The following is a 72,089-nucleotide window of genomic DNA, read 5'->3' as shown; positions in this document are numbered from 1 at the left end:
TTTGAGGTTTGCAGGGCATTCTGGGTAAGGAAACATTGGGGGATCCACGCAAGCCATACCTCCCTGGAATCCCCCGGGTGTCTAGTTTTCAGAAATGTGTGGGTTTGGTAGGTTCCCCTAGGTGGCCGCTGAGCACCGGGCCAAAAACCCAGGTGACCCCCCTTGCAAAACCAGGTCGTTTTGAGGTAGGCAATTTTCATGTCGCCTCAATACGTTTTGGGGCCTTGCCTGTCGTGGGTACTTGGGCCTCCCACATGAGTGAGGCACTGTTTTTATCGGGAGACCCGGGGGAACGCTGGGTGGTAGGAAATTTGTGTCAGCCCGGTGATGCCTCAACTTTCCCACACAAAAATGTGTGAAAAAGGTGATGTTTTCAGCTAAATTTGAGGTTTGCAGGGCATTCTGGGTAAGGAAACGTTGGGGGATCCACGCAAGCCATACCTCCCTGGAATCCCCCGGGTGTCTAGTTTTCAGAAATGTGTGGGTTTGGTAGGTTCCCCTAGGTGGCCGCTGAGCACTGGGCCAAAAACCCAGGTGACCTCCCTTGCAAAACCAGGTCGTTTTGAGGTAGACAATTTTCATGTCGCCTCAATACGTTTTGGGGCCTTGCCTGTCGCGGGTACTTGGGCCTCCCACACGAGTGAGGCACCGTTTTTATCGGGAGACCCGGGGGAACGCTGGGTGGTAGGAAATTTGTGTCAGCCCGGTGATGCCTCAACTTTCCCACACAAAAATGTGTGAAAAAGGTGATGTTTTCAGCTAAATTTGAGGTTTGCAGGGCATTCTGGGTAAGGAAACGTTGGGGGATCCACGCAAGCCATACCTCCCTGGAATCCCTCGGGTGTCTAGTTTTCAGAAATGTGTGGGTTTGGTAGGTTCCCCTAGGTGGCCGCTGAGCACCGGGCCAAAAACCCAGGTGACCCCCCTTGCTAAACCAGGTCGTTTTGAGGTAGGCAATTTTCATGTCGCCTCAATACGTTTTGGGGCCTTACCTGTCGCGGGTACTTGGGCCTCCCACACGAGTGAGGCACCGTTTTTATTGGGAGACCTGGGGGAAAGCTGGGTGGTAGGAAATTTGTGTCAGCCCGGTGATGCCACAACTTTCCCACAGAAAAATGTGTGAAAAAGGTGACGTTTTCAGCTAAATTTGAGGTTTGCAGGGCATTATGGGTAAGGAAACGTTGGGGGATCCATGCAAGCCATACCTCCCTGGAATCCCCCGGGTGTCTAGTTTTCAGAAATGTGTGGGTTTGGTAGGTTCCCCTAGGTGGCCGCTGAGCACCGGGCCAAAAACCCAGGTGACCCCCCTTGCAAAACCAGGTCGTTTTGAGGTAGGCAATTTTCATGTCGCCTCAATACGTTTTGGGGCCTTGCCTGTCGCGGGTACTTGGGCCTCCCACACGAGTGAGGCACTGTTTTTATCGGGAGACCCGGGGGAACGCTGGGTGGTAGGAAATTTGTGTCAGCCCGGTGATGCCTCAACTTTCCCACACAAAAATGTGTGAAAAAGTTGATGTTTTCAGCTAAATTTGAGGTTTGCAGGGCATGCTGGGTAAGGAAACGTTGGGGGATCCACGCAAGACATACCTCCCTGGAATCCCCCGGGTGTCTAGTTTTCAGAAATGTGTGGGTTTGGTAGGTTCCCCTAGGTGGCCGCTGAGCACCGGGCCAAAAACCCAGGTGACCCCCCATTGCAAAACCAGGTCGTTTTGAGGTAGGCAATTTTCATGTCGCCTCAATACGTTTTGGGCCCTTGCCTGTCGCGGGTACTTGGGCCTCCCACACGAGTGAAGCACCGTTTTTATCGGGAGACCCGGGGGAATGCTGGGTGGTAGGAAATTTGTGTCAGCCCGGTGATGCCTCAACTTTCCCACACAAAAATGTGTGGAAAAGGTGATTTTTTCAGCTAGATTTGAGGTTTGCAGGGCATTCTGGGTAAGGAAACGTTGGGGGATCCACGCAAGCCATACCTCCCTGGAATCCCCCGGGTGTCTAGTTTTCAGAAATGTGTGGGTTTGGTAGGTTCCCCTAGGTGGCCGCTGAGCACCGGGCCAAAAACCCAGATGACCCGCCTTGCAAAACCAGGTCGTTTTGAGGTAGGCAATTTTCATGTCGCCTCAATACGTTTTGGGGGCTTGCCTGTCGCGGGTACTTGGGCCTCCCACACGAGTGAGGCACCGTTTTTATCGGGAGACCCGGGGGAACACTGGATGGTAGGAAATTTGTGTCAGCCCGGTGATGCCTCAACTTTCCCACACAAAAATATGTGAAAAATGTGATTTTTTCAGCTAAAATTGAGGTTTGCAGGGGATTCTGGGTAAGGAAACGTTGGGGGATCCACGCTAGCCATGCCTCCCTGGAAGCACACGGGTGTATAGTTTTCAAAAATGTATAGGTTTGCTAGGTTTCCCAAGGTGCCCGCAGAGCTAGGGTTCAAAAACTACAGCTAGACATTTTGCCAAAACAGGGTCATTTTTCACTGCGAAATTGAGGTGTGACCACGTTGCGTTTTGCGCCGTTTCCTGTCGCGGGCACTAGGCCGACCCACACAAGTGAGGTACCATTTTTCTCATAAGACTTTGGGGAACGCGGGGTGGGTGGAAATTTGTGGATCCACGCAGATTCCGGAACTTTCCACCACAGAAATGTGGGGAAAATGTGTTTTTTTTGTCAATTTTTTAGGTTTGCAAGGGATTCTGGGTAACAGACCCTGGTGGGAGGCAGTCAAGTCACCCCATCCTGGATTCCCCTGGGTGTCTAGTTTTCAAAAATGTATAGGTTTGCTAGGTTTCCCAAGGTGCCCGCAGAGCTAGGGTTCAAAAACTACAGCTAGACATTTTGCCAAAAAAGGGTCATTTTTCACTGTGAAATTGAGGTGTGACCACGTTGCGTTTTGTGCCGTTTCCTGTCGCGGGCACTAGGCCGACCCACACAAGTGAGGTACCGTTTTTCTCGTAAGACTTTGGGGAATGCGGGGTGGGTGGAAATTTGTGGATCCACGCATATTCCGGAACTTTCCGCTACAGAAATGTGGGGAAAATTTGTTTTTTTGTCAATTTTTTAGGTTTGCAAGGGATTCTGGGTAACAGACCCTGGTGGGAGGCAGTCAAGTCACCCCATCCTGGATTCCCCTGGGTGTCTAGTTTTTAAAAATGTATAGGTTTGCTAGGTTTCCCAAGGTGCCCGTAGAGCTAGGGTTCAAAAACTAGAGCTAGGCACTTTGCCAAAAAAGGGTAAATTTTCATCGCGATATTAAGTTGTGACCGCGTTGCGTTTTGCGCCGTTTCCTGTCGCGGGCACTAGGCCGACCCACACAAGTGAGGTACCGTTTTTCTCGTAAGACTTTGGGGAACGCAAGGTGGGTGGAAATTTGTGGATCCACGCAGATTCCGGAACTTTCCACCACAGAAATGTGGGGAAAATGTGGTTTTTTTGACAATTGTTTAGGTTTGCAAGGGATTCTGGGTAACAGAACCTGGTGGGAGGCAGTCAAGTCACCCCATCCTGGATTCCCCGGGGTGTCTAGTTTTCAAAAATGTATAGGTTTGCTAGGTTTCCCAAGGTGCCCGCAGAGCTAGGGTTCAAAAACTAGAGCTAGGCACTTTGCCGAAAAAGGGTACATTTTCACTTCGATATTGAGTTGTGACCACGTTGCGTTTTGCGCCGTTTCCTGTCGTGGGCACTATGCCTACCCACACAAGTGAGGTACCATTTTTATCGGGAGACTTAGTGTAATTCAGTTTTGTAAAGGAACTGTTATTATCTATTGACTTTTGATGCATTTCTGCCTTCCAAATGAAAGATATTGTGTAAATAAGAAGTCATTCTAAAAAATGACTGATAATTCTCATGCTAGTATGAGTATTCTCAATTTCAGAAATGTGCAAATAACTACTGTTTCTAAACTCTATATTTTGTTCCCATTTCAGAAATACATAGGTGTCTTTCATACCGATTTTTCCATGTACACATTTTTACAGAATAATTACTATATACCCGGTACATAATAAAAAACCATTGCAAGTTGCTGCTCAGTTTTTGGCTCTGGGTTCGTCGGGTTCTTGGTGAACCTACAAGTCCTATATATCCCCACAACCAGTAATGTCCAGCGGATGTAATGGTATATTGCTTTTAAAGAGTTGTCATAATTAGAAGAAGTTACAGGTGAAAACATTGACACAAAAGGCTTTTTTTTCAACTAATTTTCAATTTGTCCTATATTTAACTGTTAGTTTCTATAAAAAAACCTTGATGGATCTACACAAATGACCCCTTGCTGAATTCAGAATTTTGTCTTCTTCTCGAAAATGTATAGCTTTCCAGGATCCATTATTGCTTTTGTACCCATTTCTGCCATTAACTGGAAGGAGGTCAAAAGCACATAAAATAGCAAAATTAGGCTATGTCCCAGAAAAATGCCAAAACTGTGTAAAAAATGTTGGGTTTCTGACAAACGTCTGGTATCCCGAAAAATCTGGGAAAATTGTGATTTCAACCCCACAAACCCTTTTTTGATAACATTTGCAGGGAAAAACCCAGATGCTTTCATTTGCAGCCCGTTTTTCCAATTTTTCCGAAAAAAACCAAAATTTTGCTGTATTTTGGCTCATTTCTGTGACCCCTCTAGGAGAATCCACAAACCCGGAGTACCTTTAGAATCCCCATGATGTTGGAAGAAAAGGACGCAAATTTGGCGTGGATACCTTATGTGGTCAAAAAGTTACAGGGGCCTCAGCGCGCACTACCCCAAATAGCCAAAAAAGGGCGTGGCACAGGAGGGGAAAAGGCCTGGCAGCGAAGGGGTTAAAAGTCTCACAATATTTCAGAAAGCACATCTGCATGTGTCTGTACCTTTTAAAGGTGGCATCATATATCAAAGAAACATACAAACAGATGGGTAGTGCATAGTGCCTGGGAAAATGGATGACTAGATGGGTAGCACCTGAGTAAATAGTTCAGTGCAACAGTACTGCCTGGGTGATTGCATGAGAACAGCAGTACTGAATGAGTGATTAGATCAGTGCAGAGGAAATACCTTACACAAACCCTGAGTCCAAGTCCCATGGATAGTTAAAGACAAGAGTGTATGAGTAGTGCTAGAAAGAATAATATGGGTACTGCCTGAGTGATTCTATGACTGCAGTAATATTATATGACTGCAGTAATATTAACTAGACTGTATAACTGTATGGAAAGGACCTGAGAGAAAATATGAATGTAAGGCTAATGCTTGGGACATTCTATCACTGCGTCAGTAGGACCAGAGTGGGTAGATAAGAGCATGGGTAGTGCCTGATTGAATTTTTAACTGGGATAGTAGTGCCTGGCTGATTCCACAAATCTATAGTTTATGTCTGAGAGATTACATGGCATGCATGTGTCTATGCCTTTTCCTAGTGGCATCATATATAAAAGAAACTTACAGATACATATATACTAAAGTTTTATACCTCCACTATCTATTTAGACATAACACTTGAAAGAACACATGTGCACAAGGACACATACCTTACTCATAAGATTAAAAAGTCTCTTAAACCTGACAGTCTACAGTTTCCATTTTAAAGAGGCACCTAAAATGATGCGGTGTACATGAAGTGTACATCTTCAAGGACCAATACAAGCTAACCTAATCACTAAACCCTCTCCCAACATGTCTTAAACCTCATTATTGAGCTGCACCTTCACTATTCAGCAACTACTAAGAGCATTGGGATTAATGAATAGTTCTGTGAAAGAGTACTGCCTGGGTGATTGCATGAGAGCAGCAGTACTGAATGGGTGATTAGATCAGTGCAGGGGAAACACCTTAGACATGGTTGAAGACAAGAGTGTATGAGTGGTGCTAGAAAGAATATTAAAAGTGCATAGGTACAGCCTGAATGATTCTATGACTGCAGTGGTAGTAACTGGATGGGTGTATGAGAAAATATGAATGTAAAAGTCATGCTTGGGACATTCTATCAGTGCATCAGTAGTACTTGAGTTAGTAGATGAGAGCATGGGTAGTGCCTGACTGAATCTTTCAATGGGATAGTAGTGCCTAGATCATTACATAAATCTATGGTTAATGTCTGAAGCATTACATAACATGCATGTATCTGTGCCTTTTCCTAGTGGCATTACATGTAAAAGAAACATACAAATACATGTGTGCCAGAGTTTTGTACCCCTATCATATATTTAGTCCTAACACGAGAGAGACTACATGTGCACACAAACCCATACCTCAGTTATAAGACTAAAAATGTCATTGAACTTAAAAGAGTGCACTTCCCATTTTAAAAAGACACCTAAAATTATGCAGCATATTTGAAGAATACATCTCCACAAACCAATACAAGCTAAGCTAGTCACTAATCCCTCTGCCAACATGTCCTAAACCTCAGTTTTGGACTGCTGCTTCACTATCCAGTTACTACTCAGAGTGCTGGACCTAAGCAAATACAAAGCAACAACCTTTTCAATCTTTCTGTTAAAAGTCTCACAATATTCCAGAAATCACCCATGCATGTGTCTGTACCTTTTAAAAGTTGCATCTTATATCAAAGAAACATACAAATAGATGTGTAGTGAGTAATGTCTGAGAGAATGAATGATTGGATGAGTAGCACCAGAGTGAATAGTTCAGTGCAACAGCACTGCCTGGGTGATTGAATTAGAGCATCAGTACTGAATGGGTGATTAAAACAGTGCAGGGGAAATACCTTAGACAAACCATGAGTGCAAGACTAACGCATAGTTGAAGATAAGAGTGTATGAGTAATGCTCGAAAGAATATAAATGTGCATAGGGTCTGCTTGAGATGTTCTATGACTGCAGTGGTAGTAATTGGATGATGGTATGAGTGTATGGGAAGTATCTGAGAGAAAATATGAGTGTAAGGGTAATGCTTGTGCCATTCCATGTGTGCATCAGTAGTACCTGAGTGGGTAGATAAGAGCATGGGTAGTCCCTGACTGAATGTTTGAGTGGGATAGTAGTGCCTGGGTGAATGCACAAATCTATGGTTAATGTCTGAGGGATTACATGGTATGCATGTGTCTGTGCCTTTTCCTAGTGGCATCATATGTAGAAGAAACATACACATGCATGTAGAGCAGAGTTTTATACCTCTATCATATATTTAGTCAAAACACGTAAAGGACTAAATGTGCAAGCAGACACATACTTCAGTCATAAGACTAAAAAGTTCATTAAACTTAAAAGAGTGCACTTCCCAGTTTAAAAGGATACCTAAAACTATGCAACATATTTGAAGTATACATCTCCACAGACCATTACAAGCTAAGCGAATCACTTACCCCTCTGCCAACATGTCTTAAACCTCAGTTTTGGACTGCAGCTTCACTATTCAGTAACTACTCAGAGTGTTGGACCTAAGCAAATACAAACCAGCAACCTTTTCAATCTATCTGTTAAAAGTCTCACAATATTCCAGAAAGCACACGTACCTTTTAAAAGTGGCATCTTATATCAAAGAAATATACAAATAGGTGGGTAGTGCCTGAGAGTATGCATGGCTAGATGAGTAGCACCTCACTGAAAAGTTCAGCACAAGAGTACTGCCTGGATAATTTCAGAAAGCCAACACTAATCCTTCAACCATGTAATAATAATAATACACATTTGTAAAGCGCAAACAATCACCCGTAAGGGTCTTTAGGCTCTGGGGGCCATCGGGAATATTAAGCAAGCTATTGCCCAGAGTCACATGGTGCTGGGCTAATCTGCCGCCGGCACCGGGGATCGAACTGTGATCCCCAGATTCTGGAGTCAGTCGCCCTGGCCGCGGCGCCACACCTCTTCCCCTCTTCCCCTCGGTGTTGCTCTCTACAAACAACACTTGGATTTATTTATTTTTTTAAAGTAAAAATATCACTAGAAACTATAAAACAGTGCTGAATAATTTATAATCGGCTGTTGTATTTGGCAAAAGAAAATAATAAACTGGAACGATCCACAGCTGCGTTTGCCGTTCAATGATGTTGAACCATCTATGTTTGTTGAAATGTGATTAACACATTAGAGGATGAAAGTGACGTATATCGTTTGTGCTCTGGTGTCATTGTTTTGATTGTAACCTATATCACTTTTTGTGTATTTAGGATTCGATGCTCTAGGTGGATGAGCATTAGACACCAATGTTGCACCTGACATTTTGCCCTGATGTTCTTTGAGTTAACACATGATTACAATAAGGAGACACTATTGATGTGCAGATTACTATAAGCATATTCACTATATCTCATTTAATCTGAGTAATATATAATACACCTTACAAATTGGTTACATTTTAGGTAGTATTACAGAATACCAAATATCAGAAACTCTTAACAGATTGTCTTTTCCACAAAAGAAATGTAATCCACCTCTCTCAGAAAGGTGAAACCAGAAATGGCAAGCTTTCCCTCACTTTTTGCACTCAAATAAATGTAAGTATCAAATCGCATTGCTTTCATCATTATTTCAAATTGTAATACACATTTCTATTGGTTAGACATATTAACCCTTTCTAACTGTCTTCAAATGGTGCCCAAACTGTTTCTGTAGTAACTATAGACATCTTTAACATGTATAAAATTCTTAGTTAAGATGCCCAAGGTTGAACTCATCAAAAGAGAAGAAAGTCTGGAAGCCCGATAACAGTCCACACGTGTCTTCCTGGATATTACCAGAGAGATTGCTAGAGGCGCTTCCTATAGGAATGCCAGTACTATGCTTGTCAGAGAAATACATCCCAGCAATTAGTAGCTTTCTAACAGAGTCAAATTTACGATTTATAATTGCTTCTCAGAGTAGAGTCAAAGCTGTAATGCTGAATAGTTCTCACTGTCTCAGATGAGCATTATTTAATAAGCTACATAGAAAGAAGAATTTTGTCCAACAGCTTACCTCTAAGAGCTATATCCATAAGAATGAATAGCCTTCGGACAATAGTTTTCCAGAATCAGAGCTGCATAGCTTTAAGGTTTAATAGTTCGCCTGTACATGAAATTCACATTCTCAAGGGGTAATGGCAGCATTGGACAACTCCGTTGCTCCCCCACCCTCTCTCTCTCTAGGGCAAGGATGGGGGTTAATTGGCGTTCCACAGAGAGGGGAAACTCAACCAATATTTACCAGCTCCTATACAAATATAAGTCACAATACTACAGTTTAAAAATGTTTGTCCTCCAAGGAATGTCGTTCCTATAATATTTAACTAATCCTCAACATAGGATAAAATTCATAATTAAAGAAAGCACTTGAATAATGTCCAGCTGTAAAATGTGCCACGACAAGTACCACTAAATAAATATACTTATAAAATAAATGTAACACATCTTGGTAAGATGAAGGTGACAAGGCATATAACATCATATATAAATTGCATCCTTGACAATGTTTTGATTTGCCTAGGTGTAAAGTCAAGTGATTTACATTTCCAATTCTTATAGTGAATGATGTGTCCGGTTATGGAGCAGATTCAGACACCAGTTTATAAAGAATTGTTGTGAAATGGTAGCACATCTCAAACATTAACAAATGATGCATCGTTTCTCAGAATGGAAAAAAAACCTGCAATTATTATTGGCTAACTGTAAAATGGCCTTTACGTGTCCAACACACAGACCCTCCATGTTAGGATTACGGTGTGGTAACTTTCAGAGGTGGGTGTAACTCGCATAATTCAGTGTAATTTAATCATGCAAAATTACCAATGAAGTTAGCAAGATTACGTATAACTATGCAAGAAAAGTAATTCTGCATTTAGTGCTCTTTCTTAGTGCAGAAATGCTCCCTCGCATCCAAAATGGGTGTGAGAATGCAATGTGTGCTAAAAAATAGATCTAAATGCAACAGAGCACAAATAGTGTACATGAGAAGCAAATCGCACTTGCTAAATTGGGGTAGATTTCCCCCCCAAATTACTCTCGGGATAAAGTGATACTTTCTTAGCACAAAATGTACGCAAGGATGTAGCCGGACACGAATAGCGAGCATGAGGAGCCACTCACGCTTGCTAAATGTGCTCTTGGAAAAGGATTCCCCCCAACTTACTTCCACATTTAGCACTATTTTCTTCGCTCAAAATGCACTCTTGTGTCTAAAATGGATGCAAGAATGCATGTTGCACTAAGAAATATCACTAAATGCAGCAGAACGCAAATAGCAAGCACTAGCGGCGGCTCCACTCTCAAATGTTCTCTCGCTGTAGGATTTTTATCCTCCAGATTACTCTAAATTAGAAGTGCAGTAGTAATCACATTGTTTTTCGTAATTCCACGCCAACGAGCAAAACGGAATTATTGAAATTACTCTGATTACTCCAGCATAATTGAATTTTCGCCTGGGGCTAGTAATTCTGCCCCGGAGGACATCTGTTGCAGCACCTTGCACTCTTTGTTGTGAGGAAATTACCCCACCCTTGTAAATTCTACTATGAATGAGGAATTACATGTAGATACGGTTTCAATGTATATTAAATACACATATATTTCTTAACAATATGCAAAATTCAGAATTGTGAGTAGATGCCACCTGGAATTCCTTCAGGTTAAGCATGGAGGAATTTTTGCAGGATAAATGTGTAGGATCGGTGCAATAAGATTACATGATTCAAAGTGTCAAATCGGTCCAAACACCGATTTTGATTAATTTAATAAAGTCTGAATGCGGCCCTTAGAAATACAAACCCTTAACATGAGGCGAAGACAGACCCGAGAGATGGAAGCCTTTTTTGAAAAAGTGTTTATAAATGATATTCCATAGCAAAATAGGGTCAAACTCTTTTCAAGTAAAGTAGAAAATACCTACAAAATATAAATTAAATCCTCATTTGAAAAACATTTCAAACAATTAATCAAAAACTCCTACCTCCAAAATATCCCAAGAATTCCTTACTGAGATTCCTCTAGCCTCTATTTCCAAGCTGAATACAGCACAATCTTTAAGTAACAGTTAACCATGTTCAACAAGCCTTCTCAGCTCTTTACTGGCTGCCATAAAAAACATGGTGCCCCCGGGCACAAACAATGAAAATGCGCCCTATTACCATGATCGCTCTGCCCCCATGGCAGTGCATTGTGTGAAAACAAGCATTGCTGCTTGCAGCGGCTCTGTGTTTTTCACAGTGCAGGCGGCAACCCGACTGCACTTTTGAAAGGGATCAGAGATTACCTTGCTGGCAGGTGCAGTCAGTGACCGCACCCACCTGCAAGGGGATGTCAGGGGGGTCCAAAGGACCCCTTTTCCTCTCTCCAGAAGGCTGCTCTTAGGGGGCACGCTCACAGAGCGCCATCTAGAAGGTGGCGCACTGTGAGTGGGCTCCCTGAGAGCTTCTTGCCTTTGCACCCGCTTCTGTAATATGGTGCAGGTGCAGAGGTAAAGGAATCCCCTCATTTGCATAGGGCACACCCCTATGCAAATGTGGGAATGCCCCCTGAAGATAGCGCTGGCGCTTTAAGTGTGCCACTGCTACTAGTATTACTGAAAGGGACGCACAAGCGTCTGTGCCCCCTTCTGTAATAACTAAAATCCCCCGCGGGCGCGCAGAGCGAGTGTAAACGCCTGTTGTGCCCCGGGGCATTTACTGTAATACGGCCCCTGGAATTCATTGACAGAATGTGACATGAGCTTGAATAATTATGAAAAAAATTGGTTGGTTGTTTCTGGCCTGTTTGAATAGGAAAAAGGAGAACAAATTAAGTGTGCTATAACAGAGATTTTACCGCACTTTGAAACTACATATAGCGGGCAGAACTGAACCATATCTGAAGCAGGTATCTTGCACAATATGTGGTAGCCTTCCAGAGTCTAAATCTTAAACTTTGCCGGTAGTAATGGTGATGAAAGACCCAGAATAAAACAAATCAGAGCAGCTACAATGGTAATGAATGTAATGTGCAGAAATACAAAGCAATAATTTCTCAAATGGATTCAAATACACAATATTAGCCAAGACAATTCAAAGTTAAAGCGCATTTCGTCCCACTGGCCTTCGTCGACATCGACAAAGGCCAGGGGGACGAAATGCGTTTGTCAGTTTGTTACACCTATGGTTGCATAACAAATAAATAATTAATTATTTTATGACGCCTGTATACATACACACATATACAGTATATATACACACATATACAGTTGCTGTATTGGTATATTTCACAAACATTAGAAAATTAAAATGCAGATTATAATTCATGTTTTTTAATAGTTTCATATTATATGTGTGTATATAAATATACACACATTCATATATGTGTGTGTGCTTGTTTAAATAGGTTTGTATTTACATATGTTTAAATGTTACTTAAACATATTTAATGTACATTATTCTAATGTAATATGTTAAAATATTTATTATTCACTGATTTAACTCTGCTAATGTAATATGTTAAAATATTTATTATTCACTGAATTAAATCTATGTATATCGATTACAACATTATATTATGTATATATTTTTTCGATATTAAGGTAAAACAATATTTTTTTTCAACATTTTTATGCTTATCAATATATGTATCGAAAAATGATATTTTTATGATCAATGTTTTTTACACAATATTTCTGTATCACAATATTTTTGGTTTTGATATTTTGTCAGTGATGTGTGGTACGATCCAGCAGTACCAACAATTCTAAAGTGAAGAAATAGGATAAATTCCATACTAGTTTATATTAGAAAGCAAAATGTAAAAAAGTCACCAAAGCTATTTGCAACTGGATAAGGTCACCTAGAGCTATGATGCTTTAAAGGAAAAGGTCCTAAAAAACGTAAAGCTTTAGTTTGCAGTTGAACATGGCCTAGGTACGACATTAGGCCAATCGCAATGAGCGGAGGTGGGATTCTCACGTGGTCAACGTTTTTACAACATTTCTAAAAACTAGACACCCGATGGGAGTCCAGGGAGATGGGGCTTGTGTGGATCTGCCAACATTTTCTTATCCAGAATTCCTTGCAAACCTCAAAATTAGCTACAATAATCAAAATTTCCTCAATTTCTGTGTGGGCAAGTTGTGAGATCACCATGCTGGCACAAATGTCCTACCACCCTGCATTCCACCAAGTCTCCCAATAAAAATGCTACCTCACGTGTGTCGTTGGGCTAAGTGCCCACAAGAGGAAGCAGCCCAAAATGTATTGTGGAGACATCCAAATTATCTGTCACAATACGACCTGATTTTGAAAGGGGGTCGCCTGCGTATGTAGTCCCGGGCTCGGCGGCCATCTATGAAAACCTACGAAACGGAGACATTTGTACAAATTAGACACCCAGGAGAGTCCAGGGAGGTGTGGCTTGCATGGATCACCCAACGTTTTCTTACCCAGAATCCCCTGCAAACCTAAAATTTTTAATACATTGTTGTTACTGGGCTCGGCTGCCATTTAAAGAAACCTACCAAACCCAGGCATTTCTGACATCTAAACACTCGGGGAAGTCTAAACGGGTGTGGCTTGTGTGAATGCCCCAACATTTTCCTACCAGGAATGCCCTGCAAACCTCAAATTAAGCTAAAAAAATTAAATTTTATTCATATTTCTGTGTGGAATCGCCTGTGGGGGCAAAAATTTCCTACCACTCAGCATTTCCCTAAATGATAACCTACCTGTTTTGGGTAACCTTTACGGTTAGAGCGGATAGTGCCAAAAGCAACATTGTCCACTTTGAGCAATTCTGTGAACAGTTGCACCGCAGTGTAGAAGTTATCTACTTATAAATGGTGACCTTGGTTAAAAATTTCTTCTACCTAGTCCCTACACAATTTTCTTGCTAACGTGTATTGGGAACCAGGGGGACCAATACTGAAATCCCTCCCGGTGTACACCCTGAAATTATAGTCATATCCAGTACTATTCTCAGACACCACATACATCTTAATTCCATGACATTCCCTCTTGCTAGGAATGCACTGCCTAAAAACCAAAAGGCCCTTGATCAGGACCAAAGAGCTATTTCTCTCCCTGGAACATAGATCTCTGAAAATGGATCTACAAAGTGATCAAGGACAGGCCGAATGTTAAAAACACGGTCACAATCAGGGTGATCTCGTGGCAACTTTGAAGCATTATCAACAAAATGCAGCATCTGAAGAAGAAGCAAATACCAATCACGACTCGTGGTAGCAGGAAAAATAGCCGTTGACTTCAAGGGACTAGTAGACCAATATGAATATAGCGACGACTTCCTTATCAAGCCCATCAAAAAAGGTAAACCCAAGAACTTGTTCAACTTATGAAGATTTCATGGAGGTCCACCAGGTGGCTCTGGAGTGGGGCTTATGTCTTGCACTGTTGTTTCTGAAATAGTGCTCAACTTACAAATTAGTCTGTTCAACAATCTCATTCAAAACTACATTGAAATTTATAGGCAAAAAGTTTTCAGTATTCACTCTACACTAGGCCTGGGCAAAAATTTCGTTCCGTTCGCGGAAATTGCGATATTTTGACATTTTTGCGTTCCGCGGAGAGCGCGAAAATGTCAAAAATTCCGGTTTCCGCAGCTTGGCGATAATTTGTTTCTTGCTCGCGCTGTAAAATGATACATTCTCGCGCGCGCGCGATCGCCTTACCTGAATCCCTGCGTTCGCCGACAAGTTTTCTTGATCCGGTCGCGTTCTCCAAGAGATGTTGTATTGTTTTTAGCCATTTGCGCTGTCTCGCGACAGTTCGCGCCCGCAGTGACGTCATGCGTCGCGCGATCACGTCTTTCTTCTCGCGATCATGCACCGCGAGAACAACTCAAAACAAGATGGCCGCGCCCGCAAGCAGCCACATGGGTAAGTTGGCGACCCGCAACCATGCAGAAAATCGCGCGAACATGCCGGAAAAAAACTTCCGCATCTTCGCGATATTTCTGCTTGTTTGCGATAATTTTAAACATTCTCGCGATAATTTGCGAAGGTTAATTCCGCAAATTCCGCCCACCCCTACACCCTGCAAGCAACACCGGCTGCACCATGTTTGGGGGAACCCAGAGTCCAGCACATCCAATGGGAAGCCTTTCAGCCCCAGGTTGTAATCCAGATGCCTCGTGCGGCACTATTGGCACATAAGTGTCTTCCGCTAAAATCGGAACTTTGTCTGCACGGAGAGTGGCCTTATCATCAGATGATTCATCTCACACAGAAAATTCACTGCCAGACTCCTGGACTTCTTTGTCTGCCTCAGATGCAATCCTGTGGTTAACCATAATACTTACTAAGAAAAGTAACTTGACAAATAAATCAACAATAACCAACACTATGTCAAATAAGTAATAAACAAAGTGTGACTTTATCAAATAGAAACTAAAACTACTGGTAGTCTAAAAGGAAAAGTCAATCAATACAAACCACAAAAAGACCTATATTTTGAAAAAAACAATACCACTCACTTGCCAGGGACAGCTAGAGTCACCAGCATCTACTCTGCATAGACACAGCAAGCACCAACAATATCCCACTAGTAAGGAAAAACTAAAGAAAATTACACAGAAGACAACACAATACACATTGTGCACAAATAAATCAACAATAACCAACACTATGTCAAATAAGTAATAAACAAAGTGTGACTTTATCAAATACAAACTAAAACTACTGGTAGTCTAAAAGGAAAAGTCAATACACATTGTGCACAAATACAAGGAGAATTTCACACACAAATAAACAGAAGCTAAATATGTTGCTATTATTACACCATTTACGAAAAACACATAAATGCAGGGCAATGATACTCATTTGGAGTAAACAGTAAAAAAAAATGTGTTCTTACCAAACAAATTAAATTAATCAAACTACAGATAACATCACATGTGTATTTGGAAAGCGCACATTCACTGGTGGGCCTTTTGGCACTGAATTACAAATGTTTATTGTTACCCAACTCAATGGTACTCATTTTATCTACCTCAGAATCAATGAGTGGACCTGTTGGGATTGGAACCTGTGACCATGAGGTCAAACACAGGCCCCTACAGTGGACCTATTGGTCCACTAAGCCAAAAGACCAATAAGGTACAAAACCACAAGCAGGCAGGAAGGAAAAGAAAAGCTTTGCATTAGAATAAAAAAGGAGAAATAAAAAATTGCAATCACAAATGCTAATGATGATAAGAAATAAAATAGTTAATATTATAACACACTATGAAGTCTGGCTATCACCATCCAAATGACAGCCACACACACTACAAGCCAAGCACCAGTCTACACACAGCCAGCCAAATGCCAGAACACACTGACCATCAGCCGAATTACAGTTCACACACAAATCATCCCTGTTATCTAGTAGATTCTACCTCCTAAAACTATATGGCCGATCTGCCCTCAAGGGGGGCAGAAACAGCCAAAACATTCACCCCCAAAAGGGGGGTAACTCTTGCCCAATGTGCTGCTCCCAAAAACATGATGCACCACATAAAATAAAATCCCTAGTCGTCTAGTGGCTTCTTCCCCCCCTTGGGGTCAGATGGGCCTAAAAATATATGGCTGATCTGTACCCAAGGGAGGCTAAGATGGCCAACATATTCACCCCCAAAAGGGCAGCAACCCAGGTGTCCGCTCCCCAAAACATTTTGCTCCATCTACAATAAAATCCCTTGTGGTCTAGTGTCTTTTGTCCCACTTCAGGGCAGATGGGCCTAAAAACATAAGGCCAATCTGCCCACAAGGGTTGCAGAAATGGCCAAAACATTCACCCCCAAAAGAGGAGCGACCTTGCCTGAGGCCCATTCTCCAAAACATTATGCACCATGTATATAAAATCCCCAGTGGTCTAGTGGCTTTCTTCCACCCATAGGGGCAGGTGGGCCTACAAATATAGCCAATCTGCCCCCGAGGGTGCTGAAAATTGTCAAAATATTGCCCCAAATAAAGGGGGGTGACCCCTACTCAAGGGGCAACTCCAAGACAAGTAAACTATAAAATGCCTGGTGTCTCGTGGGCTTTCGCCCACCTTAGATGGCAGATCGGCCTAAAAACGGTCAATCTGCCCTCTGGAGGGGGTGGAATACAAAAAAAAATACCCTCCAAGGGGTTGCTCCCCTAACAGCAAATAAATCCCGGTGGTTAAGTGGCCATCCACCCACCTCTAAAGGGCAGAGGGGCCTAAAAGTGGCAATCTTCTCTCGGGGGGAGTGGAATAAATAAATAATTTGTCCCCCATGGGTGCGACCCCTGCCTAAGGTGTTGCTCCTCGTAATTTTGCCTAAAAAGTACATCCCTGGTGTTCTAGTGGGTTTAGGCCCTCCCGGGGAGGCAGCTCAGCCAACAAACATAGCAATCGACACCCCCAGGGTTGCCAAAACAAGGGAAAAATAATTAGGCCCCTTGGGGAACGTCCCTTGTTCAAGAGGTCGCTTCCCCAGCACAAATAAATCCCTGGTGGTCCACGTGATTGGATTTGTGCTCCATGAACGCAGCTCTCACTGTGATCATGGAGTAGGACTTCACTTCAAACAGGCACAGGGGAAAGGGAAAACTCTTCCTCTACCCCTGTGTCTGTGTCCCACCCACCAACCCTCCTCCTGGAGAAGGACTCATCTCCAAAGGAGTCCACTCCTTAAACGCCCTGGAAGTAAATTGCGTCCAGCGCGTTCCCGGCATCATCTAATGATGCTGGCGTGCCATGCACGTGCTGACATCATTATGTTGCCAAGGGCAAGGTCAGTGTGGCAGAAGAAGCGCCTTCCACTGCTACCCCCAGCAAGGGCTTGTAAATAGACTGCCCACGGGGGGAGCACCAACATGGTTCTGTCCTCAGCGCAAGAGCACCATGGCTAAGGACGGATCCGTTTTGTCCATAGCACTCAACGGGTTGATAAGGTCTTCTCACAAATAGTCCAGTATTGTTGATAACCAAGGAAGGAACCCATCTTAGTAGGAGGGTCAGGATGTCGGTTTCTAATGCACACTCCTACATGTTCCACAGCATGTTTGTATATAGTTTTAGTGAAGATGCTGAAAAAGTTTGGAGCAGTCACTAATACAGAGTGTGTTTGATAAAAACATGTTGTGTCTTATAGGGTGCCATAAACCTCTATGTTAATCCTTAAGGTTTGCATTAAGAAGTTAACCTGTGTTCTTTTAGTGGTTGTTCCTTTACAGTTCAATTAAATAATTAACCTTAACCATTTTCCGAACACAATGATGTTGTGGTTAGGGATCAGCATTCACTGACCACTGAAGAAAAACTCTATCACTAAATGACCAGGATCTGAACTGGAGTGATTTGGCACCAACAACATTTGCACTGACTGAACCCTACCACTGTTTCCTCATCAACACTTGCAACTATTTTCTCAGAGCTTTAAGATATGAAAACCTATGGCCTGGTTTGTTCAAATCCTCAATAATTGATGACCAATGGTGAAGGGTGTGCTAATGTGCTGATTTCAGACCTCGCCAGGCATTTCAAATGCCTCATTAATTTAAAAGATAAAGGAAAATGTACTAGAACTCCAGTTCTGTAAACATTTATCTTATTCTGGTTTCTTTTACCTTATTATGTTAATTGGAAAACTCTGCTAATTAGGAGCAATAGTTCTGCAAGATGATTTGGTGGCTGAGCTCTAAAGCTCTTACTTTTATGAACATTTAGATCACCTATCCATGCAGTCTTTCGGTTGCTAAATACACCGATCCAGGTTATTTTTATGAATATAGCCAAAGGTTCACAACTACAATCCAGTGGTCTTGTATTTATTTTCTGACTCACTCGTATGTTGCAGTTGCAAAAAGGTTAAGAATAATTTCTCTGGAGCTGGCATAGAGATCCAGGATCAGACTGGAAGACAAGTAGATGGACAGAGATAAATGCTCTGCCATTATTTTCCATGCATTACTTTGTGGGCACTTCTCACCATGTGAGCACCTATGAGCCATCGGTCTCCTCCATGACCAGAGTTTTCCTCATAGCATGTGTCTCCCACTCCCAGTGTTTCCATTTACCTCAGTAGCTCTGCAATTCTTGCAATTTGAATTCCTATGGCCACCTACTCCAGAGAGATTTTTTGTATCCTCAAATCTTTTTGAGCTTCCTAATCATCGCGCTGATGATTGTGGTGTCTTGTAAAGAAAAGAATGCAGGAACTCTTTTGGTTCCCATTGTACATCGTAGGCATGTCACATAAGCGTTGGAGAGATGATTTGAAGGCAGGCTTAGAATATTGAGTTCTGACTAACACGCAGCAAAATAAAGTTGTGTACAAATTACTCTCAGTGTGTGGGGTGGTTTTTGGCGAGTACCTAGGCCGGCAGGACACTACAACTGGCAATGAGATAGGGGATACAAAGCCCGTACACGGAATGCAGTCTTCCAGAGAGTTTGTTTTGGTCCAGCAAAATGCTTGTGTGTGCCACATGTGCTGCAGACAAAGTGCAGAATCGACGCTGGCAACGGTGGAGTCGCAGCGCATCACCAGCCTGTATAAAACGCTTGAAGAAAAAGAAAGCAACATTTAAAGTCTACATGTTGGTGGCCAGGAACTGAATGAAATGGCAATGAATAAAAGGTACTGTACCATTATGCAAATTAATGGCATGCACTATACAAAGTAAGAACGCTAAAGGCAGATGCAACCAGGTTAAGAAAGCAGTGCACAGCCATAGTTCAGTACAAGTCAAACTGAAATTCATATGCTATGAAACAGAGATTAATCAGGTGTTTGTGAATAAACATTTAAGCATGAAGCCGACCAAAAATCATAATGTTGTCTGCTTTCATGGATAAGTAGCATACAAGGTTTATCTACTTACCTAAACTACTAACAACTCATCATGCAATGGCATGCTGCGAAGCGGCTCTAGAAGAAGGTCGGGTTGTGTTTAACAGCTGCAAGGCCACCACCGAAGCTGCTGCATAGGGGCCTAGAACAACCCCCTAGACTGCCATCAAGTAAAGAGCTCCGATGGAGAGCCAGAGTGAGATCCAAGCTCCAAATGTCGTTACTGCTAGACACGAAGTCAGCACGTCACAAGGCACTAAAGAAGCTCTGCCTGAGTTAGTTCTACATGAAGCGCCTGAGAGACCACTGCTGTCCACCAATGTATATATGGCTGCTGCATTCTTACAAATGCCATTTGCATTTAATACAGCTAAAAATCACAATGGGGTCAATTCACAAAGGTAATCTGAGCATAGTCTAACTGTACGACTTTTGGTATTCACAAAAGTCACTTACGACTTTTGGTATTCACAAAAGTCATTTCCGACTCGTATCTTTACATCCACACTCAGGCCGGAATTTCCACACTCGAGCTGAATCTCTGTGTCTGGGCTGGAATTTCTGCATCCGGGCCAAAGACTCCACACCCGGGCCGGAGACTCTGCACCCAGGCCGGAAACTCCATACACAGGCCAGAGACTCCGCATTCGGACCGGATGATCATTGTCTTCAATGCTAAACACCTGTGCAAGAGCTTTCAATACCCCACCATGCTCCAGCTGAAACACTGCAGCGCAACAGCCAATCACAGCCCTGCAGCATATATAAAATCAGAATTGACATATACAAACCTTCCAACATGTCGCTGACTGTGTTTGTTGCTTTGCCCCTTGCCATGCGTCAAGCAGACTTAAGGAGGAGAAGGATGAGGAGAGTTGAGAGGATATTCAGACAAAGGATTAACCTGTTTGGGATGTCAAGCCAAGATGTCAGGGCCAGATTCCGTTTCCCTCCAGATGTCGTCTTGGAGATGGTATGTGAGTGGGAACAGGAACTTGACTATGTGACCTGTCGCTCCCATGCCATCCAAACCTATCTCAAGCTCCTTGCTATTCTCCATTTCTTCACTACAGGGTCAGGCCAAAGGGTCTCCAGTGACCTTGTGGGCATCTCTCAGGCAAGCCAGTTGTGGTGCTTGCATCAGGTACTGAGCTGCATCAATACAAGAGCGCACCTCCACATACCAATGCCCCATACACTGGTCACGAGACAAAAGGGCAGCTAGGGATTTCTATCTCATTTACCGCTTCCCACATGTGCTGGGTGTAATTGATTATACCCATGTGGCTCTTCACCTACCCCAACGCATTGCACACATCTTCTGCAACAGACAATGATTGCATTCTATCATTGTGCAGGGTGGCTGTGATGCCAGTGGTAGATCATTGATGTGCATGCAGTGTTTCCAGACAGTACCCATTACAGCTTTGTATTCCATGTCACCTCTTGCCTGGCGGATGACTGCGGGAGAATTTGGCAACATGTGGCTACCGGTTAAGAACCAAGCACAGGGAAACGCAGAGGAAAGGTCAAGGAGGATTAGGAGGCAAGATTCATTTTGGTCAAGCATTTTTAAAATGTCATCCATAACGTGAATGAGTGCCACTCCGGAAGCCAGATTGATGTTGGTCCAGGAGTTGGAAATTCTCATTGTGAGCACAGAGTTGTGATTGGATGCATTTTTCTAGGAGTTTGGCTAAAGTGGGGATGTTAGAGATAGGGCGGAAGTTGTTAAGGTCAGCACTATCTGCGTTAGTTTTTTTTAGTATAGGTGATACCTGAGCTGCTTTTAGGCTATCCGGGATCGTGCCTTGTGACAGTGAAGCGTTGACAATCTTTGTCCAGATGGGGATGACAACATCCTTGATTTCTTTGAAGATGGAAGGTGGCAACAGGTCATCAAAGTGAGTAGATGGGTTGATACACTGAAGAATGTTGTTACTGTCTCTGTCACTGAGGGGAGTAAAGGTGCCTCATGAGGCATTGTTCTTGGTGCTCAGGCTAATTGGTTCGAGCTTCTCTAAGAGGGCCGGAGGGGGAGCAGACCCATAGGATGGCAAAAGAGCCTTCTTAGACTCAAGTTCAATATTGATGAGTCTTGATTTTTCAGTAAAGAAAGCAGAAAGTTCATCGCATTAGGGTGGGCTGACTCCAGAGTCAGGGCGGTTTGGTGCATCCAACGATTGCTGTTTAACCAGTTCAAAATGTTTCTTAGGGCGATTAGTGACTTGATTAAGTTGAGATCTGAAGTAGTCGGCCTTAGCGCTCTTAATTTGTTTGTTATAGGAGCTCCTTAGCGATCTAAGGATTTTTAGCTGATCCGAGGATGGTTTGGATCTCCAAGATTGTTCAATTGCCCTAAGATTGCGGCGTTCCGAGTTTAAGTTGCCGTTGAACCGCGGCTTAAATATTATTGTTGAGGCATTTTTTTGTTGGAGTGGTGCAATGGAAACCATGATGCTAGAGATAGTAGAGTTGTAGAAGTCAGTGAGTAAATGTACCTCAGACATGTCAACTTGGGAGGAGAGGGCATATGTACAGTGGGTTGCTAGATCAGCTGTATTGCTATATCTGAGGTCCCTTTTCCAAATCTTCGATTTTGTTGGTTGAGCCTTGCTCAGAGACACCTCCCTGTTAATATAAAAAAAGATGCTTAGAGGGTAAGACCAATTGTAAGGGGTAATGGTATCCAGTGTGATGGTGTGTCCTTTGGTGATGATGAGGTTCAGAATTACTCCTTTATTATGAGTTGGCCAGTCACAATGTTAAATAAACTCGTGATCACTTAAGAATGATTTAAGGCATGTTACAGCTTGGTCATTGGGGTTAGACCAGTGAAGGTTGAAATCACAGAGGAAGATTTGAGACATTACGGAATCGACATTGCCAGAGATGATTTCCATTAATTGTTCGATGAAGGAAAGATTGTCCCCAGGGGAGTGATAAAATGTGTGTAGTTTGCACACCGGAAGGTTGTTACTTGAGATGTTGATACAAAGGTATTCGCAGGAGGATGGTGTAGAGGACTCCGAGTGCAAAACCGAGTGTGTGCTCCGATGTATACAGGCTAGGCCACCGCCCAGCTTCATAGCTCTGTCTAGATGAATTATGTCATGGGTAGGAGGCACTAGGAGGTGTAGGATAGGAGTGGAAGAGGGATTGAGCCAAGTTTCAGTGAGGATGATGATGTCTAACTCATTGTGTTGGATGAGGTCGAAGATATCAGAGATGTGTTTACTGGCTGACCTGCAGTTGAGTAGTAAGCATTTAAGTCCTACCGGTGCATGGGGGGAGGAGTCTGGATGATGTTCACTCTCATGAGATTATTTTTATTTATGATTCTAGGGTTGTGAGGTGGCTCTCTGTTTGGGTTAGCGTGAATGGCTTGAATTTGCCCCGGAGGGATCTTGTTAGTGTCTAGAGTAAGCAAGTAAGAGTCGAAAAGGTCATCGATTTCATTAGACACAAGATAGGACTATGATCTTCTGGGGTGGGAGTGGGCGTTAGGTAGGGGTACAGTTTTAGAGATATAGAGGGGGGAATGCTGGCCAAGGCGAGCTATATCACTAGCGGGGGCTCTGGGCCAATTCACAAAAGAGAGGAGGGAGCTGATCAAGGGGAGATGTTCAATTTTTACACGGTCTGTTTTATCTACAGTCTGTGAGCACTATTTTCTTTAATGATTTTCCCCTATTGCAGGCACAACATGCTTTCCTGCAAGGGTGGCCGCTTTGCCTCAGGGCGCCACACTATGGTTTCAGAACGGCGCCCGCGTTTACATTTTTATTACCAATTGCGGCCAACCAGCACTTTTTCATGTACGTTATTTTTTATTTCACTATCGCGGGCACACGCTTCTGTTCTTTGTTTTTGGGAGTGCAACATGTGGGATATGTATACATGTAATGTATGAATGCCATCTCACATTGTTTGGCCTCAACAAACACTGCATGTACCAGAGTATAGATCATGTTCTATACAGATTTAAGAGGGAAATGTAATCAGTTGCCCTATTTTCCCTCCTCAGGTGATGCTGGGTATGCACTCTCCACTCAACTCCTCACACCATGCAGACATGCAACCACTGCACCTCAGCCTAGGTACAATAGGGCACACATATGAACTCGAGCCATCATAGAGCGCACTTTTGGTCTTCTGAAGTCACAATTCAGATGTCTTGACTGTACAGGGGGGTGCTGATGTACTCCCCTGAAGTAGTGTGAAAGATCATATTAGTCTGTTGTGTTTTCCACAACATAGCTTTAAGTCATGACTTACACATACCTCTTGTACCTCAGCTAGCTCTAAATCCAGGCAACCGAGCCATTGTACAGAATAAAGGTCAGGGTATTCAAGTTCGTGATCAGCTGGTTGCCACTTTTTTCACCTGAGAAACCTGTTGTATTATGGACAAAATGTGGTTTGCAGTCTGTTGTCAATGATGAAAGTTGGATAATTAAGTCTCAGTCCAAGAATTTCATCCTGAGACTACTTTGCAAGCCAGACTATTTATATGTAAACCACAGCTGTTGACAGGAGTCAAAAGAATGGCCATGCATCAGGTCATGTGCAGATGTCAGCAATCAGTGTTGTCAATGCCCCTAAGGAATCCATTGCCTCAGAGGATTAGATGTATGGGCATGTGTGAGACCTCCCAGGACCTTTTGACAATGGGTGCCTGATTCACAAAGGGGCCTAACTATTGCATTATGGGGTATTTGCCCCCAACTGATTCGACTCCCCACAACTGGGGGTATCCCAACATGAGTGATGATGAGCTTGGTGAATCAGGCCCTATGTGTCTGGGATACAGAGCACTGCCTCCCCCGAGTTTACCATAACACAACAGTCAACTCTTGAGTTGAGTGCAAAATATGGACTACATGTACCATAATGCAAAGGAGCAAACTCTCCTGGCCACACCCTTTTCCCAGGCAAAACATTATTTAATGGTCTATTCTACCTTTTGTTTCACGTCTATGATGTTCCTTTAATGTGTCATTTTAGGAGTCTCCGCTATAGACCAACAGGATGGCAGAGGATCTGATCTGTGATAGAGGATGACTCAGAATGAACAGAAAATGGCTGTCAGCAACTTCTTGTAATGTATATCATACCTACCACTTCCTGTATGTCATTTCCTGTATAAAAGAATGGGTTCCGGTCCATTTCCGGAACGTCTGGCCGAAATGCTCTCTCCGTATGCGGAGCATATGCCTCGTATGCAGAGCTGAGGTGCTGCTTACGGAGCCTACGCACTGCAAACGGAGGAGAAAGCACCCCCTTTCACTGAATGGGAATTAGACATCCTAGCAGAGGGGGTGCTAGCAAAATGTCCTTATCTGTATGGGGGCCTGAAGACCAGTTGAGCAATGCAGCGTGCGTCAGACTATGGGCCCCCATTGGGGAGTGCTGCTGTGCAGTGGGCATCCATACCTGGCAGGCCGGGCATGGTGCGAGCGGTGGAAGGACCTAAAATGCTAGGCCCAGATCAAGGCCAGGATATCTTGGCGCAGTCATCCCAACACCATGTGCATCAGCCCACCTATCGCCACTGTACAGGAGGGTCCTGATGGCAGCCTGGCCGACCCTCCATGCTCAGCTGGAGGAGCATGAGCAGCAGAGAGCTGGTAAGCGCATTAACTGCAATATGTGTCTGAAAGTATGATGTGAGGGAAGACAGAGCCATGCCATCATAAGGCCAACGGGGTAAGTAGACATAATATCGAACTTTTAACATCGATATGCCTAAATATCGAGTTTAGTATATCAATAGTATTAAATATCGATGTTATGTATATCGATGTTACAAATATAAATTTCAAGTATTGTTGAAAATATCGAAGTTTGAAATATTGACTGTAAAAATATTGTTATTTTACAATATCATTATTGTACCATAATTGTATGTATTTAGAGTTTGTTTGGAGTATAATAACAGTTAGTTAATGTTATGTAAAATAAAATTTAGCAATTTATGAATCGTTATTTTTTTTAGGCCTAGTTTAGAAATCTTACAGTATGTTAGAATATGTCAGAATATGGGGTGTATAATGTTTGTAATACTGTTAAATTGTATATTATGTGTATATTTGAGTGGGTGGGAATGTTTGTTTTTTACAGGTTTTGTTCAATAGAAGTTGCGGTTAACAGAAGATTGCTTTTTTTTAGGCCTGGGCGAAGCACTACGCTACGCTCGCGTAGTTTGCGAAGTTCGCGCTACTTCGCGCTACGCGAACTGCACGTAGCACAGTGCGAACACGCGTAGCGTGGTGTTGCGTAGTGCTGCGGTCATTTTTTGCTTGCTCGCGGTCCTCAACGTCAAGTTGGCGACCGCGAGCAAGCAAAATGACATCCCGGCGAGACATTTATTCCTTGTTCGCGATCAGCAACTGCAAGTTGGCGATCGCGAGCATGGAAAATAAACCTCCCGGCGAGATTCCCAACGCGAGGAGGTCAGGTTTCTCATTGCGAGTGGTCGCGTATGCTCGCGACCGCTCGCGATGAGAAACTACCAGTTCGCGTTGAGAAAGCTGAAGCTCGAGTAAAAATCTACTCGAGCAGCAGAAAACTACAGCTCGCACTGTGCAAGATGTCATTTTCAATGATTGCACAGTGCCGGTTGCTTGTCCGCACTGTGCAATCATTGAAAACAACATCTTGCACAGTGCGAACATGTTACTACGCAGTTCGCGAAGTGCTACGCGTAGCTCGCGTAGTGCGAACTTCACTTTGCGTAGCTTCGCGAAGTGCTACTTCGCGAACTACGTCCACCCTTACTTTTTTTCTGTGTATATTAGTTTAAGTAACTAATAATTATTTTACACATCCTTAATTTCTCGGGTTTTCATGGAGCCTTTCTTTTTTTAAAACACTTTACCGGGTGTTTTATGGTTTATCGATTGTGGATTTATGGACAGAGGATTACTTTTTGGAACAACTATTTTTATATTTTTGGGGGGGACATTTTAATTTGGATTATGAGTTACATGGATTGTTTTACAAGATGTGGGATTTTCTGTCTACAGCTACGGAAATAGTAAGTTAATTTAATTATTTATTGTGGGAGGGAAATGCTAAGAGAGTTAGGAGTCTATTAGGATGGCGGTCGGATGTCCACAGCCGGCCCGGCGGTGGAAATCCGACCGCGATCGAAACCCGGAAAACCGCCGGTCAGATTAGGATGGCGGTGGTGACCGCGGCAGAGAGAAATTGCGCCCACCGTTTTTCCGTCGGTAGCAATCCGCCCGCTGGCCTGGCGTGCGGAGCTGGACCACTACAATGGTGGCTGTGCCTAGCTTTTTCCGCCATCTGTATTAGGATGCATACGGAAGCCAGCCTTTCCGCGGCGGTCTCTCTGCTATGGAAAGGCTGACGGAGGAAGGTTTCGGGGGCCCATTGCGGGCCCCCAATGTGTTGGGGGGTGTAGGTGCACTGGGGGACATGTCCCTGTACCAGGTGGCAGGCAGTGTGCAGTGCCTGCCACGCAGTGCAGGGAAATGCAAGACATGCTCCTTTTGACATCGCAGCGGTGCGATCGTACCGCCGCAGTCAGATTTTGACTGCGAAGCATACCAATTAGATCGGCGGTTATGCCGCGGTCCTGGCGGGCGGTCTTTTCTCACTACCATGGCAGTAGGGGTGATTTTCCGACCTTCATCGTGATAGACACCTTAGTGTTATTGTTGTTCATATTTTCAAGTATTTAATTAATATATCTATATATATTTATTAATTAATAAAAATATATTGGACAAATTAATTATTATTGTGAAAATATAACATTTATTTGTATGCATTTCAATAATTTTAACAGAAAAGTATTATACATTTTAAACTGCTTTGAGAATTTAGAGTAGGCTTTTAGCAAATATTGCTAAGTATTCTAGGCCTCTTGTTTTGGTATAGCCTGACTTGTTGTTGTAGGTGTTCAAACATTTGTTTGGTTTGTTTTGATTGTGTTACAGACTGCTCCATTCTCAGCTGTTGGTAGCTCTGTTCTTTTTGGAGAGAGAGTAGGAGTTTGTGTAGAGTAGGTGTACCTCGTCCCGTTGTTGCTTGGAGGGCATCATGCCATCCTTCAACAGCATTGTTTGTTTTTGCCTCTTGGTTTAGTGTGCTAAGGTAGACATTCCACCAAGGAATTTGGTATTTTGGTTGTCTCCTATGTCCTGATCTATGGAGTCTTCCCACCCAGGTTTTTTCAAAATAGTCTAGGAGGGGACTTAATTTTTGTTCGTGTTGGTGGCAGTAAGAACTTTCTATTAAAAGGTTGTAATGTTCGGCCACGTCAGTAACTGGCACATTTGCCAGTGCAATACGTTTTTTTATTTGGTATGCATATTCAAAATTTAGGGCCCAATTCCGATCCCATTCAGAAAGCCCTAAGTACGGCTCGGATCCGGAGGGCTTTCCGGACGAGATGTGCACTGGGCGTCCGAGCGAGCGAGTACGATGCGTCCTTAAGCATACAGACTCGAGTCGCTCGGACTTTCATTGAAGTCATTGGGAGCCTGCGCACAGATGCATACACAGGCTCCCATTGCAGAAAATTGTTGGGTGGGGAAAAGCATACACCCTGTGGTGTGCACCCCATGGTGCCCACCACACTGTTCATGCTTGGATCGGGGGGAACCATGGGCACCCCCCAATGACTGATTCGGAGGGTCCCGGGTGAAGGGGGCCTTCTATGGCCCCCCGAAGTAAGGTTCCCAAAACCTTTTCGAGTACGAGGCTCCGGCTGATCGACTTGTGCATCGTACTTGGTCGCTCGGAAATCGGACCCATTGAGCTGCACGAGTCTATCATGTTGTAGTTGTCTGGAGGGCTTTGCTAATAGGTACAAGTCGGTGCATGAGGCGATATTCACATCATAATTGCTCACACGTACAGCGGTACGAGTCGTTTGGAAAGCAGGGCTACGAATCGGACTCACTCGCTACGGATCCCGTTCGGAGCCCTTCCGACCGAGATCGGAATTGGGCCCTTAATGTTGATTTCTGAGGGTGTCTCCATAGACACTGATTGAAATGATAATAACAACCCTGAATTGATGTGTGTGGGTAGGATTTTAGAATTGCACTTATCATTGCCTGCTCAAAATCTATAATTATTTACTGTGGGAAATAATTATTTGTTTCATGTTTAATTTTAGTTAGTATTTCCATATATGTGGAGTTTTGTTTATTGGGTAGAAAGGCGTAGATAAAGGAGATGTTGGTGTTCTGATATAGGGCATGGACAGTGTATAATTGATAAAATGGTTTCTGACAGATTTTAATATTCCCGTCCATCATCCATGTTTCTGATTGTTGTAGCTTTATGAAATTGTTCTCAGTTGCAAACATAATTATTCTTTTCTCTTTGCATTTGTTGTCATAAAGAACAAAGGGTTCTTCGTTATGAGTTATAGATAGTTCTGGGGGATTTACCACCTCTTCAAATGTTTTTGGAGTAGGTGTGGTAGTTGTTTTGGCTTTTTTTGTGTGAGCTATAGTTCTTTTTAAAGAAGAAATAGAGGGCATTTGCCCAGTAGCATGTTTGGGTACTCTAGGCAGTAGCTCTTTAAGTATTTGAGTGGTAGGTAATTGTAAGCTAGTGCTAGCTTCTCTAATGTTATCAAGGGCACTCCTAACCTCTATTTCAGTAACATTTGGAGGGTAGTTATGCTCCCTTGTATACAAAACAGTTGTTTCTCTAGCTGTTGCTCGACCATAATACTTATTTGAATAGTACTTGCTACATTTTCAATATACTTTTCGTCCACTTTGCTTTTCCTGGGTATAGACATACCCCATGTAACAAAGCAAATATTTTCCTTTGTGGGATGTGAAAAATTGGGCACCTTCTGTCATTGTGATGTGTTAAATGCTACAAAAAATGTATATACAAATTATTAGAATGAATATTGTACATGTTTTTGTATTAATAAAATACATATTGTTATCAATATACTTACAATGTGGATTTTGAGCTGCTATGGAATGGAGATGTTCTGTTTTTGTTGGTTGAAATCTGTTAAGTTGCTGTTCTTTCTGTTGGAAGAGTAAAACATATTTTTACTTATTTTGTTAAATATGTACATGGGGTGGGGTGGGTGTTTGGGGTGGAGTTGGGGGTTTTGTTGGGTGTTTTACATGTTTTTAAAATGTGTTTTGATGAATACTTACTTTATTAGTTAGAATATTTTAGAAGCTGACCTGTAGTTTTCTGGATGCTTTCAGAAATATCTGTAGACATAAATTGAAAAAAGATATACATTTAATTATTTGAATTTGATAAATAGTAGTTTTTGAAGATTAGCATTACTCTTATTTTATAAATGGTAATTTACTTACTTTTTGAATTATGCAATAGATTTTTCTTTAATGGAGTCCTTGCTTCCGGTAGAAATCCGGCAGAGTTTCGGCTTCTTTATTGTTTTTGATTTAAGGTGTAAAAGAGAATAAGTTTTTGTTTTTTATATAGCGTTTAATTAATTGTTTGGTTAAACTCTTTGGTTTATTTTAATAGTGTGTGTTTTTCATTGGTAGATCTTTATTGTTTTAATTGTTTTGATAGTTGTTTTCCATATATGGAAAACGCTAATTAAGTGTCAGTTTTTTTTCCAGTTTTTTTTCAGAGGTTGAATTATTTAAATGTGTATTATATTATATGTGATGTTAAATAATGTGTGTATATAATCTAAATAAAAAAAATTTAAATGGTTATTAATAGTGTATTTATGATTTAATGTTTTAAAATATGTTATGCTATTTGGTAAAATTATGATATTTTATGTATTTTATATGCAGTGTATGTTTATTTATTTAAATATATTCATGGTGTTTAATTTTGTTTGTTTTATCTGTTTTTAACCCTTTCGATGCGCATGACGGAGCGGTTCCGTCATGCGCATCAGTCGCGCTGTGCGTATGACGGAACCGCTCCGTCACGGCCCCACCCGCGCAACGAACCTTCAGCACGGCGCGGTAATCCGCGCCGCGCTGAAGGGGTTAAGTTGTCGATATTTTAACCAAAACAATAATATTGCTGTCTATATTATTGTGATCGATATTTTGTACATGTTGTATATTTTTAAAGGATGTGCGATATTTTGAATAAAGATATATTTATGTGCTCGCTAATATTGTAATCGATAATTATGTTTGACGATATTTTGAGGTCGATAATAGTGTATTTTTTTAATTAAGTATAGGGTATCGACATTACTGGCGTCGATATTTTTGTGTCGATAAAAATGTAGGTCAATATTGTGTCTGTCGATATTGTGTCAGTGATTTGGCCAAAGGCTCACTGTAGCACATAGAATGTGTCACCAAATTTTCCAAGTGGTTCCATATACACACGTCTTCCCAACAGTGGCTTTTATGTCATTTGTCCAGTCACGGTAGCTGAAACAACTAGCCACAACTGTTCACCAGGGTACAGCACTACCTGAGCAGTCTTCAAAGCCAATATTTGGCACTAGATTGTCTGCTTTTGTGAGGGAATATAAAAAGGTTAGACGCCACACTTTGCAAAGCTAATATCCCAGCCCCTAAATGGATGTGTACCCAAAAATCTGCATTTGTGTTGTCTCATACAATGCTACACAGCCGATGACATTTGTCAGAAAGTAAAAGTGCAGAGACTCCATATCACAGGCCCATTCCAGTGCCATCTGGACTGTCTCTGATCTCCTTTTGGAGACTGCTATTGGAAGATGCCTATGTAGCAATGTCAGGAAACACAGACCACAAGAATGCAGAAGGTGAGGATTGGTCAGTACAGAAGTGTAAGCCATCAAAATTCAAGTGAGATGTCCATGTGTGAATCAAATCAGGAGATCACAGTGAACATACACATACTTTAGGCTCCAATTCACTTATATCTGTATAGTGTTATCACAGGAGAACAAAGTCTGCCTCGCTGCATGTAGTTATGTGTCTCATTCTGACTTGTAGAACCACTGCATTACAGTTTGTGTTACAAAGCTGACCAAGAGGACCAGGACCCGGTTCAGAGCAGGACATACATGGGACACCAGTGGCCACAACCTCTCTCCATGACTGATGAGGAAGAGGAGGAGGAGGGACCTTATACATCAGAAGGCAGGGGAATTGCACCCACCTGGACATAGCAGGAAGACACCTCTGGTGCTATGGACCAGGTGGAGGCTGAGGACATTGAAGGGGCATGGGAACTGGACTCCTCTGGCCAGGGGGGAGCAGACTGACTCTCCCCCTGACCATTCACTACTTTCTTTTTGGCAAGGTGTCCCCGAGGCAGACCACAACACAACCTGGCCTTGCCATCAGCCCTTCCCTGACTTCAAAGTCCCCCATTCCATCGGGGTCTCCAGCTGCATTCCCTTCAACTAGTCCCACTCCAAGTGGCTACTAGGAAGACCCCAACATAGGCACTGAACGGCTGACACCTCAACCCTCATGTTCTACCCAAACCCTCCCTGTATTGTAACGCCTGTGGTTGCAGCCCAGGAAGTAATGGGGGCATTTGAGGATCAGCTAGACATGTCCTCTCGAATCATGCTGCAGATCTGCAATGAGGTGTGTATAATGCAAGAGGAACTTGCAAGATCTATGGCCACCCTTACTGCCAGTGTCACTTCCTTGGGTGCTGCCATGTTGTCTGTCAGAGCCCAACATCCCTCCCAAACCACCCTTCATGTTTCCCCCTGCATGTTGCCCCACACTGTTTTCCCCATACTCCTCATGTATTCCAATTCCGTGTGGTGCCTGGTCCTGCATCGGCCAGCCAGGAGCCCGCTTCAGATCCAGAGGATCTGAACATTGTAGAGATTGAGGATTGCCAGAAGGACACTTGACCTGTTGGACTCTGACTTTGTTTTGGACACTTATTTCCTTTGCCCCTTGTATATAGACTTGTTCCCCTGATGCTTCCTGATGTTTTTTTATTTATGTTGCCCCCCCTCCAAGACCCCTTGTTCTTTCTTCCCCCTTCTAAACGGACTGTTTTCTTCTTCTCCAAACCATTCCATTTACATAAACGTATATTTTGATTCCTACTTCCTCTATCTTGTTAGTTTCATTGTGAATGTCCTGTTCAAAGTATGGACATATATCTTGAGAGTAGTTATTTGCTCTGCACATGATAGCTTGTTGCACTGATGGGTTTACACTTTTACATGTGTCACTCACACACAATCCTCCTCACATATCTGGGCCACTACAAAGGTAAAGAGTTGCCCATCAGTACACAATACGCAACTTAATCTTGACTTGTGAGGAGATTTATATTTTATTTTCACATATTCACATAGGATGATATATTTGCCATGTGATCAAGGGGGATCATGCTTGCGACTTCGCAAAGTTGGCGTTGAGGTTCGCTTTGAGGGAGTGCGTTTGTGTTTTTGCCGAGGTGCAGGTTGGTGTGGTGCACCTGCCTGTACAGCAGGATGATCCTGGGCAGGGGCTAATGGTGTCTGTACAGTTTGTGAGGGTGCCTGGACAGGGGGTGGGTGTGCAGGTGGAAGGGGTGCCTGGACAGGGAATGGTGGTTGGTGTGCAGGTGGAAGGGGTGCCTGGACAGGGAATGGTGGTAGATGTGCAGGTGTGGGGTGTGCCTGAACAGGGGGTGGTGGTGGATGTGCAGGTTGGGGGAGTGCCTGGACAGGGTTTGTGGTAGATGTGCAGGTGGGGGGAGTGCCTGGATGGGGTGGTGGTGGATGTGTACTCTTGCTGCTAGCCTGTGCAGTTTGTGGTGCAGGTGTGTGGGTGTCATGTGCTGCAGGAAGATGTGATGGCTCTCTTCCCTGCGTTGACCTTGAAGTGAGACTTTGGATCAATTTCAGCATGCCCTCCATCATCTTAATGGCCAAGGTATGGTGTCTTGCACTCTCTTCCCTAATCCCTATGGATGGATATAATGTCATTGATCTTCTTGGACATGTCTTGCCAAGACCTATCCATCCTGTCCAACACCTGGGTCAGTCTGCCCACCCCCTGAGGAATTTGCCACATATCCTGCAGGACCTAAGACATGTTTGACAGGTCAGCCCCTCTGGCACAAATGTACTGCCTCACATCTGCCTGCTGTTGGAAGACTTCCTCCTCCCACTGGCCACCATGGCCATCTGCTGACCCTCTCTGCGGAGGATAGCCATGGATAAGACCACCAGGTCCACCAGCAGGGGAAGGGTGGCAGGTGTTAGTCTGTCGACAGGAAATTGGTGCCCAGGGGTTACCTACACCAAAGCAGGGGTGGTACCTCCCTCAGATGGTGGAGAGAATGCCTGATATGCACTGTATAGAGAGGAGTGTGTAGGGGAACCACCATGTCTGTCCTGGATGTGAGGGCTGTGAGGGAGTGATGTCTGTGTTGGGGTGTGTGTGAGCTGTTGCTGCTTAGCACTGTGCTGAGGACAGGCAGTCTTGGGTTTTGGAGGCTGAGGTACTTTGCTGGGTAGAGGGGGCGTGGCCTTGCCAAATTTGGCCATTGTAATAAATGTTCTGGCCAGGGCATCTGAATCCTCATCTTCTGTGAGGAGGGCTGTATAGTCTCGCTCATCCTGAAATTCAGCAGCCTCCTCAGGTACTTCCTCCTCCTCCTCTTGCACAGTACTTGCAGCCGACATTGCTGCTTACAAGAACAGTGGCTTCTACCCTTCGATTGCCCATCGCGACCACGGGTGGAAGGTCCATTCTCCTCATTGTCCTCATCACCTGAAAGACAGAGATTGCAACGGGATAAGTAATTGAAGTGGTGTAACAGAAGGGTTGATTCTACTGTACTTTGCATCAACAGATGATGCACATGTGACCTGGTTTGGGTACACCTACATTTGACGGCACACCATAGCACTGATGTATTTAATGGAGATGTACAATGCACAAACAAACTCACCAGCTCCAGCCACAGCTCGGTGTTGCTTTGTGATTCCCCCTGATGTCAACTGCTGAACCTGGCTCCTAATAGGTGTAGCTGAGGAAGAAGTCGCTGATCCAGCAGCTGGAGAGGGAATGACACCATACTCAATGATCTGCATTACTAATTTGCAAACAGGCACATTTGACACTCACATTAATGAAATTGTATGTATGTAACTTTTTACACACCAACTGCAGATGCTATGCAGAAGGGGATTTGGATCTTTGGAATGATTTTGGAATCCATGATCGGGAAACACTTCATGGCACGCTTACCTGATGGACAGATGTGAGTGGGTTTCACTGCTTTAGCCAGGATGTCTTGCATATCCCATTGATGGTATCCTGTCAGAAGCTGTTATGAGACATACATGTCCATATTTAAGTACACAGGATGGTAGCTATGAGTTAACATGTATGTGTCATTCTCAAAGACCATTGATATGCTATTTCTGGCCAGGATGGCCAGTTTCACATTTGCACATCAGATCACATCATTGCTTTAGAGAGTCAATATGTAAGATGTACAATATTCAGGTCCACTTTGTGGCTCATTTGCGATTCCTTCCCCATGAAGTCGCAACGCTCATTTGTGAGATCACACATTTGATTTGTTCAATCTTTGTGTGTCCTCTGTTCCCATTATTCATGTACGAATTCATGGTATAACTTAGCTGTCAATGGATGATGTCATGTTCAGCACACACCCTAGCCTCATATTATCCTCTTTTTTATATATGAGAATACGGTTGAAGAGGAGGCAAGCTGAATTCAACAGTTGACTAGGATCCCACATTGTGAGAAAGTGGAGAAGCTTGGATGTTTGCCGCCTACACTGGATTTGCGTTGTGCATTTCAGCCACCAAATATGAATATTTCACTTCCTCAACATTGTGTCGTTTTGGGAGTAGTGTATGGGCTGCTAAGGTTAGCAGCCCATACACCACTCCCAAAATGACATAACTGGCATCAGTGCAGCCCTCATCCACAAAAATTTCAATACATTTTGGGACTTGAGAGTTTCAGATCATCGACTTACAATCCAGTTATGGCTACTCCGCTTCATATGACAGAATATTTTATGTACATACTTCACACACTTGCCAAACATTTAGTGTCCTCCTTTCACTAGCCACCATGGTGTAATGTGGTATGTGGTAAAATGCCATATGCAGGCATATTGTGATGAAGGACAACAGTGATGTAGAACACATACAACATACCACGGACATTAAAACTAGATTTCATGAGCATTCAGGTACATCATTCTTGAGTTTACTTACCAGGGTCCTGCTTCTGCCCAGTGTGTGGTCCCTGACCAGATGACACAGCCATGTCACTGGGGGTACCGGAATCCGGGACGACATAATTGGACCTACAATGATATGTGTTTTTGCCAGTTAACATTGCACCTGCCACATGTTATGCACTTTATTTCAGACACAAAAGGTAAGCACAAGCAGTGTGGGCCCTACTGTTGTACAAATATATCACACTAAATATAATCAGTGGTCCCACGCTCAACTTCTAATGGCCACACTGCCTGGAAGCCACAACTATTCAATTTACACCACAACAATTCCAAAATGAGGGTCCACTATATTGTTTTGTTTCCGGGCCGAAGTCAGGCAATCCAATGTTATCAAATATAACCAGCTGGGCTGACTGGATTATTTAATGTTTTGAAAAACCAATAAAAGTTGGATACTGGACGCATTCTTAAGACTCCTGACAATTGAATCATTGTTATATTTGTTAACATTGCATTTCCAGATTTTGGTCCGGAAACAAAACAATATAGTAGATGCTTCTTTTTTAATTATTGTTGCACATGATTCCAGAGTTCATTTCACAGTTCTGGCACTGTTGATGGAATACATGTAATGGGCCCGAATCACTAAGGTATACTGAGTCAAAATATCTTATTTTTTGACTTTCATTATTCACAAAGGGAATTTACTACTCGTAAATGTTTATTCTGAATACCGAAAGTCGTAAAGTTAGACTTTCATCTCAGGTTACCTTTGTGACTCGGGCCCTAAATGTCGATCTGAAGTCTGCTGACAATGTAGACTTTTGGACCCTCTCCTGACCAGTTTAACTTACCAGTTTGTGAGGGTGGTATGCCTTGCTATGGATGATGTTCTTTCCTCCCAGCAGATGCAGGGACTTCTGCTACTCTGGTTGACTGTACTCTGGCGGAATGTGTCCATAGGGGAGAACAGGGAAAAGTCACCAAATCAAAAATGCACATGTGCAACTTGTCAATAATTTCCTCAGTGCTTCTACCTGCTAACAGTAATGCTAAGTGCAGCCGAGGCTGGTGCAGGTAGCAGCAATGGTCAGGGGGTGGCATGGCGTGGCAGGAGGGGGATAGACAGACAATGGAATAGGGAAAATCAATGTCTGAAAAATAATGATTCACTCACCTTGTGCTCGGTGATGCGGCGAGCACAAGGTAAGTGGTTTTGTTTGGTAATTTTATTTTCCCTATTACTTTGTCTGTCGATTTTTCTTTGCACCACCCCCAAACTCCCGCCCACTGCTCTTGACTTCCCTGACCACGGCTGGCCAAATGGAAGGGGCACTTTGTCAATTGCTACTTACCAATGTTAGGTATATAGGCTGCATTGAGTCAGGACGCGAGCCTAGTCGCCGCCTATACAATTTGCAGGCTTATCAAGACCATTTTGGTGAAACTAAGGTAGCGGAAAAGGATACGTGCTGGTTCCCCATGCTACAGGTTTTAACATCTTTCTATAACTGCCATGCGGTTATGATCATCTCCAACACATTTTCTTTGGCGTTACAACTTGCTCTGCAATTTCTATTAGCCTTGAAAAAGTCCTTTCGGACGAAACAAGTGTGGGCTGCCAGTGTTTCTTGTGTAATGGGATTCTGAAATGAAATTAAGGATATACAGAAGAAAAAAAAGATCGACTTATGGACTTCCCCTATTTACCATAATGGTTAATGCCTACCTTAGGGATTTGGACTGATTTTGTGATGTGCCTCGGGCATTTGTGCAATGTAAATAAGGCAGCAGCACTGTGCCCATGTTTTCAATAGTGGGAATGGGATTTGCCATTTCTATCTCAAAGAACTCTCGAACTTGTGGTGCAGAAGGAGACACACAAGGCTCTGACTCACTATACTTTTTATACATTCTTTGGACAACTTCCTTAATCACAATTGGAGTGCAACGCAGACAGACATTTGATTACATGTTCTTGTCATCACATTTACCTGGTACCACATTGTGGACATCACTCACAGGCAGCACATGGAGCTTGTGGGGGGGTGGATTGTGTTGGGTACATCCTCCTCAAATGTGGTGGGATGGAAGCGGGGTCCAGATTGTACACCAGTGTGAATTCTGGCCACCTCAATCCTGGAGTACTTCTTCACCTGCCTCTTTTTATCCTGCCACTTCTTCTTGATGTCACTAACAGTGCCACTGGTGCAGTAAGGGGGAAACCAGGGAGCCGTTTGTGGTGCCTCACAATGAACTCCAAGATCATGGTGGTCTCCTCATTTGTGTAATTTTTCTTCCTCCTTTAGTGGGGCATTTTCCTGAAGTGATGCGCAGAGCAGGCAAGCAGGAACTCTCTGTCCACCAACCTGTTCCTTGTTTTTGTGCTGATTTTATATGCTTTGTGGTGCAGATCTTGCAGGAGGTGTTAATTGACTTCATCTGATCCAAGCAGGGTGGATGGTAAGCACTTGTACATTATAGCATTGAAGACAATGATCATCTGGCCCGAATGCAGAGTCTCTAGCCCGAATGTGTAGTCTCTGGCCCGAATGTGTAGTCTCTGGCCTGGGTGTGGAGATTCTGGCCCGGGTGCGGAGATTCCGGCCCGGCTTCCGACGTAAAGATACGAGTCGGAAATGACGTTTGTGAATACCAAAAGTTGTAAAGTTAGACTTTTGGCTCAGATTACCTTTGTGAATCATCCCCAATATTGGCAAATAGATGGCCTGCATGTATAGAGACTTTTAAAGTTTTTATAGATGCAATAGATGAAAAGGATGATACAAGGATTATAAAGTATCTGAAGAACATGGCTGGTGAAGGAGTGAAAGAGGCCATAAAAACACTACCACAAGAAGGTGAAGTGACGTATAATCAAATCAAAACGGCCTTGAATGTCAAATTTAATCCAGTGCCAAATGTGGATCATGAAAGATGCATATTCAGTCAAGAATGCCAGAGACAAGGTGAAACCACTGATGAGTTTGTTGAGTGACTGGATGTTCTGGTGAAACACTATAAATTCAATGAATTTAATGATGAGGAAGCTACCCGCCTCAGAGTAATCGATGGATAGCTGTCAGATTCATTTTGACAGTGAATGCTTAAAGCAGCTCTGAACTTAGAATGAGTCCTCAAGGCTGCTTGTCCTGCAGAGCATGCTGATTGTGAAGCGAGTGACATGGAGTCCAAAGGTGCCCAAAGTGCGTCAGTCCTGAGCATGAAAAGTAAACCAAAGTAGAAGGCCAAGGGACACAAGGTGATCTCCACAGAAAAAGAAAATGTGTTACAGATGTGACTGTCATTTCCACAATAAAGTAAATGTCCTGCCATTGGACAGATGTGCATCATCAGTGGTAAAATGAATCATTTTAGGACAACTTGCAAGGTGAAGAGAAAAGTAAGTGTGTTGCAGTTTGAAGACAAAATGGCCATTTGCAAGCTACCTCAGTGGCGTTTGATGCTTCCCACAAGGCCAAGCAGTCATACCAATTGAGGCAAATCAATACCAAATGAAGTTGATCATCATCTAAATCATCAACAAAAGTTCCTCAGTATCAGTTTTCAGTAAAAAGTGATAATGACAATTGTGCAATGTCGATGTTTACTTAAAAAATGCATGAATATATGGGACTCGTCAAATGTGAGGAAAAATCTAAAGTAAAGAAAAATTGACATGAAAAAACATCCCAAACATCAAACATTGTCCGAAGATCATTCTAAGATAAATGGGTGTTCGATACCATATATAATTGGAAGCAGTGTGACGATAAATATCATGCCTGAGGAGAAGTATCAAGAATTACCTCTGTTACTTGCAAAGTCAAAGACTAAAGTATACACATGGGCTGCCTCAACGACCTTAAAGATTCAAGGTTCATTTGTAGCCACAATGAAACATAAGAAAATTGTGGTACATGCGCCTATTTATGTACTTCAAGAAACAGCTTGAAGTAAAGCTTGCTGCATTTCAACACTGCTGCTGATATAGTACTGATATCAGTGAACTACAATATGAATGCTCATCATGAAATTATAAGTCAATTTCTCTCATTATTTCATGGGTAAGGAAAACTCAAAACAATGAAAGTAAAGTTACGCATAAATGAGGGGGTTCATCTTGTTACTCAAGGACTCAGACAAGTTGTGTTTCACTTGCAAGAAGGTGTCAAGAAGAAACTTAGGAGCATATTAACAAGGTGCGGCGATAATATTATCGCCGCTTTAGAGCCCGTTTTCGGGCGAAATGCGGTGATAATATTGTCGCATTATCAACAAGGACACGCTAGCGCGTGTATCCTTGCATTAGCGCCCCTTGTCAGCACGCCTCCCATCGCATCGCTAATGAGATGCAAAGGAGGCGTGCCTGACCAGACTCCCTTGGATAAATATCGCTAACCCAGCTTCCTCATATTAACAACGAGGGTTAGCGATATTTAAAATCATGTTAATATGCCTTAACGCAGGAATTTAACGTCTGTTAAATTCCTGACTAAGGCATACCTAACATAGGGGGTGGATTGTGTGGCTAAGACCACAGGCCCTATCACCAAGGATATCGCTGTTTTTCATGGAACATCTCTGGAAAACCAGCGATGTTCCATGGAAAACATCGCTATCACTGGAATAATTATCGCCATTGCGCTATGCGTTGTTAATACAGCGCTAGCATGGCGATAATTATCTGCGATAGCTGGCGGTAAAATTCCTCACGCTTAGAGCGGCCAGCGATAATTATTGCTGCCGCTTGTTGATATGCCCCTTGATTTGTTTCTTAAACATGACATCATTGAATGCTTCACTGGTCCTACACCATGGGTTTCCCCACTGTAATAGTGGCTAAAAGAGACAGTGAGGGAGCTGTAGGCATATGCGTTGACATGCGTCATGCCAACAAGGCAATTGAGCGAGAGAGACATCCTGGTCCGCATATTGCTAATATGATAACTCAAATGAATGGTGCAAAGTTCTTCTCTTGGCTCGACCTAGACAAAGGATATCATCAATTGGAGCTTGAAGACAAATCCAGGTCCATTACAACCTTTTCTATGCATATTGGTTTGTTTTGCTACAAACGACTGAGTTTTGATATATCCTATGTTGTCAATCTTTTCAAGATGTCATTTAATGCATCATACAGCCAGTAGTAAATGCATTTAACTATAGTGAAGACACATTGTTTTTCAGAGCTACACAGAAAGAGCATGACAAAGCTCTCATGCAAGTATGTAGTTTGCTGAATGATATATAGGTTTAACTCTGAATACTGACTAATGAGAATTCCAAGAGAAAAGCTTGAAATTCTTTGCTTGTGTCTTTTCTGATGGGGTTATGAAACCTGATCAAGCTAAAGTAAAAGCATTGCCCACTGCAAATCCCCCATAAGACGTTTCTATGTTACAATTATTTCTTGGAATGGCAAGTTACTGTTCTGTGTACATATGGGACTTTGCTACGGTTAGTGTACTGTTACGAGAACTGACAAAAAAGAATGTGTCTTTTCATTGGTCGTGAGAATGTTAGAAGAACTTTCAAAAGATCAAGCAGGCTATTGAGTGGACCAAGAAATGGCCTACTTTTATCCCAAAGTTCACACAGAGGTTGTAGTTGACACTAGCCCTGTTGGGTTAGGCGCAATCCTTGCACAGTACAAATGACAGCCAAAGAGACATTTTGTGATGTAGGCTAGTAAAAGCCTGCCCCAAACTCAACGTGCCTACTCGGAGACTGAAAAAGAAAGTGTGGAAGTGGTCTGGTCTTGTAAATATTTGCATGTATTTTTGTACGGAAAGCGCTTCATAGTAGTGACTGATCATCAAGGTTTGTTGACAATATTCGGCAATCTCAAAGCCGAAATGCCTCTTAGAATTTACCGTTGGGGTTTGAGGGTACAAGAATTCAACTATGTGATTCTTCATCATCCAGGGAAAGATCAGAATCCTGCTGAATATTTTTTAACAGTGTTGTTACACTGCCCTGGTACCCCATCTTACACAGCAGAGGCTTATATCAATTTTATTGTGAAATCGAGCACACCAGCTACCATGTCTTTAGAACACATTTCCATTGCTAGAAGCCAAGATAGTGACATGTTAAAGTTAAAAGACATTATTGCTTATCAATCATGGAACCAGCACTCTAAAGCTCTCACTAATGCCAGTGTGTATGTGAAGTTCAAAAAATTTCTAAATTGTAGGAGATTACCTTTCAATGACTCTGGAAGGCCTCATTCTGTGAGGTACATGAATTGTTACTCCTCAGAGTCTACTACTACAATTAACCAGTTCAAGTTAAGAATTTTATCATGATAGAGAACTCTGACAGAGGTCCACATAACAAATAACAACAGTAAAAAAAGCAAAGCAACAGTACATTTACATTATAGATCATCATACAAAAATAAAACTCCTCCAACATTAATATAGACCATACCAGTTGTGACTGGCATGACTCGCGGGTGAGGGGGTGGGAAGCGCTGGGGGCAGGGGCGTGTCGGGAGGGGGGCACACGGGGAGAGAAGGTCATGCAGGGGGTTAGTTTAGTTTAAAAAAAATAATTAAATGTACCTTTTCGCCGGCTGGGTCCCGCGTCTTCTCTGCTCCTGCTCACAGGAAGCAGAAGCAGTCAGCCAAGCTCCCTCCCCTAAGCCAATCACAAAGCAGTGTTGTGTTGCAGCCCAGCCAGCGGCTGAAGGGGAGGACATCTTCTCCATGCAGGCTGCAGTACAGCTTACATGGAGTGGGCAGAGTGCGCATGACTGCTTTGGGCGACCCAGGGGGCCTACCAAACAGTCTTTGCGCACTCAGAGCGGGCAGGCACACCACTCCTCCCCTGCCTGCTCACAGAGCAGCCCCACCCACCTGCCCTCCCGCAACCAAACATAAAATGGTAATAACTAGAAGTTATTACTATTTTATGTTTCTGCTTCTCACATTACGAGAAAGCAGTGGGACGACACTCCTCCGCCCTAGTGGAGGAGCTGCCCCTGGATCATACTACAAAATACTTCATTGGGTGGAAACAGTGCACACTTAAAAAGTGACATTGTGCATGGTCCACTATGAAATATACAAACAACACCTGTTTAAAATCCTTAATTAGAGGAGAAAACAAGATACATAACATCTGAACAACAGTGACCTGAGAATTAGGGGGACATGTTTTGTTCAATATAAAACACCGACCATAGAGAAAGATGTAATGTATAGTATAACATAAGATGTGCAAATATGCAAGTTTGAAATCTTATAGATACAGCGCTAAAAAATAACCATATTTAACTAGCTGCCACTGGCCAAGCCTAAAGACGATGGCATTATACAACTCAGTCCAGTAGAGATTAGCACAAAATTATTACAAAACATTCCATTGGTTGGGAGTGTTATTGACTTACAGGCCTCCCAGACAGTACATAAGTCATATTTAAGAGACAGAGTCCTCAGAAAGGGACAACGAGCATTCTGAAACAAAGGTAACATGTATAATTCAGCACTGACTGTAGAAAATGATGGCATACATAGTGCAACATAAAATATGCACATTTTGCACGTTGAGAGTCACATGTATACGCAATAAAACGTGCCCCTACTAAACTAACAACCACTGGCCTACCAATAGAACAATGGCTTATACACATAAGCAATCAATGATGCACCCAGGATAAAAATAAATGTTTAAAAAACATTTAAAGAATTGATAAATCTTATTACAGAACATTTTATTAGGTGGAAACAATACAGACTTACGAGTCTCTAAGGCAGTGTGTATGTTATATTTAGGAAACAGAGGCGCTAAAGGTGACAACGTGCATTCAATACCATAGGACAAACAAAAAGAACATAATTAATATGTTGAATATATAGTTGACAAAACTCACACTTTCTTTCTTCTTTCAGGACTTTATCCCAGATTCCAGTTATGATACAGAGGGGAAGCAAATCCATTCTCAGTAAAGGTGTCACCCTTCTGACCCCATGAGGCACATTCCAGATTAAATAGGGCTGAGGTATAATTCCCACGTAACTCTCCTGATCTACTAGGTTCTACGTGTTTGACTGGCATAAAGAAATGTCTCTGCCCTGACTTATTTTGAGCAACTTGTTTTTTATAAGGTTCTTTAAAGCAGATTTAGGCATAGGGGAGTCTACATTCAAATTGAGCCCAAATTCTATTTTTTGCTTGCTCAAAAGACCTATAAAAGGATGTATTTTCTTTTTGAAGAGAGAAAATTTCAAACTTCAAAGCTGCCAGCAGGGTTCCCTCCTCTCCATGCAAGAGCGAGTTTCCCCACCTCAGCACAGGGGACAAGGAATAAAAGCCATGTACAGCTTGGTTACGGTGACACAGTGAGCACGGGACCCACATTTGGGCATACCCATGCCACTTGGGGCAGTACATGAAACACACATTGGAAGGCTGCTTACAATAGGTCTAACTACTGGCAATGGCTCAGGGTAGCACTCCAACCAATAGTTCTTTTGCTCCCATTGCCATCACATTTTGGACCCAACCATATGCAAATCAGTCTTGACCCTGCTCCTCATGGGAACAGTCCTGCCAGGACTTGAAAAGCATTGACAAACCCAATAGCATTGATCTGAATTTATTGAAAAAGATACACCTCCTGGCTTTGCCATTACAGAGAAAGCTAGTAAAACCAATGTATTGGCAGTCATGAGTTAGTTAAAACCCATACAGTGATACGTTATAGGTGATACATTTTCTATTCATAGAGATGCTGAATTTGCACTTCTTTTTAAGTCACAGAACAATGGGGCAGATCAGCAACGAGGCGATATAAAATTATCGCCGCTTTTGAGTCAGTTTTCGGGCGAAAAGCGGCGATAATTTTATCGCCTAATCAGCAAGGTCTCGCTAACGCGTGAAACCTTGCATTAGCGGCCGGATTCTTAACGCCCAGCTTTGCATCTCTAATGAGATGCAAAGTGGGCATTCCTGACCTGACATGACTGGAGAAATGTCGCTGAGCGACATTTCTACTATCATCAAGCCCCAAGCTATGAAGCATAGCAGCAAGAAAAGTAGCGATAACACCTGTTATCGCTACTTTCCTTACACCTGCTTCAGGACTGACTTAGCCATGATATCCTATGGAAGGTGGATATCATAGCTAAGTATGTGAGGCCCTATCATCAAGCTAACGTCAAACTTCGTGAGATTATCTCTGGGTTTCCAGCGATAATCTCACGTTTGGCAGTTAGCGCTAGGATTTTTATAGCTTTGGAGATAAGCGTTGCTAATAGCACGTTATCTCAGCGATAAAAATCCACGTTAGCCGGCGATAATTATCCTAGCACTGAGTGCCCTTAGCGATAATTATCGCCGGTTGTTGCTGATATGCCCCATAGAATGTAATCACCACTTCTGAATTTTGTCTTCTAGGTTGCACCTAATGCGAAATGTGGCATTTCATTACGGGTGGCACATCACATATGTATGGATTTTATCGTTTTAACCACTCAATAACCCATTACGGAGCTTCTGCTATAAGTCTGATGAGCAACAATGATTTCTTGTGGGAACCAAAGACATTTATGACTTAAACTTATTAGAGCAGAAATACTAATAGACTATTGACTGTGAATGCCCTAGTGGGCTCTCAATATACAATAGATTTCATTTAGCCTCATAATTACTTTTAGGTCACCCACCATCCTCAATCCTTACTGATGGGAAATGTATCATAATTTGTTGTTTAAAGTTCAAGTCTGTTATTCCAATAAAACTAATGACTAATTAATGATTTCTCATTAGTTAAAAAAAATTAAGTCAATTGCATAAATGCAGGTGTATCTCTGACCTTATAAACGCAAGTGTTACAAAGTGAGACGCTGAACCGTGTTCCTGATACACGGTTAACAGTTATAAACACATCTAGCAAACATTTTTACATTCACCTTGTCCCAAATCCTCTGTAGCAGTTAAGCTGTTGTAGGGCTCAGTTTTTTTCCAGCTCCCCAATTACCACTGTAAAATGCTCTTTTTAAAAAATCCAGTGAAGTGATAGCCCTAGAATATGTAGGAAGTGCCTGCATATACCGACCCATTAGAAGCAAGAGGAAAATAAATCGTTTAGGGACCTTAATTGTATAAAAACACTATGTCATGGGTTGACAATATTGGTGAGCTGGCAAGTTGGTTAGGAAACAGAGCTAATCAGAGAGTTTTTTTGATTGCCTGGCAATTTTTGCCTCATATTGCTCAGTTTCACCCTTTGGAAATGCCTCTAATAGAGGGAGGGTCTAACCCTCTCCCCAGCGAGGGTGTTGCTGCTTCCCCCCTGCTAAGAGTGGATGAGAGTGCCCTAGGCCATTCCAGCATACCAGCAGATCTCAGAGAGATTAATGTATGCCCCTGAACACACCGCTAATGTGTCGTTCAGGAGGATGTTGGGCTACTTTTCAACAGGTTTTACCTGGATGGTAATATAAAGGCAATTCCAAATTTCAAACCCGTGGACACACAGGATTTTCCTACACTAGTGATGGACTTTTCCATCCTATTCTAAGAGTCTGTTCATTGGCAATGTTGGGTGCCCTCCACCCCACCTAATTTGTGGGCAATTTCCTGAAACTGGAGTTTCTGCCCCATTGCTTCTGTGTTTGTCTTATTTGTGTTGCCATTCACCCGCACTGGTCCCGCCCTCCATTTGAAGAATCAGAACACCATTTTACATAATACTTACTGCCCAAAGAATTTTACCACATAATTACCAGAGTGGACGAGAAACATATGTAGGAATAACGAATTCTGGTGAAATGTATTTTTATAGATACTTCTCTCGTTCTATATCTTTCCACTAACAACAGACGACTTGTATCACATAGAACTTTTAAGCATTGAAACGAAAGACGCTTTTCAAAATTGGGATCACAGAAGAAAAAATGAATGCCCACAACGATGTACATTTGTGGGCATTCCCAAGCTCCCTGTTCCCACTCCACCATGTAAATGCTTGGAGAGGGCTGCAAAAGGCTGGAGTAAATTCCCTTTCAGGATAACAGGATAAGACCAGAATAAAATCACCCTCAAATTTATTGAGGATGTGAGGGCAAGGCATCCTCCTTGGGTAAAAAGTTGTTTCCTGTAGAGAAAACTGGGGCAGTATTGTGCGCGCCACCGGGGCACTTCGGTATTACATAAGGGGGCGCAAACGCTTCTGCGTCCCCTTCTGTAATACCCAGGGCTTCAAGTGGGATGAAAAAACTGGTGGGTCTCTCAAAGGGGCGTGGCCAATGTAATTAAGGGTGTGACTTAAAAAATGTTAGCTAGAAATCTGTTCTTAGCATAGTGTGCTGCCCGACTTATATTTTTCTGTTTCTGTCAATGCATGCAGATATATGATACAACAAGTAACATCACTCCTGCAACAAGCCAAGACTTTTGGCTTTGTCAATGGTTGTTAGTTGCTTAAGATAAGTAAGCAGCAACTATGGCATGTATATAATATTGAAAAAGCTTCCACTTAAAGCCCTGGGGACACCACGACAATATTGCTGCTCCTGAGTTTCAAAAAGAGAATGGGAATCCAGAGAGAAAATTACTCTCTTTAATTGATTTCCCATCCCCTACAACACTCACCTGGCACAACTTCATGCTGTAGTCTCTACTAGTGAGAAGTGAGCAGTGTGAGCATGCGCACATGATGTGGCTTCTGTCACTGCAGTCCGGAAAAAATTGACTGTCCAGGGTACAAAACAGAGCTCGATAGAGACCCGTTTCGATTCCTCCTTTAAAAAACTGCTGGTGCTCAGACCCAGTGAGACCCAGCCCACTTACAAACCCTGGCAATACAGATAGGGTTGATGCACATAAAAATGGCAGCACTATCTTTAGAGGGCGTTCCCTTGTTTGTATGAGGTCGTGGGATGAGAGAATCCCTTTGCCTGTGCGCACACATTCTATTATAGATGCAGGCGCAGAGGCAAAGAGGCTGTCAGCTCCTGAAATTCCCTACAGCTAGGGTCCATGTTCTGCATGCACACTCCTTTTAGAATGATCTACGCCTGCAAACACTTTCACTCTCTCCTCTCATCCCTTCATGCGGCTCTGTTTAGGTAGGAAGATGGCACCTGGGGTCCAGAGACCTTACCTCAGGACCATGTGGCCTTCTCGCCCAACCTGCTCGCTGCCTCACAGCAGCACGACCTGGATGTATGACGTTACAACGCATGCTATTACAACGCATACCTTTACAACGCATTTTTTACAACGCAAGTACTACTACAACGCATTACTTTACAACGAATACTCTTACAACGCAAAACCTATTAAAATACTGTAAAGTGCTGTTACAACGAAATCTATTACAACGCATACCATTACAACGCGATTTTTTTTTTTTTTAAATTAAAAGTACAATAAAATCTGGCACGGGATGCAGGGAAATTAGGGGTTTTAGGGTGGGGAAGTGTATTAAAACGTGGAGAAAAACTGTACGTAAATCGACTGAAACGCATTACCAAATTAATACTCGAGTATTAAAATTAATACTCGAGTATTAAAATTAATACTCGAGTATTAAAATTAATACTCAAAACCCCCCATAAAATTCAGTTTTCACACATTTCAAAGTTTTACAAAAATAACGAAAATTTAAAAAACAGTACATAGACATTTTTATCATGATTAGATAGGAAAGTAAGTAAACAAAGTAAAACATAAAACACATACACATAGGCGCCATTTTAACCATCTCACTTGTAAAACTTGTCCTACCACAGTTTCTATGTAAACAATACCAAAAGACATATTCCAAAATGGATGCCAAAACGGAGCAAATGAATGAAAACAATATTTTTTAAAAAGCATTTTTAAATTATCATTTACCACAGTAAAACAAAGCATTTAAAAAAACACAACGAACGCAGTTTTTAAAAAAATTAATAGTGACACAGAGTAAAACTTATAAATACAAGGAAGACACCATTTTGCACTCAGTTGATTATCAACTAGCAGAGAGACGTGAAAAGCTGACCCTCTGTCACCTCCACTGCGACCTCCTCAGAGAGAGCACGGAATTCATTCGTAAAAGCATTACAATAGAGCAACTACTAGTAAGTCATTATAATATTTTTAAACGTTGGTTTTGAGGAAAATATATTTTCTTAACCCAAAAAAAATTTAAATAAAATTCTTAATAATAACTTTTAAAATGTACTGTTTCTAATTTTTTTTCACTAAAAATATACACCAACTTAAAACAAGTATTTTATTTTCCAAAAACAGAAACTCGGAATATATTGAGATTCAACAATTGGTGTACCTAATTGAGCATCACCACCACGTTAACGACTGACATGTAAAATTGTGAAGGTAAATGTAATTTATTAGTAATGGTTTTACTTGTAAAATATATTTTTAAAAATTACCTAAAGTGATGTATGGCAATGGTGTTTTTTTTTTAAACCTCAATCTCACTACATCATAAACGAAAAAATACCATGATGCAGGAGTAACAATTACTAATAAGACTTCAGTTGGGTACTACATCTGAAAAAGCGATTCATATTACTAGGGCAACTATTTCTATTCAAAGTCCTAGAATGTTCTGCATTATAGTAATTTAGTGATAGTATCGAATTAACCTTTTTTTTTTCTGAAAAATGCATTAAATGTGTAATATGTTTTCTTTCACCAATTGTTACTCATACTCCTTTGTCATATATCAAATTGTTTATAAATTGTATTTTTTTTCCAACCAACGTTGGCTAAGGAACATTAATTTATTCAACTTTTTTTTGTCCCAGAGTACATCTGTACCAAAATAAAACTTTATCCTGCTGCAAGGATTACCTTAAAGGCACGAAAACGAACAATAACAGAAAAAGGTATGTTACCTTTTCAGTATTATTTTTACTATACATTTTTAATCCTTCCTTTTGCAATTATTACTCCTCTAACGTACCAAATTAGAAAAATAATGGATAGTTTAGAGTAACAATATACTATTTCTACTCCAGGAAGGTACAACATTAGGGAGATTTTTTTATAGTGTAGGGGTACATATCTCTATTTCAACTACAGGAAGGTGCATTGGTTAGTACAGTGTCATGTAGTATTACTTATATTGTATGTCATTATTAATTTAAATATACTCAGATTTTACATTTCAAACCAACGTTAATTTTTTTTTTATCCACTTTTTTTTCAAAAGACAACAATTTGATTCCTTACAGAAAGATTCTTTCCACCACACACGTTAAAACTTGAACCAACAGACCAAATCATCTTCAGAAGCCTCATCCAGAAAAGCAAGTTCTACAAAACAAGGTATTGATTTTCATGATGGTTTCTTAACCTTCAATATATTAGACTAGCTATCTCATAGCTAATGTTGAAAAAAAACCCAATTTAATTATGGTTACATTTGCAGAATTCAGAATTTTATTTCATGACTAAAGGATGGTGTAGCATTAGGGAAAGTGTTATGTACTGCAACTTATAACAAATATACAATTTTTAAAAAATTATTGTAAAATCGCATTTCTCAACATCGTTCAGTTTTCTCATTCTTTTCTTTTTTCACTTTTCCAGACATTTATTTTTCCATTCGAAATCCAATCACCTCATAAGTGTCTACTCCAGCCTACACGCCATTCCCAATTAAGAAGAGTCAGCAAGAAAAGCAAATTCGAAAGAAAAAGGTAATTTTATCCAACATTCTAAGGTGCACCAGTTGTAAAAATGTACCATGCTGTAGGGGTAACAATTACTATTCTAACTCCAGAAAGGTGCAGCAGTAGGGAAAGTGTTGGATGGTGTTGGGGTTCAATTTACTATTCTAAGTCCAGGAAGGTGCATCAGTAGGGAATGTGTTGGATGGTGTAGGGGTGCAATTTACTATTCTAACTCCAGGAAGGTGCATCAGAAGGGAATGTGTTGGATGGTGTTGGGGTGCAATTTACTATTCTAACTCCAGGAAGGTGCAGCAGTAGGGAATGTGTTGGATGGTGTTGGGGTGCAATTTACTATTCTAACTCCAGGAAGGTGCAGCAGTAGGGAAAGTGTTGGATGGTGTAGGGGTGCAATTTACTATTCTAACTCCAGGAAGGTGCAGCAGTAGGGAATGTGTTGGATGGTGTAGGGGTGCAATTTACTATTCTAACTCCAGGAAGGTGCAGCACTAGGGAAACTGTTGGATGGTGTAGGGGTGCAATTTACTATTCTAACTCCAGGAACGTGCATCAGTAGGGAAAGTGTTGGATGGTGTTGGGGTGCAATTTACTATTCTAACTCCAGGAAGGTGCAGCAGTAGGGAAAGTGTTGGAGGGTGTAGGGGTGCAATTTACTATTCTAACTCCTGGAAGGTGCAGCAGTAGGGAAACTGTTGGATGGTGTAGGGGTGCAATTTACTATTCTAACTCCAGGAAGGTGCATCAGTAGGGAAAGTGTTGGATGATGTAGGGGTGCAATTTACTATTCTAACTCCAGGAAGGTGTAGCAGTAGGGAAAGTGTTGGATGGTGTAGGGGTGCAATTTACTATTCTAACTCCAGGAAGGTGCAGCAGTAGGGAAAGTGTTGGATGGTGTAGGGGTGCAATTTACTATTCTAACTCCAGGAAGGTGCAGCAGTAGGGAAAGTGTTGGATGGTGTAGGGGTGCAATTTACTATTCTAAGTCCAGGAAGGTGCATCAGTAGGGAATGTGTTGGATGGTGTAGAGGTGCAATTTACTATTCTAACTCCAGGAAGGTGCATCAGAAGGGAATGTGTTGGATGGTGTTGGGGTGCAATTTACTATTCTAACTCCAGGAAGGTGCAGCAGTAGGGAATGTGTTGGATGGTGTTGGGGTGCAATTTACTATTCTAACTCCAGGAAGGTGCAGCAGTAGGGAAAGTGTTGGATGGTGTAGGGGTGCAATTTACTATTCTAACTCAAGGAAGGTGCAGCAGTAGGGAATGTGTTGGATGGTGTAGGGGTGCAATTTACTATTCTAACTCCAGGAAGGTGCAGCACTAGGGAAACTGTTGGATGGTGTAGGGGTGCAATTTACTATTCTAACTCCAGGAAGGTGCATCAGTAGGGAAAGTGTTGGATGGTGTTGGGGTGCAATTTACTATTCTAACTCCAGGAAGGTGCAGCAGTAGGGAAAGTGTTGGAGGGTGTAGGGGTGCAATTTACTATTCTAACTCCTGGAAGGTGCAGCAGTAGGGAAACTGTTGGATGGTGTAGGGGTGCAATTTACTATTCTAACTCCAGGAAGGTGCATCAGTAGGGAAAGTGTTGGATGATGTAGGGGTGCAATTTACTATTCTAACTCCAGGAAGGTGTAGCAGTAGGGAAAGTGTTGGATGGTGTAGGGGTGCAATTTACTATTCTAACTCCAGGAAGGTGCAGCAGTAGGGAAAGTGTTGGATGGTGTAGGGGTGCAATTTACTATTCTAACTCCAGGAAGGTGCAGCAGTAGGGAAAGTGTTGGATGGTGTAGGGGTGCAATTTACTATTCTAACTCCAGGAAGGTGCATCAGTAGGGAATGTGTTGGATGGTGTAAATGTTATGTTTTAGGTAATTCATAAATTTATACAGGCTAATTTTTTTGTCTTTTCTCCTCTTTTCAGATAATGTCTAGCCTGGGAGCTGCCAACTTTATTAAATCCAGGAAGGGCAAAAATGTATTAAACCATGGTGGATACATATATAGTAAGGAAAGAATAAGTTTAACTAGAAATCATTGGAGGTGTGTGCAATACTACACTACCCATTGCAGTGGCAGAGCGGTCACTGTTGATAATTTGGTTGTGAAAACCACAGAACATAACCACTCTGCCTCTGCAATGGATGTAGAAATTAGAGAAACAATAAACGAGATGAAAGCTATTGCAAGCACCTCCAATGATTCTACAGGATCAATTTTAAGAGAGGTTGCACAGCATGTCCCCAGTCATGTTGCTAGTAACATGCCTATAATACCTAATTTGAGAAGAATTATTCAGAGACAAAAGCAGGCAAGTAACATTCAATTATCTACACCACATACTTTCTCTGACATTAGAATTCCTCATGATCTTTCTATTTCTTTTTCTGATGAACCTTTCCTTCTGCATGACAACGAAAACCCTCAGAAACGTATTCTAATTTTTAGTACCCCACGTAACCTTGCTAAGTTAGAAAGTAGTGAAATTTGGATGATGGATGGGACGTTTAAAAGTACACCCCATCCTTTCACTCAAATTTACACTATACATGCTAAAATTAACAATAGTGTAATTCCCTTAGTTTATAGTTTGCTACCTGATAAGACTTCTGCAACATACACTGAACTATTATCAGTGATTAAAAGTAAAACATCTTCAAGTCCTCGAAAAATAATTATTGATTTTGAATTGAGCATGATCAATGTGATCACTAAAACGTACACGGATACCCAAATTCAGGGATGTTTTTTCCATTTTTCGCAGGCATTTTGGCGTAAATTACAGAAAACATCCCTAGTTGCAGAATATTCTCGGGATAGCAAACTACAATTTGAACTAAAAAAATTAACTGCACTTTGTTTTGTTCCTCCCGATAGTGTGGACGAGTACTACACTGCAATTATAGAATCTGTTTATTATACGAGTAACGAAGAAAAATTGGCACCCATTCTAAATTATTTTGAGGACACATGGATTGGACACCTAAGCAGATCGGGTCGCAGGAGGAAGCCACAATTCCATGTGGAGTGGTGGAACTGCTACACGAGTTGTTTAGAGGGAGAAGCAAAAACAAACAATGCCATTGAGGGATGGCATAACTCCTTCAACCATACAATTGGTAAACCACATCCTAACTTCTACTCATTTTTGGAAACTTTGAAGAAGGAGCAAAGTTTCCAAGAAATGAGAATAGCACAAACACTCGCAGGTAGTCTAAACCCACGAGTAACAGTCAAAACAAGGGAAATGTCTGAGAGACTATTGGCAATTCTACAACAATTTTCGTTGTGTGTGGCTATAGACTACCTTGAAAATCTTTCTAACATTCTTTCTTTTTAAAATAATGTAATTACTTACTTTCCTGCTTTGCTTTAAATTTTACTAATTTTCAAATTACAATTGGCATACCAAGGTATTTTCTAAAAATTTTTTCAAACAAACAAGTCGGGTTTTTTTTTTTTAAAACAAATCTTCATTTCAATCAAAAACTACCAATGTCTACAAATTTACTGTCCCATAGTATTTGAACTATTGTTCGACATCGGAACTCCATTAATTAAATTACCGAAAATTCCAATTTAATTACCGTCAAAACAAATCACCAATACTGAAACATATGTAAATTCTACAATTCAAACCATATTCCGAAATGCACTTTGCAGCTTAATCATCATTTTTATAACAATCGTTATTTTTCAAAATTTGAAAGTACGCAACTTTTTTGCACTTAGAAATGAAGATCGACATTACTTTTGTTACTTCCTAAATAAAAAAATCAACTTTCTGAACAGTAACTTTTAATTTTTTAACAGTTACATACTTTTTGAAAGTAAATAAATCACTTTTAGCGACCCGACATAGGCATACATTAATGACATTAATGTGGACATGTTTAAAAACAATTAAGTAATCAATTAGTTTTCCCGCAACCTCCCCTTATTCTTTCCTCACTATATATGTATCCCTTTTAAAGGTTTATTCTACAATTACAAATGAAAATATGTCCTACCTGGCCGCAGATCAGCTTCCTGCTGCTTCCTCCTCCGATGCTCTGCAAAATGGCGTATTACGTCGACGCTCACGTCATTACGTCATCGCGTGCATCTAAATTTATAGCGGACTACTTTATTTAACTAATCTGTAAATAAATGTTTATAAATGTAAATAAAATATTTATATTTTGTTGTAAAAATGTTACTTACATTGCAAAATTCATTAAAAATATGGTTTATTTTTTCATGATTTTTCTATAAATAAAAAATGTGAAAACAAAAATTGTTTGCTGTCATTATTTTTTAAATAGTTATTTAAACTTCAAAATTGTAACTAATTAAATGTTAATTTACTAAATATGTTCCTTACCTCGACTCTATTGTCTTTTCCTTTCAAAACTTTCTCTTTCTTCACTTTCTGATCCTTCTTTTCTTGTTCCGCGGGTTGTATATTCTGACGCTGCCAAAATAAATAAAGGACAAAGACGCTCATAGACTTCAATGGAAAAGCGTGGGAATTTTTTTAAAAAAGTAAGTAATGTTTTTTTTTTTTTTTTTTTAAACTATTATTGTTTTTAAAATGCATTTTTTATTACTCTTTTAATATTTCAAATATTATTGTATTCTTAAATTTTTTTAATAAATTTATCTAATTTTTATAATAAATAATCCAAAAGTACTCTTCCTTTTTTAAAAAAAAAAGTTCTCTATTTTTGGAACTTATAAATACTCTAGTATTTACATATCTGATTACTTAAATTGTTGATAGATACTGTAGTATTAATATTTTTAAAAAGTACTCACAAACTTTAAATAAATTAAATTTTAAATATGCTGTTTCTTAATTTGAAAAAACCAATGAACTAAATTAATTTAAGAAATACACTTTCATATTTTAAAAATACTCAAGTATTAAAATTTAGTTACTCACTCTTATTTATTTTAAATAATATATTAAATACTCTTTCAATTTAGAATAATTCTCAATTATTTATTTAACTTTAAAAATACTCACTATTCACTGTAATATGTATAAAATTAAATTTAAAAAAACTCATTCCATTTTGAAAAATACTCAAGTATTAATTTAACTATCCAACAAAACATTTCTAGTAGACAAAATACTCAAGTATTAAGTATCAAGAATTAATATTAAAATACTCAAGTATTAATTTAACTAGCCAACAAAACATTCCTACTAGACAAAATACTCAAGTATTAATATTAAAATACTCAAGTATTAATTTAACTATCCAACAAAACATTTCTACTAGACAAAATACTCAAGTATTAATATTTTGATAAACTACTCACTTTTTTTCAAAGACAATTTAAAAAAAAAAAAATAATTATAAGATATATATTTATTTTAATTAAAATACCAACATTAAAAAATGCGTTGTAATAGTATATGCGTTGTAAAAGTACTTACCATATAACATCTTGCGTTGTAAATGCATGCGTTGTGAATGCATGCGTTGTAAAGGCATTTTCAAATAATGCGTTGTAAAGGTATATGCATTGTAAAAGTACTTACCATATAATAGCATGCGTTGTAAAAGCATGCGTTGTAAAAGTTTTTGCGTTGTAAAAAATGCGTTGTAATAGCATAGCGTTGTAAAAGTTGCGTTGTAAAGGTGGTTCCCCGCACGACCTGTACATTCAACCAGTATTGGGGCGGCACTAGCAGAGCAGATTTCCTCCAATCAGCATCAAACACACCAAGCACAATGGTGAGGGTAAGTGAGCAGCTAGAGGATTTTGAAAAGGTCCAAGCTGCATTCGCATGATCACTTTCTATGCCACGTCACTGCAGCTGAATACCAGTTATATTATCTTTGGATGCCGTGACAAGAGTTTTCAGTTGAATTTGGTGTGTGCTTTTACACAATCTAAAAGCAAAGAAGTTTGGGTACTCCGCATTAACCTTTTTTCAACTTCACACAGAGACAATTCCACTCTCCAAACATTTGACACAGGGCTTTAAGTGGGCCATGTCTCACCGGTGCTAACACCGGCAGTATTTTAAAGGGGCCTCAAAGCGGGTCTCTATCAGGCTCTGATTTGTGCCCTGGCACAGGCGATTCAATTTTTAGGTCTCGCCTAGCGTAAGACTGCGCAGTCTCGCTGGCGAGATTTAATGACTTTAGGAGATTTCTCTAGTGGGTTTTAAGCCCCACCCCTCTTTTCCATTGGCTGGCGTCACCGTTTATGCTAAACGGTGGCCAGCCATTGGAAAAGAGCGTCTAGTGACGTACACTTTTCTCTTTTAGAGCCGTTCCAGTTGGACTGGCTGCCCCGATTTACTGCTGGCGTAAAAGTTTTTTTTATCTTTATGGGGCCAAACACATGGCCCCATAAAGATAAGAAACCAATCATGCGAGTCAGTCCAACTGGGACGGCTCGCGAGCCAGTCCAACTGGGATGGCTCTAAAAGAGAAAAAAAAGCGGGAGGCGTTGTTGGCGTTGCTTGTTGACGTTGAGGGTTCTTACCTTGCTGTCAGTACCTCTATTAGGTGAGTTGTTGCAAGATATTGTCAACCGGGAACATTTCAAATGTGATTCTATTTCCTTAGCTTTGTTGAACTCTTCCCATTGTATCCCTTAGATGTGTTTTGCCATGGATGGTATGATGAGAATGTTTACACACGTGAGATTCGATTCACAGTATTTAAATTATATTTGTGCTGCATTGCAAGTACTGCTTAAGTTTCCGTGAATCACACTGTATATGGCCTACATAAAAAAGTTTTTATTTTATTTAGATATGGCCGCCCCTGAGGAGACTTTAAATAATAAGAGAAAATTTGAAGATGGCTGCCGCCCGTTTCAAGTGTAGTCTCTTTTCTATGTTTTTGCGGAAGGTCACCGCCACACGAATTGTGTCCTGTCAAAGATGGCGGCTTCCAAGAAGGTTTTTGAGGCTTTTGTGTCGCGGGTACCATGGAGCTTGGCTAGCAGTAAGTGCCGGCGTGGGGTGCGTTGCCGAAATACGTTTATCAGGCAGTAGATCGCCCGTGAGAGGGCTCAGTCGAGTAGTCCAACAAGACGAGGGCAGACACACCAGGCCACCACGAGTGACAACTGTAAATCCCAACATTTGGGAGCAACAAAGCGGAATTATGCGTTTAAGCTTATTTTCTAGGTGGAGGGATCCCATTATATGCTTCTTTCATCGACTTGCGAACAGTCTTCTTTGCGGCCATACTCAACAGTGATGTAAGGTGACGGGCAGTGTGAGAGGCGCTTGGACACATACAGGTGAGGAGTTAAGGTAAACGGTCTATTGTAAAGCGCTTTGACACCTTTTGTTAGAAGGGTGATCTCCGGGGAGTCAGATGGTGTCGGACTGACCACCCCGAGAGCCGCCGTTCCGTAGGAAAGTAGCCGAGCGCCGCTGAGAAGCCTCCTGGGCGAGGTCCTTCTCCTATGATCGTAACAGCCAAGCAATCCCCCCACCACAAAGGGACACAACAAGGGTATCAATTCTCACAAGTCTTTATCGGTATTAAAGGCAGGTTTCTGTGGCAATGTTTACAGGCGGATCGAGGGATCCAAAAGAGCCTCAGGGTCTTTTAGGGGCGGGGTAGTGGGACAGTCTCAGTACCAGCCCGGTACGGGGACACCCTGCGCCCAGCTCTCAATCCTCGAGCTGGGGGGGTTCTGGGAGCCGGGACGTCATCCGCAGGGCTCGAGGGGTTGCTTCGGTGAGGTAGAGCCGCGACGAGATCAGCAGGGCTCCGGTGGTTACTTCAGCGAGGTCGAGCCGCGATGAGGTCAGCAGGGCTCCGATGGTTAGTTCAGCGAGGTCGGGCCGCGACGATGTCAGCAGGGCTCCGATGTTCCGTGAGGGTCTTCTTCTCAGCAAGGGGGAGCCGCGACGCAGTCAGCAGGGCTCGAGTTTCCAAGTTCCAGGCAATGAGTCTCTCTCCGTAGGGTCAGCCGCGATCCGATCAGCAGGGCTCTTGACTCCAGGATGCAACTACTGTCCTGGTTTTGGGCTGCCCCAGATATATGTCTGGAGCCCTTTGATGTCCGGACCCTCGTGCCTGGGGGGGTCGGAGGGGCCGGGATGAGAGAGTCCAGACACCCAGTGGGGGGGCAGCCAGCGCCCAGGGAGGCCGGAGGGCAATCGAAACTAGGCGTCGGGGGATGGCTGGAGGCCCCATCGAAACTCTCCTCCTCCGGGATCTGTGGAGTGGCCACTCGACCCCCCCCCCGGTCAGATCTTGGCGCCTCGATGTCGGGGCTTCGCTGGGACTGAGGCCGGGGGCGGGCCGCGTTGCGAAGGCTGGTGCGGGTAGCGGGGTACAATCCAGGGGGACCCCGAAGGTTTGGGGTGGCCCCGTTTGGTCTGGTAGGAGGGATCGGGACCACGCCACGAGGCCAGGTCCAACAGGCGTCCCCCCCAGCTGAAGGCAGGGAGAGTCACCCATCTTCTTGGGGGTTCTCCTCGCCGAGGCGGAAGAAGCGGGACAGGCCATCGGCGTTGGCGTGGTCCTTGCCGGGCCGATGGTCTACAGTGAAGTCCATCCCCTGCAGAGAGATGGACCATCGCAACAACTTCGGATTCTCACCTCTCATCTGCATTAACCACCGCAAGGGCCGGTGGTTGGTTTGGACCCGGAAGTGGGTGCCGAAGAGGTAGGGCCGGAGCTTCTTGAGGGCCCACACCACGGCGAAGGCCTCCCGTTCAATGGTGCTCCATCTCTGCTCCCCGGGCAGCAGGTGCCGGCTGATGAAGGCCACCGGCTGGTCAACCCCCTCAGAGTTCACTTGGGACAAGACAGCCCTGACTCCGTACTCTGAGGCATCAGTCTGTACCACGAACTCTTTGCTGTAGTCGGGGGCTTGTAGCACGGGGGCGGTACACATCGCTGTCTTGAGGGTATCGAAGGCCGCCTGACAGAGGGGCGTCCAGTGCACCTTTTTTGGTTGCTTCTTTGATGTGAGCTCCGTGAGGGGGCCCACAATGCTTCCATAGTTCTGAATGAACCGCCTGTAATAGCCAGTGAGACCCAGGAAGGCCCTCACAGCGGTTTGGGTGGCTGGGGGCTCCCAGGGCATGATGGCGTCGATCTTGGGCTGGAGGGGAGCCACATGGCCGCTCCCCACTTGATGTCCCAGATAGGTTACGGATCCTTGGCCTATCTGACACTTGCTGGCTTTTACTGTGAGTCCGGCCCTTTGGAGGGCGGTCAGGACCTCCCAGAGGTGCCTCAGGTGCTCGGCCCAGTGGCTGCTGAACACCGCAATATCGTCCAGGTAGGCGGCGCTGAACGCTTCTAGGCCGGCCAGTACCTTATTCACCAGTCTTTGGAAGGTCGCCGGGGCATTCTTCATGCCGAAGGGCATCACTCGGAAGTGGTAGTGGCCATCGGGGGTGGAGAAAGCTGAACGCTGTTGGGCGTCTGGGGTGAGCCCGATCTGCCAGTATCCGGCGGTGAGGTCAAAGGTGCTAAGTTAGCGGGCTGCTCCTAGGCGGTCGATCAGTTCATCTGCCCGAGGAATGGGATGGGCATCGGTTTTGGTGACGGCATTCAATCCCCTATAGTCCACGCAAAACCGGAGCTCCGGGGTGGTGTCCGGGGCGGCAGCTTTCGGCACCAGGACCACAGGGCTGGCCCAGGGACTGTCGGAGGGTTCGACGACCCCCAGGGCCAACATCTTGGAGACCTCGGCGTGGATGCAGGCCCGCACCTGGTCGGGGACTCGGTAGGCTCGGTGTCGCACGGGGGGGGCTGTCCCCGGTGTCGACGTCGTGGACGCACCATCGGGTGACTCCGGGAGTGAGGGAGAAGAGAGCAGCGAAGTGATGCAGCAGTCCTTGACAATCTTGGCGCTGCTCAGAAGTCAGGGTGGCAGAGAGGATGACTCCCTCTACGGAGCCGTCCTTTTCAGAGGTTCTCAGGAGGGCGGGTAGGGGCTCGGAGTCGTCTTCGGCCCCATCGTCCGTAGCCATCAGCAGGCTAAGTTCCGTTCGGGCAAAGTGGGGTTTGAGCCTGTTGGCATGGAGAACCCGGAGGGGGTTCCTGGGGGGCTCCATGTCGACCAGGTAGGTGACGGGGCTCTTCTTCTCTACCACCTTGAAGGGCCCGGTCCATTTGTCCTGGAGAGCACAGGGGTCAACGGGCGACATGACCAAGACCTGCTGGCCTGGCTCGAACTCGATGGAGGAGGCGTTCTGGTCATACCAGCGTTTCATTTCCTCCTGGCTGGCCTCGAGGTTGGCTTCGGCCAGTTCCCTGAATTTCCGGGTTTGATTCCGCAGGGTCAGGAGGTACCGGTAGACGTCGGGAGGAGCATCTTGGATGGTGGTCTCCCAGCCTTCCTTGACCAGGCTGAGGGGGCCTCGGACAGGGTGTCCGTACAAGAGTTCGAAGGGGCTGAACCCCAGAGACTTCTGCGGGACCTCCCGATAGGCAAACAGGAGGCAGGGCAGCAGGACGTCCCATTTGCATCTCAGGGGCTCCTCCAGGCCCTTGATCATTCCTTTCAATGTCCGGTTAAATCGTTCGACTAGTCCGTTCCCCTGGGGGTGGTATGGGGTGGTGAACTTGTAGGTGACCCCGCATTGTTGCCACAGGGACCGCATATACTTTGAGATAAAGTTTGTGCCTCGGTCGCTCACGACCTCCACTCTGGAGAAGATTCCCATCAAGGCCCAGCCCACCACGGGGGCCGTCACTGTTCGGAGAGGGATGGCCTCAGGGTATCGGGTGGCATGATCGACCAGGACGAGGATGAAGCGATGTCCTTGGGAGGTTCGGGGGTCCAGGGGCCCCACAATGTCGATCCCCACTCGCTCAAACAGGGTGTTTACTATTGGAAAGGGCTGGAGAGGGGCTTTGACCCTTCCCCCACTCTTCCCGCTGGCTTGGCAGGTCGGGCAGGTTCGGCAATGATTGTCCACGTCCTTCTGCATTCGGGGCCAGTAGAAGTGGGTCATCAGGCGGCTGTAGGTTTTGTCTTGCCCCAGGTGCCCGGCGAGGGGCACATCATGCGCCAGATTGAGGAGGAAGTCTCGGAATCGGAGGGGGACTACCAGCACTCGGCTGGCCCCCAGTTCGGCGGTCTTCTGCTCGCTGTAGAGGAGGTCATTGTCCCAATAGACCCAGTGGGTCCCCGTTTGATCTCCGGTGGCCTGGGCGGCTGCTTGCTGTCGGGTCCCTTCGAGGGAGGGGCAGGTCTTCTGATGTTGGCGGAACTGCTCCCTTGTGGGCCCACCTTCTTGGCGCCATTGGGCGAGTTCGGGGAGGTCGCCGAGCGTGGCGACCTCGTCCGGGGTGAGTTCTGGCGGCCCGGACTCAGCGTTGGCTTCTTCTTCGACGGAGGGAGGTGGCGGTTTGGGCCACTCCGGCTCTTCGGGGGGAGCAGCTATGCTTGGCTGGATGGCCGGGCGGTCGTGGACCGGGTGGTTGCGCAGACCCACTCGGGCAGTCCCAGCATTCCCAGATGCTCTCAGCGCTCGACGTGGGCCCAGGGGGAACTTTCCAGGTCATTCCCAAGGAGGCAGTCGACGGGGGCGTCGTCGTGGACGGTCACCTTCAGCATGCCCGACACTCCCCCCCACTCGAAGGGAATCCGGGCCATCTGGCACAAGCTCTCGGTGTTGTCTGCCGACCGGACGGGGCACGGTACATTAGGCATGATCTGTTCAGGGGTCACCAAGTGGCAGCGGACGGCTGTCACGCTGGCTCCGGTGTTGCGGAGGGCTTCGGCCCGGCGTCCATTAATGGTGACCCACTGTTGGTGACCTTGGTATGCCCAGGCATACCAAGGTCATGGTGGCGGGTTCCCACTCGGTTGGCCCGGCGTCGTAGTTCTCTTCATCTTCTCCCCCTTCCCCCAGGGCAGCGGCTGCCAACTGGCGGTGGGGTGGCCCGGTGGTCCCGGCTCGTCGGTTCACGGGGCAGGTCGGGTCACTGGCATAGTGCCCTGGCTGTTGGCAGTTGTAGCATGTTACTGTCGGTCGAGGCCCTGGTCGGGCTAGGGGGGCCCCTCGTCGGGCGAAGGACGGGGACGTGCGGTTCGGGGGCGGTCCCCGGGGAGGACTCCGGGGCGGCCCTGCTGGAAAGTCTCTATTCCTGTTCGATCCTCCTCCTCCGCCGCGCTGGCAGGGGGGCCCGGGATGTTCCGTTGGTACTCCCCCATCGAGTTCCGAGGGACCCGGGTGTTCACCCATCGATCGGACTCGGCGGCGAGCTTCCCGCGGCTCGGTCAGCTTGCTGTCGAGGAGGTGCTGTCTCAGCTCGATGAAGCAGTTGTTGCAGAGGTGCTCCCATACGATGAGGTCGAACAGCTGTTCGTAGGAGGTGACTTTGCTGCCCTTGATCCACCCTTCCAGGGCTCTGCTGAAAAAGTCGACGTATTCCACCCAGGTGGTACCGGGGAGCTTCTTGCAGTCCCGGAAGCGCTGGTTGTACATCTCTGAGGTGAGACCATAGCGGGTGAGCAGGGCCTCCTTCATATGGTCATAAGAGGTCATCACCTCGTCTGGGAGCTGTAGCAGGGTGTCTCTGCCTTCGCTGAGGAACCGTCCCCATAGGCCGGCACCCCAATCTTTTCGGGGTACCCGATGGGTGGTCATGGCTACCTCGTAGGCCTTGAACCATTGTTGAATGTCGTCGTTCTTGTAGTACTCTTTGACGACATCCTTGGGGATATGTACTTTCGCCTCGGTCGGCGGGGGGGTGTCCCTGTTTCCGGGGGTGCCGGTCTCTCCATTTTTGGACTTAATTTCAAGTTCTTTAAGGCCCCGCTCATGCTCGAGGGTTAGCCTCCTCTCTTCCAGTTCTCGGTGCCGCTTTTTCTCCTCTATTTCTTCTTGCAACCGCAGTTGCTCTAGGGCCAAATTCTTTTTGGCTAGTAGGAGTTCGCCTTCCGGGCGGAGTCGGGCGAGCTCTAACTCGTGGGTCCGGACCCTCTCCCGTTCTCGTATCTCTTCCGGGGAGAGGCCGGTCTCCATGCTGGTTCTTCTCCCATCTGCTGGGGCTGCGGGGGGAGCAGCTATGCTTGGCTGGATGGCCCGGGCGGTCGTGGACCGGGTGGTTGCGCAGACCCACTCAGTCAGTCCCCGCATTCCCAGATGCTCTCAGCGCTCGACGTGGGCCCAGGGGGAACTTTCCAGGTCGTTCCCAAGGAGGCAGTCGACGGGGGAGTCATCGTGGACGGTCACCTTCAGCATGCCCGACACTCCCCCCCACTCGAAGGGAATCCGGGCCATCTGGCACAAGCTCTCGGTGTTGTATGCCGACCGGACGGGGCACAGTACATTAGGCATGATCTGTTCGGGGGTCACCAAGTGGCAGCGGACGGCTGTCACGCTGGCTCCGGTGTCGCGGAGGGCTTCGGCCCGGTGTCCATTAATGGTGACCCACTGTTGGTGACCTTGGTATGCCCAGGCATACCAAGGTCATGGTGGCGGGTCCCCCCTCGGTTGGCCCGGCGTCGTAGTTCTCTTCATCTTCTCCCCCTTTCCCCAGGGCAGCGGCCGCCAACTGGCGGGGGGGTGGTCCGGTGGTCCCGGCTCGTCGGTTCACGGGGCAGGTCGGGTCACTGGCATAGTGCCCTGGCTGTTGGCAGTTGTAGCATGTTACCGTCGGTCGAGGCCCTGGTCGGGCTAGGGGGGCCCCTCTTCGGGCAAAGGACGGAGACGTGCAGTTCGGGGGCGGTCCCCGGGGAGGACTCCGGGGCGGCCCTGCTGGAAAGTCTCTATTCCTGTTCGATCCTCCTCCTCCGCCTCGCTGGCAGGGGGGCCCCGGGATGTTCCGTTGGTACTCCCCCATCGAGTTCCGAGGGACCCGGGTGTTCACCCATCGATCGGACTCGGCGGCGAGCTTCCGCGGCTCGGTCAGCTTGCTGTCGAGGAGGTGCTGTCTCAGCTCGATGAAGCAGTTGTTGGAGAGGTGCTCCCATACGATGAGGTCGAACAGCTGTTCGTAGGAGGTGACTTTGCTGCCCTTGATCCACCCTTCCAGGGCTCTGCTGAAAAAGTCGACGTATTCTACCCAGGTGGTACCGGGGAGCTTCTTGCAGTCCCGGAAGCGCTGGCGGTACATCTCTGAGGTGAGACCATAGCGGGTGAGCAGGGCCTCCTTCATATGGTCATAAGAGGTCATCACCTCGTCTGGGAGCTGTAGTAGGGTGTCTCTGCCTTCGCTGAGGAACCGTCCCCATAGGCCGGCACCCCAATCTCTTCGGGGTACCCGATGGGCGGTCATGGCTACCTCGTAGGCCTTGAACCATTGTTGGATGTTGTCGTTCTTGTAGTAGTCTTTGACGACATCCTTGGGGATATGTACTTTCACCTCGGTCGGCGGGGGGGTGTCCCTGTTTCCGGGGGTGCCGGTCTCTCCATTTTTGGACTTAATTTCAAGTTCTTTAAGGCCCCGCTCATGCTCGAGGGTTAGCCTCCTCTCTTCCAGTTCATCGGTGCCGCTTTTTCTCCTCTATTTCTTCTTGCAACCGCAGTTGCTCTAGGGCCAATTTCTTTTTGGCTAGTAGGAGTTTGCCGTCCAGACGGAGTCGGGCGAGCTCTAACTCGTGGGTCCGGACCCTCTCCCGTTCTCGTATCTCTTCCGGGGAGAGGCCGGTCTCCATGCTGGTTCTTCTCCCATCTGCTGGGGCTGCGGTTGGTTGCTGGTGCATGTTTGGCACCGGGTTTTCTTCGGTTTGGGGGAAGTCGCTTCGCACTCTACCCAGGCCCTTAGGGCTTTTTGCAGGTCCTCTTTTGTGTTTAATCCAGTGGTCGCGATGCCTTTGTTTTTACAAAACTGTTTTAGTTCCTTATGGGTATATTCCTCCAACTGTTCTTGTTGGAACTCCGCGGTTGGGGTGGTCGCTTGGTTGCACATGGTTACTCTGTGTCTGGGTAGGTATTGGGTGAGTTACTCGCTGTACGATTTGCGTCGGGCTCGGATCGCACCGCTGGCCACCAATGTTAGACGGGCGATCTCCGGGGAGTCAGATGGTGTCGGACTGACCACCCCGAGAGCCGCCGTACCGTAGGAAAGTAGCCGAGCGCCGCTGAGAAGCCTCCTGGGCGAGGTCCTTCTCCTATGATCGTAACAGCCAAGCAATCCCCCCACCACAAAGGGACACAACAAGGGTATCAATTCTCACAAGTCTTTATCGGTATTAAAGGCAGGTTTCTGTGGCAATGTTTACAGGCGGATCAGGGTCTTTTAGGGGCGGGGTAGTGGGACAGTCTCAGTACCAGCCCGGTACGGGGACACTCTGCGCCCAGCTCTCAATCCTCGAGCTGGGGGGGTTCTGGGAGCCGGGACGTTGTCCGCAGGGCTCGAGGGGTTGCTTCGGTGAGGTCGAGCCGCGACGAGATCAGCAGGGCTCCGGTGGTTACTTCAGCGAGGTCAAGCCGCGACGAGGTTAGCAGGGCTCCGATGGTTAGTTCAGCGAGGTCGGGCCCCGACGATGTCAGCTGGGCTCCGATGTTCCGTGAGGGTCTTCTTCTCAGCAAGGGGGAGCCGCGACGCAGTCAGCAGGGCTCGAGTTTCCAAGTTCCAGGCAATGAGTCTCTCTCCGTAGGGTCAGCCGCGATCCGATCAGCAGGGCTCTTGACTCCAGGATACAACTACTGTCCTGGTTTTGGGCTGCCCCAGATATATGTCTGGAGCCCTTTGATGTCCGGACCCTCGCGCCTGGGGGGGTCGGAGGGGCCGGGATGAGAGAGTCCAGACACCCAGCGGGGGGGGGGCAGCCAGCGCCCAGGGAGGCCGGAGGGCGATCGAAACTAGGCGCCGGGGGACGGCTGGAGGCCCCATCGAAACATTCCTCCTCCGGGATCTGTGGAGTGGCCACTCGACCCCCCCCCGGTCGAATCTTGGCGCCTCGATGTAGGGGCTTCGCTGGGACTGAGGCCGGGGGCGGGCCGCGTCGCGAAGGCTGGTGCGGGTAGCGGGGTACAATCCAGGGGGACCCCGAAGGGTTAGGGTTGCCCCCGTTTGGTCTGGTAGGAGGGTTCGGGACCACGCCACGAGGCCGGGTCCAACACCTTTGGACAAAGTTCGTGCAACGGGCATTGAAATGGCTCCTTATTGGGTTCTTTATTAATGTCCCTAACTTTACTGGCAAATAATACTGATGAATTTCTGAACAACCAATGTAAAATAGTGTTAAAGTAACCCAGGTCAGCGATTTAGCTCATTTTTATACTTCACGTATTTTACTTGGTGTGGCACCAAAATACAGTGTCACACTACGGATCACGACAATTTAGTTTATGATTGCCCACATCTTTAATTACATAGCCCACGCCCCTTTTAGAGAACCCCACTTTTAAGCACTTGGATGCTTAATCATTGTGAGAATCAGGGGGTACACAAACATTGTGATGAGTTCATGCACACATGCAGTTTTAGGAGTCTCAGGCACATGGAAGCCTGGAGCTCTCATTGATGAGGACTTTAGGGGCACAAGACCAGAGAGAGATTGAGAATGAGAGTCAGAGGCGGACTGGGACAGCAGGAAATAGCGGGCACAAAAACAACAAGCATTAGAATGCAATAGGTCTCGCCTTTCATTAAGTTAAAGCCATTTGCTTTGCTATACAATACCATTAGCAAAGCAAATTGCTTTAAATTAATCAAAGGCGAGGCCTATTGCATTTTCAATGCTTGTTCCAGACTGCAGTGACAGCAGGCTCATCGATGTGTGCATGTTCACACTGTTCACTTCTCACTAGTGGAGAAGTTACGGAATGACGTCATGCCAGGTGAGCGTTGTAGAGGGATGGAAATCCTTTAAAGAGAGTCATTTTCTCTCTGGATTTCCCTTCTCTTTTTGAAACTCAAGAATAGTAATACCATTGTTGTGGTGTCACCAGGGCTTAAAGTGGAAGCTTTTTCAACATTATATACAAGCCATAGTTGCTGCCTATGTATCTTATGCAACTAGTAACCATTGACAAAGGCAATAGTCCTGACATGTTGTAGGTATGATGTTACTTGTTGTATTATATATCTGGATGCAATGACAGAAACAGCAAAATACAAGTCAGGAGGGCACACTATGTTAAGCACAGATTTTTAGCGCATGTGTTTTTTTAAGCCACGTCTTTAATTGCATTGGCCACGCCCCTTTGAGAGACCCCCCAGTTTTTTCATCCCACTTAAAGTCCTGATCTTACACAAATCCTATTCCTTTTTTTCGGGTTTATCTTTATACTCCCCAACAAAGGTCACTTTGCAGACTTGCCTCTGCTCCCTGGGGGCATATTTCTGCTTTCAGACAGTCGGTGATGCACTCCAGTTTGGAATTATTTTTGTGGGTTCTGCTCATTGGGCCCACGAACACTGCTCCTGTAACAATAGCACTGTGTGTGCAATTCAAGACATAAATAGTGCAGCATTGTCAGTGGTAGCTTGAAAGTCGTCCCACACGTTCAGTCAGTTCTGGCTTTTTCCATAAACAATCCTTTCCATGCTGGGGTTTTTAAGCCCATTCTTTTAACAGGTGTGACTGAGTAAAGGTGTGAGACAGGACTGCGCAGGATTCCCCATTTATGCATTTATTTATTTATACATGCATTTATTGTTGTGGTTTTATAAAGCGCAAACTCGGCCCAAAGGTACTGGAGCATATTACATCACCGGTTACATTACACACATTTTACAGTAACAGTATAAAAAGCCTTTAACAAAACAAACAAAAAAAAAACGCTCTTGGCGATGGTTTGGAATTTGTATCAGTTACTCTCTGGCAGTTTCTAAGGCTTGTAAATAACAGACCTTGGGGCATATTATCAAGGACGGCGTTAAAATTATCACCGCTTTGGCGGCAGTTTCCTGCCGCTAAAGCGGCGATAATTTTAACGCCGTCCTTGATAATATGCTCCCTTATTACTATACTCAATTGATGATACTCAATTTACCAACCTCGGAAGGATGAACAGCTGAGTTTGCCTTGTGACAATCTTTTCACCTAACCACCAAACCATTGATTACTAAATATTTCAATTTAATTTCTGCTCATGCAGCAGTCAGTGATTTGCCGTGTACACCCGTCCCGAGAGTGGCCTCTGGGGGAGTGAGGTTGACGCTGAGGAACTACTCTTCTCAGTAAAGCTTGACTCCTGAAAAATGTGTTAGGATGGCTGAGCATAAACACGTTTTAAGGCCTCTGCTATCGTCCCTTCACTCAGCAAGGTATTTCGCCCATACGCACATAGGGTAGTGTTAAGAGTATGGCCCCCTCTTCCATGGGTATCCTTAACCAAGCAAACTCTCAATGACAGACAGCAGTCTTTCTGGCCATTAACCTGAAGTGCTAAATCTTAAAAAGTAGAACTGATGCTAAAGGGCACCATGTCTAAATGAAGGAAAGAAAATGGCAAAACAAATGACGCACTCTTCGAACACTATATTATTCAGTGACCACTAATAGATATATATCACCAAAAGGAAAACGACTCATATTGGCAAATATTTACAAAATGTATAATTTTGCATTTGCCAAGCCATTTTGACGCTTTCATCCTCGAGCAGTATAAATAAAAGGTGACCCCAAATTGTATTGGAAGCCAATATAAGCAGAGCAGGCGGCATTATCGAGTCAAAATGTCCTAAAACAAATATCAGATGGGCTAGAAGCATTCTGAACACTCTTCAGCATCTTTTAACGGGCAGACTGGAAGATCAAAGCACGCATTCTTATATTAATTGCCATTCCAAATACATCCAAGTTCTTGCTTACAAAGCATGACTCTCAAGGGTAATATAAAACAGAATTATTTTTATCAGCTTAATGTAAATTATTTTCGGAGTTCATGTTGGGTATCACAGTCCCTGAAATCCACTTTTTCATTATTATTTTCAACACATATTTGCCAAAATGTTTCAAGTAGCATAGCACCCACTTATTCTTTAACATTTCTTGGTGAACCAATACTAATATCTTCATTTTGCTTCAGGTGAATTCAAAGCTATCCAGACATCCCTCAACAGAGAGGTGAATAGACAGTGTGGTGCCCTAAGTGCAACTGGTTTGCCCTCACATGGATACTGTGCTCACTGTGCAATCTGAATCAAACTACTCCTCACCGATGAGGGTCACCAAGGCTTTATCTAGTATGGGGGTTCTTTTGTTGCTGTTCAGAGGGGATGCGGCCTGGTAGCTTAGGTGTGATGTTCCAGAATGAAAGTTGATTTGCATAAGGTTAGTCAACGCCTGGAGGTTCTCTGACACAATATCGAAACCAAAAAAATTGTGATACAGAAATATTGTGTCAAAAATATCGATCACAAAAATATCGTTTTTCTAGAGATATAATGATAAGTACAAAAATATTGAAATAAAAGATAGTTTTACACTAATATCAAACAAATATATACAACGATTTAGTTTTTTAATAAATATATCTTTAAAAACAGTAAGGACCTTATTGTGACTTTGGCGATCCTACAGCCTATGGTGCAACACACAGTCCCTGTAGGATTTATTTCTACATCAATATTTACACATACATAAATTTACATACACATAAAAATAAATAAAAATGTAACAAATAAAATGCAAAGAAAATTTAAATATTTTCAATTTATTTATACGTAACAAGTAAACAATAGATACAAATACCTGCTACTACAATTATTATAAAAATTACATACTTTTATATGTATAAAAATATATGTATATAAATTCAAAAGCAAATAATAATAAGAAGGCGCTGATTACAATGGTGTAATGACCGCCACCGCCGACCGTCACGCTATTGTAACGTGAATTACCCACCACCATATTACGATGGCGGTGGGTATCGCGGCGGATGGAAAGTCCGTCCGGCGCTTTTCCGCCGGTCGGTAATCATTACGATTGCCGGCCGGGCAGAGCTGGGGTTCATATATGGTGGCGGGGCCTAGCAGGCATCGCGATCCATATTACGATGTTTGGATTTCAAGGCCTTTCCATGGTGGCGATGCCGCCATGAAAAGGATGGCAGGGATTTGCTTTGGGGGCCTGTTGCGGGCCCACGGGGTGTGGTGGGGGTGCACTTGTACCTATGGTGCCCCCTTACATGTCCATGTGCAAGGTGGCAGGCACTGCGCGGTGCCTGCCACATTGTGCATGGAAATGCACAACGTGGCATTATACCATTGCGGCTGGTGCTGCAGCCAGCAGTACCCGCTGCATTGTTAAAATGGCAGATGCTACGGTGGCAGTCGCATCATGATCAGGGGTGCGGGACCACCGCATTGCAGGCGGGTGGTCCCGTTCCCGCTAGGATAGCGGGCGGACTCAGGTCCGCCCGCCATCCTAATAGGCCCCTAAATATTTAAACAATACAAAAAAAATTATTACATTCTAATAATAAATATACTATTCCCATACAGTATGTGAAATATTAGGGAAAGCATTGGACACCGAAGGGGTACATTTACTATTCCTACACCAGTGTGTGCAACAGTTGGAAATCCATTGGACTCAGCAGGGATAAAATGTACTATTCCCACTTCAGTCGGTGCAACATTAGAGAAAGCATTGACCTCAGGAGAGGTTACATTTACTATTCCAACTCCATTCACTGCTACAGTAGAAAGAGGATACTTCACTTCAAACAAAGAGCATATTTTAACAACTCCATAGTTAAAATGTAATTGAACTAAACAAAGTATAACACAATTAACCTATTAAATGATACACATTTTTATGAATGAATAAATGTTTTCCAAATTATGATTTCTTAAATAGCTTCCCACCCTAATCCTCTACAAACTAAACAGCACACACCTAAAATAAAACTTAATAAATATGATAATTTCACAATTAATATAATGATCAATTAAATAATAATACAGTAATAATTAATTATTAATACGTTGATTCATAATTAATTTCCCAACATGTACCCCTAAAAACACCACACACACCTGAAATATGTGTCACAAATTATAATAGTTATACAATGTACCTAATTATTCACCAATTAAGCAACTAATAAGCAATAATAAATTCCCACTATTTACCCATACAAACCCAACAACCTGCACCTCATATATAATTAAAAAAATGAATAACAATTAAAATAAATTATAACTGCTTTACTTCCCAACCTGTACTCCAACAAAACCCCACAAACGGCACCTAAAAATTAACTTACAAATAAATGAATTACACAATTTACATAATGAAAAATCTATTAAATAACTAATAATAATTAAAATGTATTATTAATTAATTATATTTAATTTACTTCACACCTTGTACCCCTATAAACCCCACAACCTGCTACAACACTAAAAACTAAAATAAACAAATACATTTAAAAACAACTAAAAAATTGCAAACTATATTAAAGAACATATAACAAAAATTATACAAACAAATTATGACATGCACAATGAAAACATATACTATAATACATAAAGTTAATTAAAACACGATATTATTAACAACAATATTCTTGTAAATGATAATAACAGCATAGATATTTTTAGTATCAATATAACATTCCTTAGGAAATCGATATTCTTGTCAACGATATTCCTGCATTACGATATTTGTGGATCACGATATTAAAAACACAATATTTTTGCATTTCCACATTTTGTACTCGATATTTTGTCCAATTACCCACTCCAAGCCCTGA

This window comes from Triturus cristatus, chromosome 3_2 (assembly GCF_964204655.1).
Source record: "Triturus cristatus chromosome 3_2, aTriCri1.1, whole genome shotgun sequence".
In the NCBI taxonomy this organism is placed as follows: domain Eukaryota; kingdom Metazoa; phylum Chordata; class Amphibia; order Caudata; family Salamandridae; genus Triturus; species Triturus cristatus.
The sequence above is the reverse complement of the archived record's forward strand: the minus strand, read 5'-3'. Positions refer to the sequence as shown.